This window comes from Pempheris klunzingeri, chromosome 12 (genome assembly GCF_042242105.1).
Source record: "Pempheris klunzingeri isolate RE-2024b chromosome 12, fPemKlu1.hap1, whole genome shotgun sequence".
Taxonomy (NCBI): Eukaryota; Metazoa; Chordata; class Actinopteri; order Acropomatiformes; family Pempheridae; genus Pempheris; species Pempheris klunzingeri.
In genome coordinates this window covers 26647647-26718884 of record NC_092023.1, presented here as the reverse complement: position 1 = coordinate 26718884, position 71238 = coordinate 26647647, and the positions used below count along the sequence as shown (strand labels likewise).

At 43.3% G+C, this 71238-nt stretch overlaps 4 protein-coding genes, 2 long non-coding RNA genes and 1 pseudogene across 6 annotated transcripts; 5 read left to right on the top strand and 2 right to left on the bottom strand.

The window, feature by feature from the left end:
• Positions 1-783: 783 nt before the first annotated feature.
• On the bottom strand, positions 784-1614 carry LOC139211344 (uncharacterized; annotated as a pseudogene).
• A 25552-nt stretch (positions 1615-27166) lies between these two features.
• Positions 27167-28177, top strand: LOC139210835 (uncharacterized). Its single transcript, XR_011585273.1, has 5 exons — positions 27167-27279; positions 27376-27441; positions 27611-27640; positions 27726-28086; positions 28163-28177. It is a non-coding gene; the product is annotated as an uncharacterized lncRNA (long non-coding RNA).
• A 102-nt stretch (positions 28178-28279) lies between these two features.
• LOC139210834 (galactose-specific lectin nattectin-like) lies at positions 28280-29765 on the top strand. Its single transcript, XM_070841010.1, has 4 exons — positions 28280-28379; positions 28585-28707; positions 28857-28956; positions 29493-29765. Exons 1-4 carry the CDS (start codon positions 28359-28361, stop codon positions 29561-29563), a joined length of 315 nt encoding a protein of 104 aa, XP_070697111.1. The 5' UTR covers positions 28280-28358; the 3' UTR covers positions 29564-29765.
• Positions 29766-39366: 9601 nt separating this feature from the next.
• LOC139210836 (uncharacterized) lies at positions 39367-40557 on the top strand. Its single transcript, XR_011585274.1, has 3 exons — positions 39367-39563; positions 40217-40261; positions 40434-40557. It is a non-coding gene; the product is annotated as an uncharacterized lncRNA (long non-coding RNA).
• A 517-nt stretch (positions 40558-41074) lies between these two features.
• LOC139211343 (ladderlectin-like) lies at positions 41075-42387 on the top strand. Its single transcript, XM_070841633.1, has 4 exons — positions 41075-41149; positions 41535-41660; positions 41746-41845; positions 42109-42387. Exons 1-4 carry the CDS (start codon positions 41075-41077, stop codon positions 42183-42185), a joined length of 378 nt encoding a protein of 125 aa, XP_070697734.1. The 3' UTR covers positions 42186-42387.
• Positions 42388-51452: 9065 nt separating this feature from the next.
• Positions 51453-58262, top strand: polr1b (RNA polymerase I subunit B). The gene is made up of 15 exons (XM_070840876.1): positions 51453-51681; positions 52119-52286; positions 52400-52546; positions 52638-52770; positions 52901-53037; positions 53799-54022; positions 54128-54299; positions 54414-54585; positions 54682-54963; positions 55205-55338; positions 55421-55591; positions 55715-55871; positions 56413-56609; positions 56695-56945; positions 57151-58262. Exons 1-15 carry the CDS (start codon positions 51505-51507, stop codon positions 58031-58033), a joined length of 3405 nt encoding a protein of 1134 aa, XP_070696977.1. The 5' UTR covers positions 51453-51504; the 3' UTR covers positions 58034-58262.
• Positions 58263-58349: 87 nt separating this feature from the next.
• On the bottom strand, positions 58350-61190 carry nanp (N-acetylneuraminic acid phosphatase). Its single transcript, XM_070840877.1, has 2 exons — positions 61086-61190; positions 58350-60036 (listed from the first exon to the last, which is right to left on the bottom strand). The coding sequence occupies exons 1-2, from the start codon at positions 61173-61175 to the stop codon at positions 59383-59385; spliced, it is 744 nt and encodes a 247-aa protein (XP_070696978.1). The 5' UTR covers positions 61176-61190; the 3' UTR covers positions 58350-59382.
• Between the last annotated feature and the right edge of the window lie 10048 nt (positions 61191-71238).

The following is a 71238-nucleotide window of genomic DNA, read 5'->3' as shown; positions in this document are numbered from 1 at the left end:
TTGGTCTAGGTTGGACTATTAAACTAGAGTTTAAGATTGCTGCAACTCCACCTCCATGTCCAGAATCTCGGGGAATATGAGTATTAATATGACTGGGAGGAGTTGCCTCATTAAGGCTAACATATTCCTCAGGACGTAGCCAGGTTTCTGTCAGACAGAATAAATCAATATGATGGTCACTGTGGGGGTGTGGGCTGGTTTTGAGCTCAGCTGCAACGGAGAGAGGTGCAGGGCTGGCCCAGGAGATGGCGCAGGAGAGAGGTAAGTAGCACCAGCGCACCTGGAAACAGGTGCAGTAAATTACCTCTCTCCCTATTTAAGGAGTAGCATGCCGGGACCCGGAGAGGGAGGAGCAGACGCGTGGCCAGAGCAGGAGGTAGCGGCCAGAGTGCGTGTGTTTTTTTGCGTGCAAAAATAAAGACATTGGACTGTGAACCGTGTCCGGGCCTTGGTGTACGTGCTGGGAGAACCCACCAGAGACAGTCTCTTGTTACAGTCAGATATCAGATCATTCACTAAAACAGCTTTGGATGGCAGAGATCTGATGTTTAAAAGTCCACATTTAACTCTCCTGTCCTGTTTCATAGTGCCATTGGTGGTATTAACTCTGATTAGATTTTTATGCTGAATTCCTCTCCTGTTGGACTTAATAGATCTAAATGGTCTGAGTGGTCGGGGGACGGACACAGTCTCTATAGGATGTTGGGTGGGTGACTGTTCTAATGGAGGAGCAGAGAAGTGTGTAAGACTGCAGCTGTGCCTCCTGGTCTCGACTCTGGATTGTCAAGTTTTAGGATTTAGAAACTTTGCCATATTTCTAGATAAGAGCGCAGCTCCATCCAAAGTGGGATGGATGCCGTCTCTTCTAATGAGACCAGGTTTCCCCCAGAAAGACTTACAATTGTCTTTGAAGCCCACATTGTTAGCTGGGCACCACCTCGACAGCCAGCGGTTAAATGATGACATGCGGCTGTACATGTCATCACTGGTCAGGTTGGGCAGGGGACCAGAGAAAACTACAGAGTCCGACATTATTTTGGTAAAGTTACACACCGACTCCACATTAATTTTAGTGACCTCCGATTGGCGTAATCGGGTGTCATTAACGCAGACGTGAATTACAATCTTATCAAATTTACGATTAGCCTTCGCCAGCAGTTTTAAATTTGACTCTATGTCGCCCGCTCTGGCCCCCGGGATGCACTTAACTATGTTCGCCGGTGCCACTAGCTTCACGTTCCTGACTATGGAGCTTCCAATGACCAGAGTCTGTTTCTCAGCGGGTGTGTCGCTGAGTGGGGAGAAACGGTTGGAGACCTGAGGGTGGTGGTGCACCGTGGGCTTCTCTTTTGGGCTATGTTTCCTCCAGACAGTCACCCAACCACCCTGGTTTCCCGGCTGCGCGGGAACCACCGGGGGAATAGGGGCTAAGCTAGGTCAGCCCGCACCGGTACGGTACCGTGTCTCCAACTCGCTAAGCCTCGCCTCCAGTACAGCAAATAAACTACATTTATTACAGGTACCAGTTTCACTAAAGGAGGCAGAGGAATAACTAAACATTGAGCATAATGAGCAAGAGACAGCAGGGAACTGAAAGGGAGAGAGATAAGCCATTATAGAGGTTTAGCTTTTTAAGCTAGCTAGTGATCTAGGTATAAATCTACAGAAATAGCGAAATAATCACCACAAGGAAGTGAGACATATGCGTGCAGGTTTTAGATTTAAGTGTACAACTGGTGATTGCGACAGTAAAGCATGAAAATAGATCCAGTACAGATAAAGAAATGTGAAGACGCTGTTGATAGCACAGTAGGCAGAAACTCCGATAGCCGGAAATGACACTTACCGTAGCAGGAAGGATCTTGTTATGAAAACACTGGAAAACAGCCGGGACCTTGAAAGTTTTGCTCTGTTTATACTTAGAATGGTAAATATTGCTAGTTTACACAGCACAGAGGAAGTTATGATGCTGTGTTTTGGTGCTGAGAGCTCAATGTCTGTTTTAGTCGTCTCTCGGCCTGATAAGCTTGTTTATGGAACTTGTTATGAAAACACTGGAAAACAGCTGGGATCTTGAAAGTTTTACTCTGTTTATACTTAGAATGGTAAATATTGCTAGTGTTGAGATTTAACATGTGGTACAGTTCAATTTGGCTATCAGAAATAATTAATAATTATCAAAGATAATTAATAATCATTAAAATAAATGAGCTTTGAATAAAGTCCACCTCGATTGGGTCACCATCTCGAAAAACGAGGAAAAGACAGCCGTTTTAATTGATTTAGTCTCATAAAAATACTAAACTATCAATTTGGAATTATGTTTTATAATTAATTTAATAATTTCTACCAAAATTACCACATTGATAGCTAGCTGAAGGATTTTAGAGTTCTTGACAGTGTAGAGGTTGGCAGTGTTCACCCTTGTACAACATTAAAGGAGACAGCAGGTATTAAAACATTTATTAAAACAGAACAAAACGCAGGGGCATCATTTGTTATGCATTAAGGTGAAGGACTTGTACTTTGGTTGCAAGTACAGTTGAAGCAGAGTAGCTATTAAAGACATCTGCTGTTACAGAAACAAAATCAATCAAACTATCTAACTAAGTCTCTATGACTAAACTAACAAATAATAGGAAGAGTGTGTGTGTGAGTGTGATAAGGCTGAGGAATGTGAGATGGGCCCACAAAGGTGGGGGAGAGAGACCAAATGGTGATGGGGCAAAGGAGACAAAGGAAGCTAAGTGCTGTTAGCTTAGCTTTGTCCCTCAGTGGCCTGTTGGAAACTGTGTGAGATAAAGGTGCCAGGTTAAGAAAGGATGGTTAGTTTGTAGACCCTGTTGTTGGGCACTGGAAGGGCTAGTTTGGTTATTGGATGAAAATTATGAAAACTGATTATTAATAAGACTGGACACTCTTAAGTGCCCTTATTAATATCACAAAAATTATTAATTAAATCAATAAGATCGGGGCACCACCCTGGAATCAGGGACCAATAACAAGAAGCTGGACTGGACTGTTAATACTCAGGCACTCTTCAAGAAAGGCCAAAGCAGACTCCACCTGCTGCGTAGACTGAGGTCTTTCGGAGTGGCGGAGGGCCTCCTGAGGACTTTCTATGACTCCGTGGTGGCATCAGCCATCTTCTACGGTGTGGTCTGCTGGAGCAGCAGCATCACGGCAGCAGAGAGGAAGAGACTGAACAAACTGGTGGACAAAGCCAGCTCTGTCCTGGGCTGCAGCCTCGATCCTGTGGAGGTGGTGGGTGACAGGAGGATGGTAGCGAAGCTGTCATCAATCATGGACAATGTCTCCCACCCCCTACATGAGACTGTAAGAGCCCTGGAAAGCTCCATCAGTGACAGGCTTCGTCACCCACGATGCTCCAAAGAAAGGCATTGCAGGTCCTTCCTCCCTGCTGCCATCAGACTTTACAACCAAATCTGCTCCCAGTAGACCAAAGACCAAGAAAAAGGAACAAGTGCAATATTTCATATATATTTATATTTTCCCCCATGTGCAATAGCCTTTCTATCACCTCATTCTTTCACCATACATTATTTTTTTTTGTATATACTGTACATGCAAACATACATATATTTTATATTTTTTATTCCCTTTCTTTGTATGTGTGAACTGTATCCTGTATGTGTGAATCAGAACTGCTGATGACTTGAAATTTCCCCATTGTGGGATAAATAAAGGAATATCTATCTATTTATCTATCTAACCAATCTATTAAATAGTCTCAAGATAAGTTCACTTGAAATGTGGATATTTAAAGACACTATCTTACACTCAAGTGGACTTGAAGGGTTGAATTCGAGCACAGACTATCGCAACCAGCTGTTATCACAACACATGAACAAAATAATTACAAACCACTCTTTAAATACACAACAGGTTTAATTAAACTCAACACCCTGATCACAATCAATAATGCGTTGTTCAATAAATTCCTCCTATGCACATAAACAGTTAAACAGATTATTAATCAAACAACATAATCAAGACATTCAACATGTGTGTATGTATGTAAGTGTGAGGAAGTGTGTGTATTTGAGGAAGAGGGTGTGTGTGTGTGTGTGTGGGTGTGCGTGTGTGTGTGTGTGTATGAGAGAGAGAGAGAGAGAGAGAGAGAGGGGGAGAGAGAGAGAGAAGTCGGGTGGTGACGTAGTCACGGAGGTGATCACGTCACGTCCGACTCCTAAGATGGCGGGTGAGCCGTGAGAGTTTGAAAAGAGGGGGCTAGTTTACAGGGCTGTAATTGGTAGTCTGGACGCTAGGACAGGATACTACCACATGTGTACAGTGACTGCAATTACAGGGCTGAAACGCGAGGGTACAGGATAGCCTTGAGGGTGTCCTAGTGGCTGTAGTTACCGGCTCAAACGCTGGAGGCAGGTTACTGCGGCACGTGCGCTTGGTAGCTACTATAACTAGCCTGAACAATGGGCTAACTGTAATGGCGCCGACTGCGCCTGTGGGCTAAGTGTATGTACTCGTGTACAGGGGGGCAAAAAAGTATTTAGTCAGCCACCAATTGTGCAAGTTCTCCCACTTAAAAAGATGAGAGAGGCCTGTAATTTTCATCATAGGTACACTTCAACTATGAGAGACAGAATGGGGGTAAAGAATCCAGGAAATCACATTGTAGGATTTTTAATGAATTAATTGGTAAATTCCTCTGTAAAATAAGTATTTGGTCACCTACAAACAAGCAAGATTTCTGGCTCTCACAGACCTGTAACTTCTTCTTTAAGATGCTCCTCTGTCCTCCACTCGTTACCTGTATTAATGGCACTTGTTTGAACTCGCTATCAGTATAAAAGACACCTGTCCACAACCTCAAACAGTCACACTCCAAACTCCACTATGGCCAAGACCAAAGAGCTGTCAAAGGACACCAGAAACAAAATTGTAGACCTGCACCAGGCTGGGAAGACTGAATCTGCAATAGGTAAGCAGCTTGGTGTGAAGAAATCAACTGTGGGAGCAATTATTAGGAAATGGAAGACATATAAGACCACTGATAATATCCCTCGATCTGGGGCTCCACGCAAGATCTCACCCCGTGGGGTCAAAATGATCACAAGAACGGTGAGCAAAAATCCCAGAACCACACGGGGGGACCTAGTGAATGACCCGCAGAGAGCTGGGACCAAAGTAACAAAGGCTACCATCAGTAACACACTACGCCGCCAGGGACTCAAATCCTGCAGTGCCAGACGTGTCCCCCTGCTTAAGCCAGTACATGTCCAGGCCTGTCTGAAGTTTGCTAGAGAGCATTTGGATGATCCAGAAGAGGATTGGGAGAATGTCATATGGTCAGATGAAACCAAAATAGAACTTTTTGGTAAAAACTCAACTTGTCGTGTTTGGAGGAGAAAGAATGCTGAGTTGCATCCAAAGAACACCATACCTACTGTGAAGCATGGGGGTGGAAACATCATGCTTTGGGGCTGATTTTCTGCAAAGGGACCAGGACGACTGATCCGTGTAAAGGAAAGAATGAATGGGGCTATGTATCGTGAGATTTTGAGTGAAAACCTCCTTCCATCAGCAAGGGCATTGAAGATGAAACGTGGCTGGGTCTTTCAGCATGACAATGATCCCAAACACACCGCCCGGGCAACGAAGGAGTGGCTTGGTAAGAAGCATTTCAAGGTCCTGGAGTGGCCTAGCCAGTCTCCAGATCTCAACCCCATAGAAAATCTTTGGAGGGAGTTGAAAGTCCGTGTTGCCCAGCGACAGCCCCAAAACATCACTGCTCTAGAGGAGATCTGCATGGAGGAATGGACCAAAATACCAGCAACAGTGTGTGAAAACCTTGTGAAGACTTACAGAAAACGTTTGACCTCTGTCATTGCCAACAAAGGGTATATAACAAAGTATTGAGATTAACTTTTGTTATTGACCAAATACTTATTTTCCACCATAATTTGCAAATAAATTCTTTAAAAATCAGACAATGTGGTTTTCTGGATTTTTTTTCTCATTTTGTCTCTCATAGTTGAGGTATACCTATGATGAAAATTACAGGCCTCTCTCATCTTTTTAAGTGGGAGAACTTGCACAATTGGTGGCTGACTAAATACTTTTTTGCCCCACTGTATGTAGAGATGTGAATGTAAGTTAGTAAAGGAAACAAAAGGGGAGAGTACAGAGACGGTGGGTTTAACTGTCGTGGCGTACACGATAACCAGCTGTTTTATCACTCAGCGGCACGGTCGGTAACTCTAGTTCACAGACGGCGATGCTGGCCCTCTAACCCTAACCTGGAATTGAGTTTGAGGGCATTTGATCAGAAAACAGGAAACCACCTTGATTTTAGCGTTGGGGAGGATGACCAGAAATTAGGGAGTTACCTTGGCTATTGTCGCTCTTTGTGTCTGTGATTTATAATGCTATGTTTTACTTAGATTCTTACCTTTGTTGGGCTTCACTATACAGTGAATGGCACATGGTGAAGACCGCATGTTTCATTGTCTGTGTAAAACTATTGGGCTCCTTTCCCCAATGCCCAGTTTCACAGATAGGTGTGAAATCACCCCCGCGCCCAGCTCCACTGTCACCATTGGCCGGAGGGGACACATGATTTTACGACCGCAGGCCCACAAAACCAGTTCACCCCCACTGAACTCTCTCTTTCTCATCGTCTCTCCTAAAGTGGAGAGACCAGCTCTCCCTTCTCTTTCTCATCGTCTCTCCTAAAGTGGAGAGACCAGCTCTCCCTTCTCTTTCTCATCGTCTCTCCTAAAGTGGAGAGACCAGCTCTCCCTTCTCTTTCTCATCGTCTCTCCTAAAGTGGAGAGACCAGCTCTCCCTTCTCTTTCTCATCGTCTCGCCTGAAGTGGAGAGACCAGGTCTTTCCTGCTCCCTCTCCTCCTGCAGAGGAGAGACCAGCTCTCCTGATCTTTCCTGAAGAGGAGAGACCAGCTCAACTCAGCTAAGCTCTGCCTCAGTGTGGCCTGTCCAGAGCAGCCACCTCCTTCATGGTAGCGACACAAGGTCCTGCCTGAAGTAAGCAGATCAGCGCCAGCAGGCACGACCCAGAGTCTGCCAGCTGATAACCAACAACAGGAGCACACCAGCAAGTTAGCACAGAGCTGCTAACTAACAGGAACAAAGGAGCGACCAGATTCCTCCAGCCTGCAACCACAGCAACGGACACGAACCACACCTTTCCTCCAGCAACAAGCTGAGAAAGCAGCACCCTCAAGGACACTTCGTCTCCCCTTTTAAGGACTGGTAACAAACTCTAACTGGGCATAATTAGCATAGCATTACTGCATACATGGTTTACCCTTGTTAATGTATTGACTTGCTTTAATGTTCCTTGAGTTTGATTATTGTGATGTGTTGCAGATTACTGTGCATCCATTAAGTTTAGTTGATGTTAGCCTACAAACTAACCATCCTGTCTTAACCTGCACCTTTATCTCTCTCACACACACAGTCTGCAACAGGCCACTGAGGGACAAAGCTAAGCTAACAGCACTTAGCTTTCCTTTGTCTGCCTCTGACCCACACCCCAGGGGGTCTGGCCATCACCATTTGGTCTCTCTCCCCCACCTTTGTGGGACCCATCTCACATTCCTCAGCCTTATCACACACACACACACACACACACACACACACACACACACACACACACTCTTACACTCATATTAATTTAGTTTAGTCATAGAGATTTAGTTAGATTGTTTGATGATGTCTTTAATACCTACTCTGCTTCAGCTGTACTTACAACCAAAGTACAAGTCCTTAATGCATAACAAATGATGTCCCTGAATTTTGCTCTGTTTTAATAAATGTTTTAATACCTGCTGTCTCCTTTAATGTTGTACAAGTGTGGACACTGCCAACCTCTACACTGTCAAGAACTCCAAAATCCTTCAGCTAGCTATCAATGTGGTAATTTTGGTAGTAATTATTAAATTAATTATAAAACATAATTCCAAATTGATAGTTTAGTATTTTTATGAGACTAAATCAATTAAAACGGCTGTCTTTTCCTCGTTTTTCGAGGTGGTGACCCAATCGAGGTGGACTTTAATCAAAGTTCATTTATTTTAATAATTATTAATTATCTTTGATAATTATTAATTAGTTCTGATAGCCAAATTGAACAATACCACTTGTTAAAGCACAACACCTTATGAGGAAGAAAACCATTTGTGCTTATGATACACCCAATTGCCTATAATATTCTGTCTGATATCTCTTTGTGCCAGTCAACTCCTTCACTCTCCTGTGGTGTGGATGACTTGACTCTCTTGCGCATTTTTCCACTACAATTTGGTTTCAGAAGTGGGATCGCTTGGGATCTCGTCATGGAGCTGAAGAACCACGGGGGTTAGCAGCCATGGATCACGACTGATTCCACCTCCAACCTCGAGTAACCATCATTCAGAGATGGGAGGACTGTGGTCTGACGGAGCCTGACCCGATTCCACTGTGATCCAAAAGGAAACAATCGCTGAAAGCCGGTGAGATGTTGACATTCTGATTTCTGTGGATCCTTAAAATACACAAATTGTTTGAAAAAGAAATCTTGAAAATTACAGGAGGCAACGTGTGCTTGTGGCATTATAGAGACACATGGTCTTTAGGTTTGAAGGAAACTAAGACTCCTTGCAAACTGGAAGGTCTTGGCAAATCAGTGAAGTTTCTGCCACTGAGTAACGTACCACTCGTGGGGGTTTTAATCTTGATTCAACCCAAAGGGAATCCAGAAGTTACAGTGACGACTGTATTTTAAGAGTAAAAGGGGCAGTATATCACTGGAGGTGCAAATTCCCAGAATATACTATTGGACATTTTCTGAGAGTAGGTAATACTCAAGATGAATACCAAATTCAGATTTCTGAGAGCGAGGCGCAGCTCAAGATGAAATAAATCATGGGGAAACCATAGTGGGAAGGAGTTGAACACTCCTGAAGGACCAATAGTTGATATAATGTCACAAAAACATGGACCTAAAGCAATCGAATATTTAAATGATTGGACAAACAATTTTGGTTTTCCTAAATGGGGTTATTTGAGTAGGAAAGTGTTAGAGAGGAAAAGTTAGAGAAGAAGGTAAAAAGGATAAGACAGAAGAAACAGGTTAAAATTATAGATTTAGAAAATGTTGAAAAGCACAAGACATTTTTGATTATGTGGGAAGATGAATGTGAAAGAAGGGAAATAAAAGTACTGCAAAAACAAATGACTGATTTATCAGTAAGGAGCAAGAAAAGAAAACAATCAAATACTCCACACTCTCCCTCTTCTCCTCTGTATCCTAGTTTAAAGGCGCTGCGAGATCCTCTCCTCAACACATGCCCTCCCCGGAGACCACCACCACAAGCTACCGCTGGACCTGGGCAGAGACTGGAAGCCTCGGCACCACCACCACCACCACCAGAAGATGATCCACATAAATACACCTCTCTCCCATGGAGGACAAAAAAGAAGACCCAGACAGACGATATCCGCACTGCCTTTCCTCCAAAAATAGACATGTCAAAAATCAAAGCCACAAAACGACCTGAAGAAGACGCATACCTCAAGCGTTTGATAGAAGTCTATCGTGAACACTGTGGTTTTACTGAGCCTGAAGGTGGTCACGCCGCCACCCAGACCATGGAAATTTGGGAAGCACACCTGAAGAACACCTTTATGAGTGGTGTGCTACCTGAAATCAGACAACGAATGGTGACATCCTGTGCGGACATGGACGAGGCCAGACTAGCAGAAGTGAGAAGACATGCCATTCATGCACAAAAGGGGCTGCGTGACAGTAAAGACCGTGAAGAAAAGAAACGCTCAAAACGACAGGAGGAAGCTCAGCTCACCATGGTACAAGCTGTGACAACAATGATGCAAGCTGTGACAACAGTGATGCAACAGCAAGATAAGGACTATTTCAACCAACGGAGACAAGGTGAGCGACATGAACATTCTATGAACAAATTCAGAGGAGACCAGGGCAACCCCCAGGGCCCCTTGAATCAACAAGACCGCCCCTGCTACAATTGTGGCATGACTGATCACTGGATCAGAGACTGTCCTTATCCACGACGCTCGCGGGGACGAGGACATGGGCATGGAGGGCCGAGCAGACAGCATCCCAGGCCAACATCTGACTGAAACGAGAATGGTGGTCAACGGTGTGGCGCATGTGCAGGGGAGACGAGGCGGGTGCTGACAGAGCAAGGAAAAGGAAGTGAGACACACACACACACACACATCCACAAGCACATACAACCACCAGTCACTGATCACACACACACACACACACACATTCTGCTCCACAAGATCACACAAGTTTTGAACTGCCTGGCAATGAAGACACGCTTACAGCTATTGCTCACACACGCAAGGAAGACATGCTTACAGCTACAGCCAACACACACACACCACACAAACATATGCCTGAACAACAGTGTTTGTTGCAAGAAGTGATAGCACATTTAGAAAAAAAAATAAATAAATCAAATAAATCAAATAAAAATTTGAGTCTGAACGAACACACGCATATGACAAATATACACAAGAGGTGTTCAAATAGCTTCCCACAACACAACTAATGGTAGGGGGAAACACATTGACATTTTTGGTTGATTCTGGGACTACTTATTTGGTGATTCAAAAACAACTCATGCCTAATGTAAAACTCAGCGGCCGAACTGTTAACTCAAAGGGCGCCTCAGGGGTGGTAACTAAAGAAACTTTTACAACTCCGTTGGCATGTGTACATACTGACTTGACTGACTCTGACCCTTGCATGATTGTTAAGCATTCTTTTCTGCTGTCACCGGTGTGCCCTATAAATTTAATGGGCAGAGATCTCATGTGTGCAATTGGCTTAAACCTGTTGTCCACACCAGAAGGTGTACAAGTATAAAGACAAAGAGAAATAATGACCATGGTCCATTTCAGTCCAGCCACACCTTTGTATATGTATATCAGTGGAGAGTAAATTTAGTTTCAGCTGTCGACATGCTCCAATTGGCCACACCTCATTTGGATCCACTCTCAGATCACATGGACCCCGAGCACATGCATTGCACTGCGCATGTGTCCTGAGGCCCTGACACATTGAATGAAAAATAGTTTTTTTTTTGTTTTTTTTTTCAGGGAACTTAATGACACCCTGATCACAGGCAATTTTTATTGGATTGATTGCAATCTGGTTTGTTTTTCTGTTTGTCTGTCCTCCACACAGCTAGCTTTATACAAAGTGGATGATGCACGCCCAGACGTATCAATGTCTAAATCACCAAATGAGCAATGGAGACATCTTGGCCCATTCATGCATCACTGTGAGGCTGTCTCCGATTGGGAAGCGACCGAAAACCCACAAATCATGTTCTCTCCGTCGACTAACAATCCGTCGCACTCCATACCAGAAATCAACCCCTTTTAAGTGTTGGTCCAAGGTAGTTAATGTGAAATATGTAAACCACACCGACCTGTACACCCGTATGGGTATTTATAATGATTCTCAATGGAGCCTCAGTTATGTACATTGTTTATTAGCAGCAGGCACCAGCCTGGCAGGGAGAGTGGAGCCATGGAAGTCCCAGTGTAAGGTTCCACGGCGACGCCTTAGCCTGCCGCCTGGAGAGGGATTAACGCAGTTGGAGAACAGTGTAGTGAACAGTTACTGGTGAATTGGACGGGGCTATGTGCTCATGTGGTGTTGGTACAGGAAGTTCACCTGGCCGTAGGACCATTTGGACAGAATTCCAGACACCGCAGAAAGCGGGATATTAACCTACCTCCCGTGGACACTAGAGTATACATTGATGCTATTGGGCAACCAAGGGGAGTTCCGAATAAGTACAAAGCGCGAAACGAAATAGCAGGGTGTTTCACTCACTTCATTCCATTTATTGGTACTGCTATTGAAGCTCAGAAAAACACAGAGTGGATAAATTACATCTATTATAACAACTATTATAATAGCAACGTTTCTTGAACCACACCACCGCTGCAATTCAGGGTGTAGCTGAACAACTGAGTGCAACTTCTCAGATGGCATGGCAGAACAGATTAGCTCTAGATATGATACTGGCTGATAGGTGACCAGTGTTGTACCGTTATTCCAAATAACACAGGCTCAGATGGAACAATAACCAAGTCTTTGAACCAGCTGAAAGCTTTGCAAATTGAGCTGGCAGAAAACTCAGGTGTACCTGATCATCTTGGTTGGCTTAGAGACGCTTTCAGACAATGGAAACCATGTATGGTTGTAAATCTGTCTGTGAGTTGTCTGTAAATTTACAGACTATTTGGTTAGAGAAGGACTGTTGTCGAGGTTGAACACAAAGCTTGGTCTCTAGTGTTAAAGACAAGCTCCAGCTGTCCTCCAGAGCAAACCACCAACCACAAGAGGTATTTTTTGCAGGACAACGTAAGCACAGGGGGTTCCACTGCTGTCACTCACTGCTGACAGCGGCAAAACATCCACAGTTATTTAGTTATTTATCATGTTCATTATTACCTTTCTGTCTGAAATAAGACAAATTTTTTAAAATTGTAATTAAACATAGCAAAGCCATTTATGATCCCGGATCACTGTTGATGCTTTGATACTCATTTGACATGTGTTTTATCTCATGTTTTTCCTCTCAGCTGTGCCGGTTGCAGATGTCCAACAAGCTGAACTCGTAGCCCCAGGTAAGTGTCTGTTTAGCTGCTTTCTACCCTTTGACTCCTGTTAAAGCTGTTAAGTTCTGATGTTTGATATTAGTAGTGAACTAAAAGGACAGTTTGGGATATGAGGTCACTAAGGCCATATGTTATATTTATATAATTTTCTTTAAGGAGCTGATCATGTTCTTCCTCTCAGATGTGGCAGTAGCAGATGTCCAACAGGAGAAAGCTGCTCTTCCAGCCTCAGGTCAGTGTCTGGCACTCTACTCTTATTGATCTTTACAGACTCCTGAACACTGAACATATTTACAGCATCATGTTCTGACCTCGCTTTAGATGACACAGCAAACATTGCGCTGGAGAATCTAACGAAGGCCAACGTACCACGTAAGCTCATTCAAGAAGCAATACACAGTAACAGTAATAACATTAAACACAGTGTTGTAGTGACTCTAAATTGTCCGTAGGTGTGAGTGTGAGCCTGAATGGTCGTCTGTCTCTATGTGTCGGCCAGGCTGTAACCAACCTGCAGATTTGACATATTGGAAATAAGCAACTATCTTTTTTGACATTTGAGAATAAAGACTGGATGCAGAGGAAACGGCTTTGTCCAGAAAACAAAAAGAAAAATTAGAAATGAATCGATAAAGCTCACTTAATAACACTCTTTATCTTGTTTCAATCTGTACACAAGCAACATTTTCTAGACTTTGGACAAAAGCCAGGCTGATGCTTTCTCCTGCTCCTTGTCTCTATTCTAAGCTAAGCTAAACTAATACTTCTGGCTCTATCCTCAAATGTGTTGAACAGACATGACAGTGGTGTCAAACTCCAGCAAACAAACAGATAATAAACATTAGCATGCCTCCGTTGACTGATGCCTAACTGTACATTCTGTGTCAAAATAAAGGTTAAATGTTACATTTAACTGTTTAGAGGGAGCATCTTCAAATTGTCCTCAAGGATGGCAACCATACCAGGACAACTTGTCATGATCCTGCTGTCTTTTTCCCTCTTGTGTGTTTTGTCTCCCCCTGTCTGTCACCGGAGTGGAATCAGGAGGGTCATCTTTCCACACACCTGCAGTAATCACTCACCTGGTCCTCATCAGCAATCTAGCCTCTACTCCTCCCCAGTCTTTTTAAGCCCAGTTCACTCTCTCCCTCACTGCCAGAATCTCAGTTTCCCTCGTGGTTACATACGGCTCCTTGTATCACTATTCCCTAGCGTTTGCCTTTTTGCTTCCTTCCCTCATCCCGGCCATGGCTCACCAAGGAGCCCTCCTGGGTCACCATGACTCCATGATTCGGACTTTGTTCGAGTCCAACCAGGCCATTTCCCAGCAACTATCCACATTAGCTTCTCAGTTCTCTACCCTTCTCTCCCTACAGTCCCCCGCCGCTCCGTCATCACCCTCGGAGACCCCCAGCCCTGTGACTGCCCCGCCGCAGCAGGATATTGGTGCTTCCCCTCCTGAGCCCTTCTCCGGACAGAGTCACCAGTATCGGGGCTTCCTTTTTCAGTGTGAGATGGTGTTTAAACTCAAGCCGGCATCTTTCTCCTCCGATGCAGCCAAGATCCACTACATCCTTGGTCTGTTAAGAGGTAAAGCACTAGTCTGGGCAGAGGCTAGGTTTGCTCGCTGTGTACTTGAGGGTGTGTCTTTTAAGGCCTTCCTGGAGGAATTTAAACTTGTGTTTGATCACCCTGACTATCAAGCGAACTCATCTATGCAGCTTGTTAACCTCTCTCAGGGACGTCGCCCCTTCTCTGACTACGCTTTGGAGTTCAGGACCCTGGCCGCCGAGGTGGACTGGACGGAGGACGCACTCCGAGCTGTCTTCCTCAACGGCTTAAGCAGGTCACTGAGGGATGAGCTGTCTGCTAGGGACGAACCCGAGGATTTAGATGAACTAATTGGGCTGGCTTTCCGCCTGGACGGTCGGTTTAGGGCTCGCTCCCAGTGGAGTTCCCTTCCTGCTCCGGACCGCACCAATTCCCTTCTACTTCCTGGCGCCTGCTATTCCTATACGTGCACTCCACAAGCTCCCGAGGAACCCATGCTGTTGGGAAGGACCAGGCTGACTGAAGAGGAACACCGCAGACGCTTGAGCTCGGGTGAGTGCCTCTACTGCGGTCAGTTTAGACATTTTGGCTCATTGTGCCCGGTGCGGCCAAAAGACCGGGCCTGCCAGTAAATCTGGGAGTACTGGTGGGCCATGCAGCATCCGACGGGACTAGGCCTCCCAGGTTTCTTATTCCAGCTACTCTCTGTGCCCAATCACGGAATCTCTCCCTGGCAGCGTTGGTGGACTCTGGAGCTGAGGAGAATTTTTTTTGGACATCCAAGTGGCCCCGGAACACTCAGGCCATTGACGGTAGGAGTTTAGGAAGGGTCACACAGCGCACGTTGCCCGTTACACTGGTGATATCTGGGAATCATCGGGAAACTATTTAATTCATGCTCATATCCACCCCTAATACACCTGTCATAACCCTAACCTAACCTACTAGTTCCTGAGGACTACCTGGACCTCGCGGAAGCCTTCAGTAAAAGTAAGGCACTTTCCCTACCACCTCACCGCCCATATGACTGCGCTATTGACCTGGTTCCAGGAGCAGCATTCCCTTCCAGCCGCCTATACAATCTGTCCAAACCCGAGCAGGAGGCCATGGAAAAATACATGAATGAGTCTCTGGCTGCTGGAATTATTCGGCCCTCTACGTCTCCACTCGGGGCAGGGTTTTTCTTTGTCGACAAGAAGGATTTGTCCCTGCATCCCTGCATCGATTTCAGGGGGTTAAATGTCATAACCATTAAGAACAAATACCCTCTGCCCCTCATTGATTCGGCTTTCACTCCTCTACAGGGCGCTACCGTCTTCACCAAACTGGATCTTCGTAATGCCTACCACTTGGTGCGAGTACGTGAGGGTGACGAGTGGAAAACTGCATTCAATACACCCCTGGGCAATTTTGAATACCTCGTCATGCCCTTTGGATTGACCAACGCCCCTGCCGTCTTTCAAGCTCTGATCAACGACGTTCTGAGGGATTTCCTAAACCGGTTTGTCTTTGTCTACCTGGATGACATTCTGATTTTTTTCCCAGACGCTCCAGGAGCATCGGGAACATGTCCGGTTGGTTCTCCAGAGACTACTGGAGAACAAGCTCTATGTAAAGGCTGAGAAATGTTCATTTCATGCCTCCCAGGTGTCCTTCCTTCCAGCTGCTGCATGTTGCCAATTGTGGCAACCAGTTCCTTCCATGGATTGTTTACAATGGCATACATATCACCTTACCTCTCTGGTAAGGCAAGTGTCTTGATGATTGAATAGTTTTGTTTTTCAGATGCTCTGTGCAGATAGAAAATAAATATGAGTTTCGTAAATGTTCCTACTGTCATTATTTTGTGTGTTATGCTTTGTACTGAGACTGTATTCTCCACTGTGTGAGAATCATAAAGCCACAATATGAAAACAGCTGAAGTGGGTTTGCATTATTTCATATTTTTTCAGGAATACAAGTGCAGATGTTTCTGAACACTGGCCCTAATCGACATCTTACACTGGTGACCCACCAAACCAAAACCCCTCACACATTTGAATATTTTGGAATGAAAATGAATGACTAGTCATACTTTACTCTCAATATTTTTGATTAAATACACAACAAAGGGTTAGGGTTAGGGTTTGATTAAAGCACAAGTATTTATAACTGTGCACAAGAAAATGTTTGAGCAAGTGTTCCTTAATTTTATTTTATTTTTTCTTTGTACTGTTTTCTTGATTTTATGAATTCTTTCTATTTCTTTTTTTTTTTTATTGTAAATCATCTCTAATGACTTATGTTGGTGTTCACATTATTTTTTAGTTGATTTTGTTATTTGATGTTTGTCTGTCTTGTTGTTAAATGTCATGCCAGTAAAGCCTGTTGAAGTGAATTGAACTTAACTGGAAACAGTTTACCAGTTGTCATGGTAATGTTTTTTTTTAAATAGATTTGTGTTTCTTTGTTTGAAACTCAGAATTCTATTTTGGCTTTGATATCCCGGAACTCCGTGATGTCATTGATGATGACATCTTGAAAAAGTCTATAAGTAAAGCTGGTCAGACACCTTCTGTTACCTTCAGAGTGAGAGCCAGAGCGTACAACTATACTGTGTTTGGAAAGGATTTGGAAGCATTTCACGCCATAAATGTCTTCCCCAACTTCTACTTCGACCTTAGTTACAAAGAAATCTACGATGGTGGAGAACAACGACACACCTTGTCTGCTGGACAGGAGCCTTTGGGACCTGTTTAACGAAACTAGAGCGCCATTGAGTCTTAATGAAATTCGCCCTGTGATGCAGCAGCTATTCGTAGCACTTGACGCCCTGAAAGATATCGGCATCTTACATGGGGACCTGAAACCTGACAACATAATGCTTGTCAACCACAAGGATCAGCCGTTCAGGGTGAAGCTCATCGACTTCGGTCTGGCAATTCCAGTCCTCGGATTTTACACTGGGATGATCGTACAGGCTGAACCATACAGGGCTCCAGAGTTGACCCTGGGCCTTCCCCTGTCCGAGGCTATTGACATGTGGTCAGTGGGATGCGTCATGTCCTTCCTGTACTTTGGTTGTAACATCTTCGGTGGAGACTGTGACTATCATAGGATGAAAGCTATGATACACATGCTGGGTCAACCAGAAGACCTCCTGCTGAGTGCTGGCAAGAACACCTCATCGTTTTTCAGCAGAGAGGAGGGCTCCAGCAGTCCAGGGTGGAGACTGAAGTCACCAGAGGAGTACAAGCAGGCCACTGGTAACGAGCCTGACGTTGAGTGGGAGTTTTTCCAGCAGACAGGAAATCTGGAGTATGAAGTGAAGAATTTCCCAGAGAAAAGCAGCGCTCTTGAATATGAGGATAGGATGGCATTTTTAAGCCTCCTAAAATCGATTCTGCAAATGGACGCTGGAAAGAGAATCACACCCAGGGAAGCCCTAGCACACCCTTTCATCACAATGGCTCACCTGGCTGAGACCATCTCGTATGCAAATGCTGGCCTTCAGCTCATGACCGTTACCCTCTCCCACAGTTTGGATGAGTCAGATAATCCTCTCTCCGACACTGAGGGTTACAGTGGTACCAATGCTGATGTTGACACTTCCCGTAACCAAGATGCAGTACCAGCCACCAGTTGCATCTTTAATGGCCATTCATTAATTCCAAGTTCCAGTGACAAAGACACTATAATATCAGCCAGCAGTGTCTCCTCAGGTGACAGCTCTTCCACTTGGTCCAGTGACGAAGGCTGGGACAGCGAGCCAGTAGGAGACATTGCTACTGCCACTGAGGAAGACTCAGGTGCTGCTATTCCTCGCAATGACAGCCCTACAAACATGGAGGAGAACAACGACACACCTTATGAACCATTTCAGGTCCAGAGGTCTGATATCCTCCCCGGCGAGTCCACCCGCTACGTGGTGATGGACTTTATAGGTGAGGGAAGTTTTGGCATAGTTGCCAAGTGTGTTGATATGACAACAAACAACTTGGTGGCAGTTAAGATCCTCAGCGACATTGATGACTGCAGCTGGGAATTGGAGATGCTGAAAGCAATCAGCACTCTTGACCCAGAAAAGACAAACATCGTAAGATTCATTGACAGTTTCACGTACCACAGCTTCTCCTGCCTGGCCTTTGAGATGCTGGACAGGAGCCTTTGGGACCTACTGGACGAAACTAGAAAGCCATTGGATCTTAATGAAATTCGCACTGTGATGCAGCAGCTATTTGTAACATTTGACGCCCTGAAAGATATCGCCATCGTACATGCGGACCTAAAACCTGACAACATAATGCTTGTCAACCACAGGGCTCAGCCGTTCAGGGTGAAGCTCATCGACTTCGGTGCGGCCCTTCCAGTCAGAAAATTAGACACTGGCATGACCATACAGGTTCCACCATACAGGGCTCCAGAGGTGACCCTGGGCCTTCCCCTGTCTGAGGCTGTTGACATGTGGTCAGTGGGATGCATCATGTCCTTCCTGTACTTTGGTTGTGACATCTTCGGTGGAGACTGTGACTATCATAGAATGAAAGCTATGGTACACATGCTGGGTCAACCAGAGGACCTCCTGCTGAGTGCTGGCAAGTACACCTCGTCGTTTTTCAGCAGAGAGGAGGGCTCCAGCAGTCCAGGGTGGAGACTGAAGTCACCAAGGGAGTACGAGCAGGCCACTGGTAACGAGCCTGACGTTGAGTGGGAGTTTTTCCAGCAGACAGGAAATCTGGAGTATGAAGTGAAGAATTTCCCAGAGAAAGGCAGCGCTCGTGAATATGAGGATAGGATGGCATTTTTAAGCCTCCTAAAATCGATTCTGCAAATGGACGCTGGAAAGAGAATCACACCCAGGGAAGCCCTAGCACACCCTTTCATCACAATGGCTCACCTGGCTGAGACCAGCTCGTATGCAAATGCTGACCTCATGACCGTTACCCTCTCCCACAGTTTGAATGAGACAGATAATCCTCTCTCCGACACTGAGGGTTACAGTGGTACCAATGCTGATGTTGACACTTCCCGTAACCAAGATGCAGTACCAGCCACCAGTTGCATCTTTAATGGACACTCATTAATTCCAAGTTCCAGTGACAAAGTCACTATAATATCAGCCAGCAGTGTCTCTTCAGGTGACAACTCTTCCACTTGGTCCAGTGACGAAGACTGGGACAGCAAGCCAGTAGGAGACATTGCTACTGCCACTGAGGAAGACTCAGGTGCTGCTATTCCTCGCAATGACAGCCCTACAAACATGGAGGAGAACAACGACACACCTTACGAACCATTTCAGGTCCAGAAGTCTGATATCCTTCCCGGTGAGTCCACCTGCTACGTGGTGATGGACTTTATAGGTGAGGGAGGTTTTGGCAAAGTTGCCAAGTGTGTCGATATGACAACAAACAACTCGGTGGCAGTTAAGATCCTCAAGGACAGGGATGACTACAGCTGGGAATTGGAGATGCTGAAAGCAATCAGCGCTCTTGACCCAGAAAAGACAAATATCGTAAGATTCATGGACAGTTTCACGCACAACAGCTTCTCCTGCCTGGCCTTTGAGATGCTGGACAGGAGCCTTTACGACCTGCTGGACGAAACTAGAAAGCCATTGAATCTTAATGAAATTCGCACTGTGATGCAGCAGCTATTTGTAACATTTGACGCCCTGAAAGATATCGGCATCGTACATGCGGACCTAAAACTTGACAACATAATGCTTGTCAACCACAGGGATCAGCCGTTCAGGGTGAAGCTCATCGACTTCGGTGTGGCCCTTCCAGTCAGAAAATTATACACTGGCATGACCATACAGGCTCCAGCATACAGGGCTCCAGAGTTGACCCTGGGCCTTCCCCTGTCTGAGGCTGTTGACATGTGGTCAGTGGGATGCGTCATGTCCTTCCTGTACTTTGGCGGTGACATCTTCGATGGAGACTGTGACTATCATAGGATGAAAGCTATGATACACGTGCTGGGTCAACCAGAGGACCTCCTGCTGAGTGCTGGCAAGTACACCTCGTCGTTTTTCAGCAGAGAGGAGGGCTCCAGCAGTCCAGGGTGGAGACTGAAGTCACCAAGGGAGTACGAGCAGGCCACTGGTAACGAGCCTGACGTTGAGTGGGAGTTTTTCCAGCAGACAGGAAATCTGGAGTATGAAGTGAAGAATTTACCAGAGAAAAGCAGCGCTCGTGAATATGAGGATAGGATGGCATTTTTAAGCCTCCTAAAATCGATTCTGCAAATGGACGCTGGAAAGAGAATCACACCCAGGGAAGCCCTAGCACACCCTTTCATCACAATGGCTCACCTGGCTGAGACCAGCTCGTATGCAAATGCTGACCTCATGACCGTTACCCTCTCCCACAGTTTGAATGAGACAGATAATCCTCTCTCCGACACTGAGGGTTACAGTGGTACCAATGCTGATGTTGACACTTCCCGTAACCAAGATGCAGTACCAGCCACCAGTTGCATCTTTAATGGACACTCATTAATTCCAAGTTCCAGTGACAAAGACACTATAATATCAGCCAGCAGTGTCTCCTCAGGTGACAGCTCTTCCACTTGGTCCAGTGACGAAGACTGGGACAGCGAGCCAGTAGGAGACATTGCTACTGCCACTGAGGAAGACTCAGGTGCTGCTATTCCTCGCAATGACAGCCCTACAAACATGGAGGAGAACAACGACACACCTTACGAACCATTTCAGGTCCAGAGGTCTGATATCCTTCCCAGTGAGTCCACCCGCTACGTGGTGATGGACTTTATAGGTGAGGGAGGTTTTGGCATAGTTGCCAAGTGTGTCGATATGACAACAAACAACTCGGTGGCAGTTAAGATCCTCAAGGACAGAGATGACTACAGCTGGGAATTGGAGATGCTGAAAGCAATCAGCGCTCTTGACCCAGAAAAGACAAACATAGTAAGATTCATGGACAGTTTCACGTACAACAGCTTCTCCTGCCTGGCCTTTGAGATACTGGACAGGAGCCTTTACGACCTGCTGGACGAAACTAGAAAGCCATTGAATCTTAATGAAATTCGCACTGTGATGCAGCAGCTATTTGTAACATTTGACGCCCTGAAAGATATCGGCATCGTACATGGGGACCTGAAACCTGACAACATAATGCTTGTCAACCACAGGGATCAGCCGTTCAGGGTGAAGCTCATCGACTTCGGTGTGGCCCTTCCAGTCAGAAAATTATACACTGGCATGACCATACAGGCTCCAGCATACAGGGCTCCAGAGTTGACCCTGGGCCTTCCCCTGTCTGAGGCCATTGACATGTGGTCAGTGGGATGCGTCATGTCCTTCCTGTACTTTTGTGGTGACAACTTCGATGGAGACTGTGACTATCATAGGATGAAAGCTATGATACACATGCTGGGTCAACCAGAGGACCTCCTGCTGAGTGCTGGCAAGTACACCTCGTCGTTTTTCAGCAGAGAGGAGGGCTCCAGCAGTCCAGGGTGGAGACTGAAGTCACCAAGGGAGTACGAGCAGGCCACTGGTAACGAGCCTGACATTGAGTGGGAGTTTTTCCAGCAGACAGGAAATCTGGAGTATGAAGTGAAGAATTTCCAAAAGAAAAGCAGCGCTCGTGAATATGAGGATAGGATGGCATTTTTAAGCCTCCTAAAATCGATTCTGCATATGGACGCTGGACAGAGAATCACACCCAGGGAAGCCCTAGCACACCCTTTCATCACAATGGCTCACCTGGCTGAGACCAGCTCGTATGCAGATGCTGCCCTTCAGCTCATGACCGTTACCCTCTCCCACAGTTTGAATGAGACAGATAATCCTCTCTCCGACACTGAGGACCACAGAGATGACCAGGCTGAAGGCTGGAACAGCGAGCCAGTAGCAGACACTGCTATTGCCACTGAGGAAGGTGCTGCTATTCCTCGCAATGACAGCTCTACAGACACAGATGACGACAACACAGAGGGAGCTGCAGCTGCCCCTGGACCTGCTGATGACGCTAACATCAAGAAGAAAAAGAAGAAAAACCTTTTTCAGAGGACCTGCAAACTCTTTCGTAGAGCGAGGATGAGAGTGGTTTCCGTCTTCAGACGTCAAAATAACTGAGCGTTTCCCCTTTTCCCCTTTCATTGTGAGGTTTACTCCGGGCGCTCCGGTTTCCCCCCACACTTCTAAAATATTCAAATAACTGACCTTTTCCCCTTTCGACTTTTCATCGTGAGGTTTACTCCGGGCGCTCCGGTTTCCCCCCACACTTCTAAAATATTCAAATAACTGACCTTTTCCCCTTTCGACTTTTCATCGTGAGGTTTACTCCGGGCGCTCCGGTTTCCCCCCACACTTCTAAAATATTCAAATAACTGACCTTTTCCCCTTTCGACTTTTCATCGTGAGGTTTACTCCGGGTGTTCCGGTTTTCCTCCCACACAAATTTTGGCTTATCTTGATTTCAATAAAATTGGGAAAATAAATATGTTAATGTATGATTGATGATTTTTATTAGGGAATATTAAGAATGTTTACTAAGTCACTTGAGTATGACATTTTAAAAAGAAAAGTGGTTTAAATTATAATGTGACCAGATTTCTCAGTTCTAAAGTTTTTAGGTGAACGAATCATGTTGAAATTATTTGTAACTTGAGTGCAGGAGCACCGTTGTCAGGTCACGGACACGGGGACCCACACTGCTAAATTATGAAGAACACAGCGATGGAGCATGACATGACACACACACACACACACTGCAATGAATATCACACCTAGTACTCTGATACAGCATCCAGGCTAAACATAAAAACCTGTTTCTCAGTCAGAAACATTACTGGACATGTTTTGACTTTACAAGTCTTATTGTTTGTTTCATTTATTATTTATCTATTCAATTAATTTCAGAATAGATGACTTTTTGCAGCGCACACCCTTCATGCACTCAAATGGACACAATATCCTCTCTCCCTAAGGAACCCCAAAGTGTGCAAGACCAAATTAAAAAAGACAGCATAGACAAACATATGTTTACTTTAGTTTCTGCGCCAGTGTGTTGCTTCTATTTACAGCATCAGCTATATGCAGATACTACTTTGGTTTTGCTCCAGCTAATTGGCTAAATCTGGAAGCCGTTGTTGCGCTTGTCTTCCTTAGAGGCAAGAAAGCAACATTAGGAAATAATCATTAAGGTTGTTATTGGAAAAAACACTATTATGAAATACAAAGAGATTTCAGAAACAGTTTCTGAAAAATAGATCAAATTAAATTCTGAAAATAAGGATGAGTTTTAACAATTTATTTTATTATTTCATTAATTATTGTATTTATTTTAACTACATTTTTAGTATTGAACACTTTGGGGCTACACACCTCCCTGCCTCTCTCTCTTTCTCAGTCTGTTTGAACATGCACACTCTCTCATGTCCAGCTCACAATACAACATAAGCAGCCCCTCCTGGGTAGTTATTGATTTCTACCCATGCCCTCCTGTCTCCCACACACACACACACACACACACACACACACACACACACACACACACACAGGCGTAGGAATTCATGTCTTTCCTCCCTGACTTGTGCTGGAAATCTCCTAAAGACACGGTTTGAAATGTCCAGTTGACCCTCGAAGGCCTTTTGGGAGAAAGCAACTTTTAACCTGGAGAAAGCAATTTGACATTTCTGCCAGGTTTATTGACATGTTGGTGTGTGTTCACACTTAATACACACTGAATGTAATACATATATCATCCGTATCCTCCTCAGCACATCATTCTTGTTCTCCTGAGAAGCCCATAGTTCCTCTTTGCTCTCGTTGTGCATTTTACATTTTGGATATTTTAGTGAAACAACATGCAGCCATTGGTATTAGCCTCAACAAATAGCTGACTATACATGCGATATTACATACATTGATATTTTTCCTTTCTTTGTCACCTAAAATGTTTTTTAATGTGTGACAGTTTGAACAGAGAAACTGTAATATCTCAAGGATCCGGAGTGTGTAAAGATGGACTGAGGTTACGGAGAGACGTGGTGCTGTAAAGTGTGTTTGGCTGAGAGAGGTTCACAGGGCTGAGTCCTCTGCTTAAACGGGATAATTAGTTTCTTATTGAATAGATTCATCATCAGAATATGTTAAACAACAGGGGAGCGAAGGCTGTAAATGCTGTAATTCCTACAGCCTGGCCATTCAGTCCCACAGCAGAGTAACTGGGGCTCAAGCAGTAAATAAACAGGAGTTTTTCTGATGTGCAAATGTTTGGGGTTTCAGAGACATTTTCACGTATCCCTGAATCAAAACATGCATAGAGGAGACGAGTCAGCGTCCACTAGTCTGTGGGCACCCCATCAGTCACATTTCTGCTGCCATGCAGAAACCACCTATGGGCTGCATTTACAGTATATGTCATGAAGCTGACAGCTAGAGTTTACACATTTTTAAAGTGGTTGTATTGTTATTGTACTCCATTTTTTTTAACTGTTGTACCCTCCCGCTATTTTTCCCACAATTCTTTCACCGAACTTCACCAAACGTAGAGTTTATTTTTGCTTTCTGTGGTACCGTTCTTCAAGACATCCTAAAATGTGTCTACAGTATCACTAATTGCATGCAATTGCATATTATTAATAGCAATTTGAATAAATCCAAAACCCAAGTAGGCAGTAAAAGTACCTGTAAATGTGAACATTGCAACATTTGCACTACTCACTGCTGCTACTCTTTTATGCCTTTTTTACCGTTATTTGTTATTGACGCACAAGTGAATGAGCGAGTATATGTTTGTGTGTGTACGCTAAATAGTGTATTTGTAGGTTTTTTAGCACAACAAATTTCGTTGCACTACTGGTGCAATGACAATACAACTTTCTGATTCTGATTCTTCCTTTTCAAGGAAGGTTCTGGGAAATCTTTGGTAGCTCATAAAAGGAAAGCAGGGCTTGGCCCAGGCTGTGTTCAGCTTGGACAGGAGAACTAATAACCCGGACTGGGAATATTGTCGGGACAAAGAGCACTTCCCCTGCACTCGTGAGTGTGTGTGAGACAGGGAAGAGAGCGCAAGCTCTGCTGTTTTGTACTGTTCTGTCGTGGTGCACATCAGCATATTGTTAGACTAGTTTCTCTGTTGTTTAAATTATGTTCATCATGTCAGAGAACTGGATTTGATGTCTTTTCATTCATCAGCTATGAATATGGAATTTAACTGTTATAATCAGGTGTTATCAGTCGCAGAAACAGCTGTTGACACACAGTGGCGGTATGGGTTAATAGGTTGTAAACTTAAAGGGACACTCCACAAATTTTACATATAAAAATTAGTTTACTAGTTAAGAGCATATTACTGAGTCTGTGGAAACAGTTGGATGTCTTCAGTGGCCTAAAGGAACTTTGTTTAGTCAAGTAAAATTAAAACAACTTAACTGTCATAACAAGTGTTACCTCAGTTTTGGCTTGAAGAGCACAGACAGCCTTGTGTCATAAACTGGCTGCACAAAATGTTTGGGGCTTGATCCATAGTATGAAATATACTGTACTATACTATCTCAGACTTTGCTGCACCTCTCAAGTCAACTTTTGGAAAGTTCAGTACTAAATCTTTTAGTATCCTTTTAAAAAACTGTCCATTATTTAGACAACATTAATTTGGGATGTAAAATAAATAAATGAATATACAACAGACAGACAATGGGATATTGCATTTCAGTGTGAGTGATAGCGCCGCACTCGGCCATTAATGGCTGATTCTGCTGGTTTACCATAGCTGAACTACAGCTGTAAATGTCTAAAGAAGCCTAAGAGGTGTTTTCATTACACCCCCAGTGCTAACATGTTTGCCATTCATAGTAATGAGGTTGAAAATGTTTGTCATGAGGGCGGTGCTAGATGAAAGATCATGGGATTATCAATGAAAACGGTAACAATATCTTCTTTTCAGTATAATCGGATTCTGTGAAATTTGTGGCCCCCTGCCCAATACGTTATGAAAATGTTTGCAGCTAAATCTGTTCATTTCTAATGATGTAATCATTGGATTCACTTGTGAGAATTAAAGGAGGAGAGAGACAAAAGAGAGAAATGATTATCATCATTCAACATATTTTGCAGCCATGGAAAAGAGATAACTGGATCAATAGAAAGATGACTACAAGTGTTTCCCAAAAGTGCAGGGAAATTGTTCCAGTGATTCAGTTTTATTTCTTTGTGTCATCAGCTTATCAGTTATTATAGCTATAAAATGAAATGATAAAACATTTACTGGAAGCCAGTGCCCCCTCTTTACGGCAATCTATCTTTCACTCTTTCTTTTCTACCACACTAATGTGGTATCAGTTCTCTCCTCTTCCTTCAGTCAGTGAGGTCAACACTCCACAGCCTTTAACTCACTATCATAAATGTGAAGCGGAACCAGGAAACAACATCATGTCAAATGTTTTATCCCACTATATCTCCCTGATAATTGTAGTTCATGGTTTTGCAATTGAAATCACACAAATCAGACCAAATGTTAATGACAGATTCACTGCTGATTAAACTGACCGTCAGTTAACACAGTGATCCAACTCAGCTAAAGAGATTAAGGTAGCATTAATTAAGATCAGTTAATTAATTTAGATTAAGATTAAGATAGCATTAATGTAGCAGGGACCGTTCTCCATACACAACCACCAGGAGTAATTTGGGTTTCCATGTGTTTTCTCGAGAAAAGAGAGCTGCAGTTAATCGTTGCTCACTTTGTTGTAGAATATAAGATGGTTGAACTACACAAAGTAGTGGAACAGTGGCAGCAGCTTTAGAATAAACTACATGGTAGCAGTAGTAGTAGTAGCAATTTTTTAATTGTGGCATTACTGACTGATGATCATTCTGTGTGCCAGTTGTTTGAAATCATTAACCTGAAATCACAACAGCAAAGTGTTTACTGTCAGAAAACAGATAAGAGTCCAGCTTCAGATCTTTATGAGCACACTGTAGGCATTTCCATGGGTCAAGAGTGCACTTTCTGCCTCTCAGGTGTGTATATAAGGAGCAGGCCAACCTCCTGTTGTCATCTCACCCCTCAGCTGATACCTGAACAGCATCACCTTCCATTTACCTGACAGGTAAGACACCTGCTGTATGTCTTCTCATTCAGAGGAGCTCATGCTTCTGCTTCTGCTCTATACGTTCATTGATACAGTTCCTTTTTCTTCTCACAGATCAGTGGATCATCACCATGAAGACTGCCCTGGTCCTCTCCGTTCTCCTCTGTGCTGCATTTGCAGGTCAGATTCAACACAGATCATTTAGACAGAACACTGTCATCCATGTGCTCATGAGTCAGTCAGCAAACCTCTAACGTAGCGTGGTAACTGAGCGCTCTGCTCTCTGCTGTGTGTATCATGTGATGATATGTGTGCACAATTGTTAACAGTATTGTGTTTTTCTCTGCAGCTCCTGCTGAACACAAAGAACAGGCTCCAGGTCAGTATTAAAGGTTTTTGCTTTAATAGACAGTCAATTTGACCTACATCTATCTGACACCTACATCAATGTGATCTATCCACAGAAGCAGCAGTGGAGGTCCCAGAGGAGAAGATAGCTGCTGTACCTGGTTAGTGTCCTTTGTGTTAGACGACAGTCTGGTTGGACTTTTGGCTCATTGAATAGAATATGGGCAGTCTCCATATGTGCAGTTTTTTTTTTACAGTGCATGTCTATACATGTACGTGTGTGTTAACATTCATTGTGTTGACTGTATTTCTCTGTTTGTGCAGCACGTGTGTCTGAGGAGGAAGCAGCAGCACCTGAACGTAAGAGCCACTGTTTTCATCTTTCCTTTATGTTCCGTCATGAGTGAGGTTGTCGTGGCAAAAAAAATCAACATCTTTCTCTAAATATTAAAAAACTCATGTAGAACATCCAAATGTGTAAATATTGGGTCCTTTTCTACAAACTGTCTATTGCTAACTCTTCTCTAAACTACATCAGATACATTACAGACAGAAGTCAGTTTCAGTCAAACAGCTGTTTCTGCTGTCAAATATGAGCCCAGAAAGGACCTGCTATCAGTCTATGAATTTCAGTCTATGAAGTAAAGCCAAAGTTCTCTCTCCTCTGTCTCTCTGCAGTCCGTTTTAACCTCTGTCCAGATGGCTGGTACAGCCACAACTCTCGCTGCTTCCTGTTTGTCAACTCTCCCATGTCCTGGTACAAAGCTGAGGTATACCGCTACTGTCACACCTCTTTCTTTCTATTGTGAGCAGGTTGAATGTGGCTCAAGTCGTGGCTTTTTCTCTCATCTGATATGATGATTTGATCATTCAGTTACTTTACTAATGATGAATTAAGCATGTTCTGCAACACACCAGTAATGACACAACAATGATTTAGTCTCAAAGATCCGTCTGTGCTCCTCTGTCCAACAGGAACACTGCAATGCCCTGGGTGGCCACCTGACCTCAGTCAGAAATCCCAGAGAGTACAGCTTCCTCCAGCAGATCACACCGTCAGGACAGACCATTGCATGGCTGGGAGGCTTCAACCTGCAGGTCTGAATTTATGCAGCACTACCAACTCAGTCAGTCCGGGTTAAGCCTTGGACCTGGCCTAAGGAGGTCTAGAGTAACACAAGATAGACTTGTTAGCAAATGAGGAGACTAAGACTTCTCTCCTCACACTCATGCTCTTTCTCACTCAGGGCCAGTGGATGTGGATTGACCGTGAAGGTTTCTATTACACCAACTGGTACTCCCCCTCCTCCTCCAGCAGTTACCCCTGCACGTACTTACGCACCTCCAGTAAGTCCACCTGTTGAGATACATCAGCTAAACTTTGATGTACTTTTACCTGTTCTCTAATGTTAGTTTCTCAAGGGGAATATAACGTAAAGAAAACATAGCTATACCTATAGCTAATGTCTTAGTTCACAGCAGATTTACTGTGTGGCTACGTGTGAAGGTGCAAGAGGGCAAGATCATACATATTCAAACATTTGAATAGTTTTCCGTGTATATTTTTACATAACCGTGACCTTACTAGTGCAGGTCGCCCTCTGCCTCTTTTCAAATGTCCAAATAACAGTTTTATAATTTAACTACAATTGTATGAAGTGTGAATGTAATACCTGAATTCCTGTCTTGGTCTTGTAGAGTGGAAATCTGTTTTTATATGTCCTGATAGGGGACAATGTCCAGATCAGAGTGAATGTGACATTGACTCGTACTTCAGGGGACCCATCACACAGTTTTCACACCTTTTTTGGTCTATGTGCTGATTTACTCAATTGTCTATGCTCAGTGTTAACGTTGTTTCTCTCTTTTAAATCAAATTTCAGATGGTTGGGGAAACACCCAGTGTGGCTCTCAGTATCGCTTCATCTGCTCTAAGAAGCCGTTCAGCTGCTAAACCACATATCAAACATCTGGGGCCTCGGGATGGATCAGCTAGGATGGTTTTTATGTTTAAAGCCAACTCATGACCTGTTTGGTGGCCTTTTTTGCATTGTGTATAAATCATTACATGTTGGGTGAAATTGTGCAAATGCATTTCTGTTCTGTGATTGTGGCAGAAGGCTCATTTTCTTTAATAATAATAAAAACGTTTAAGAATGGGACAACGTGTGGTCTTCCTTTAACCCTCCTGTTGTCCTCGGGTCAAAATGACCCGCCACTGTGTTAAAAACCAAAAAAAATTCCCCTAAACGATATTTTTTCAACTTGAAATTTGATGACTTTTCCTAGATTGACCCCAACATTAGAAAAAGTGAATTGTTGCCTTTATTCACATTTCCATGTAAGCTGTACAAAAAAAGGTACAAAGATCGTCTTCGGGTCAAAATGACCCGACAGTCAAATTGAGTTGAAATCACAGTCACAGAGTTATAGTTACACACCACAGAATGTGAGAAGGTTTTAGTTCTGTCTCAGATCAATCAGTAGCAGACATAAACAAGACAAGACAGGTGGTCTTCTTGCAGACTGCACTGCCTTTGATCTGACCCAAATGTAACAATATTGCCCCTTTGTCTGTGGATTCCCAGAGGCTATAAAGGTGCTGCAGATGACAGTACCCCCAATTATCTCTGTGCTGAAGCCATGAGTGCGCGTCATAACGTCGAACAGGCTCTAGAGCTGATTTTTTCAGATGTCCAGCAAGACAACTCTGATTCAGAAGAGGAAGTGGAGGATGTATCAGAAGAAGAAGATGGGGAGGAATACCCTATAATACCCATAATCTTAGCAGCTGTATACAGTCATGTGACTGCAGCTAGTCTATGGGATGCAGAGAGTGGAAGGCCAATTTTCTGAGCCGCAATGCCACTCAAACTCTTTCACACCTACTCAAGACTGCTACGATTTGATGACCGGGAGTCAAGACAACAAGAAACAATAATACAATTGACAGTGTCATAGCAACGAGTGGTGTCTTGAATAAATGCAGTCTTTCTGCCAGGTGAAGAGGGAAAACTCAGGTATTCACACAATTTGTGGTGAATGACAAGTTGTTTCTTCAAGCAAAATAAGATTTGGTGTTTCAAATTCAATTAAGTTGCTTATATTGGGGGTTTAACGAAGATGGGTCATTTTGACCCGGAGGACACGGGGTGTATACAGGATATGAGGACAACAGGAGGGTTAAGAGCGTGGTTGTAACATGCTCATTGAAGCTGTAGTCTGAACATGGAGATAACCGTCATGCAACTCAGAGTAACTTGAGTCTTAACCTAAGAAAGTAACAGACAGCTGGTTCAGGAAGTACAACCTTTGTTTAGCAGACTTGTATTAAAGCAGGCTCCTAAAGAAAAGTAGCCGGCTCTGTCCCTTTCTGTAGAGGGCATCCGTATTCATGGGCCAGTCCAGCTTGTTGTCCCGGTGCACACCAAGGTATTTGCAGGATTGCACCACCTGGATGTCCTCTCCTCGAATGTTGACTGGGTGGAGTGGGGGCTCAGACCTGCGAAAGACCACACACCACAATAGCTGTGTTGTCAGAATACTTCTGGATGTTGTGTTTAACGTCCGATGTGTACAGGGTGAACAGGAATGGAGACAGAACAGTCCCCTGTGGAGCCCCTGTGCTGCTCACCACTGTCCCAGGGATGCATTTCTCCAGCCTGACAAACTGTGGTTGTCCTGTCAGGCAATCAGCTTGTCTCTAAGCATGGCCGATTGGATGGTTTTGAAAGCGCTCGAAATATCAAAGAACGTACACATATCGTCACATAACCACCTGGCCCATCCAAGTGATAATAAGCCCGGTGGAGCATGTAGAGGAGAGCATCTTCCACCCCCATATTTTCCTGGTAACTGTAGGGGGTCGGTGCGTGTTCTCACTGTGGTCTCAGGAGGCAGAGAAGCAGCTGCTCCAGTGTGTTCATGATACACGATGTGAGGGCCACCTGTCTGTAGTCGTTTATCTCGGCACCCTACTTGTTTTTCGCAGATGTTTTCCACCATGTCACTGGTGATCCAGAGTTTATCACTGGGAAAACAGCGCACAGTCCTTGCTGGTATGACTGTGTCCCTACTGAAGTTAATGCAGTCCGTAGTGCAGTCAACTATTCTGTCAACGTCAGTGTCAGTGTGTTTGTTGTGTGTGTGTTTGTGCTGCAGAGCCTTGACAGGACTCTTCTGCCAACCAGGTAACACCTGCGAGTCGGCTTCATCTATCAACCCGGACCTAAATCACCTTCCCAGTGTTAATTCCTATTTACAACATTCCACTTATGAAGTAGCTACAGAGAAAGGTGTCTGGGCTACTTTACTTTATCACTGATTAAGCTTTACTACTTTGAATCAAAGTATGTAATACCAGAAAGGGATTGTAAATGTGTAAATGTCTTCAGCGGAGTCAAACAACAAACAACAACAAAGCCAACACTTGTGGGTCAGAGCCATGTACAATGGTTTAGAAGATAAACAAGAGGAAGGCATGCATTATTGATCCCGCTAGACTTCATTTGAAAACCTTTCTTTCTTTCTCTCCTCTGATTAAAAACATGGGTATGCTCATGTAACCCTGGTTATTTTTCTGCCCAAGTTTCAGAGTTTTCTGAACGTTACACGAGTAGTACTAGGATTTCCTCTATTTAGAAGTGTTCCTCGAATGCACCATAGAGAAAAAAACACAGTTGTGCGAGCACGTAGTACGGCCTTTTCTCATGGAGCTGTCAGAGAGTGCGCCACGCAGTTAGCAGTAAGGAGAAATAGTTAAGGTAAATCAATGGATAAACGGTCGATAAGTGACTAAAATTGTCTGAAACTAAGTGGGCTGTTGTTCTGTGTAGCGGGACTTGGTAGACACTGAGTTACACCGAATGGAGAAGTCAGTCCAGAGAGAAATCCTGCGGCTGCGAACAGATTCTGAATATCTAAGTGAGTGATAGTAGCACTGTGTAGCAATGCGAGCGGGATTGTGCACTGATGGAAAAATGGAAAATACCTTTCGGTAGTGGATAAGGATATAATGTGTATTGCAAAGTGTGTTTTAAGAAGTGAATGTTGTGAGAAGCTGATTAGCAACCTAGCTTAGCCCGCCAGTTGCCTAGCAGCCAGGTAACACGTGTTTCTTCTGGTTTGAGACGGTAGCATGCACGCGCATTTGCCAAATGTTTTTGTAAACTGTATTAAGCCACTTTTATGCATTTATTTGTTCAGTACGATGTTGTACTGGTACTGGTTTGTTAGTGTTACAGGGAAATTAGATGATTGTAGTTCTTAATAGATATGGTAGTCAATGTTATTTTGGACTCTCAGTGATTGTTCTGTACAATTGTGTGCAGGCTGTTTTTTTTTGCCTCTGAAAGACACTTCGATTGTGATGAACCATCCCATTCGCTGAGGATCACCGTTGCCTGTGGATTCCTTTCCTTTCTGGATGCACCGTTCTGGATACATTGCCATTCAAAAGGAGTGTGGTATGATTTAGAGAACTAAGATAACGTCCTAAGGAGGATCAAATCCTATTTTTGCACCTTTTTTTTTTTTTTTTAGATTTTTGAGATTTTTTTTGGCCTGAACTTCAAAAAACTGACAATACTGGAACAAACTGAACTGAAAAGACAGTACAAAACTGAGAAGACAATGCTAACCAATAACATGAAGGTTTAAATAAATGTTCATAATTTTCCTTTTAAAGTCAGTGTGTCTCCCTTGTGGGTTGGAGGGTTGATTGTTCTATTGTATAAACACCACTGCCAATATCCTCACTGAACTTATGACCTTGGAGCCCTAACTGTGTGATTTTGGGTACCAGATATTTAGATAAAGGAAACCCAGATTGATACGTCGATCCCTGACCCAGGGTCCACAGCGCAGTCCCTCACCAGTCTGCATTAAGGGGGTTACACTCAGGTTGGTCCTTTTGTCCGGTCATGGATCCACTGTCCTGTTTCACAAAGGTTGCAGACACACTGAAATAGTTTATGGGGCAACATTTTGCGGTGGTGCAATAAAATGCATTGGCACTGAGTTGAACGTTGCTAATTTGACTAATTTATTGATAACATTGATGTGGTTTATGAACTAATGTGTTTTAACGTAACTGTTGGTATTTAATCTTCTTAAGAAAATCAAGCCTGGACAGCTTTTAATGAACAGATTCATTTGAGAATGAGCCATGAGACTTATTCTAAACACAGTGTGGCATTTGAAATGATTCACGTAAAACTGAAGTTTATTTGGTGGTGCGGCAGTCAGCACTGTTGCTTCACAGCAAGAAGGTTCCAGCTTCAAATCCGCTGACTGGCAGGTTTGTGCTTTCAGCCTTGAATCAGATTTCAGAATCAGAATTCGGGTTAATTGGTGACTCCAAATTGCCCCTAAGTGTGAGTGTGAGCACGAATGGTCGCCTGTCTCTATGTGTCGGCCCTGTGATTGACTGGCGACCAGTCCAGGGCGTAACGCGCTTCTCGCCCAGTGTCAGCGTCCTGGAGTCTGTGGTCCTCAGACAGGGGCCTGTTCACCCCCCTCCCCACACAAGGCTCCCTCTGCAACACATTTGACAAGCATATGGTCTCTAGTTAACTCTGTCATCCATCATTGCTATTATCATTTTCTGTTCTTGTGTTTTTTGTTTTATCTGCCTAATTATGTGTGAAGCATAGTTGGCTTAAGGTTATGTTGTGCTTTAACAAGTGGTAATGTTCAATTGGGCTATCAGAAATAATTAATAATTATCAAAGATAATTAATAATTATTAAAATAAATGAACTTTGAATAAAGTCCACCTCGATTGGGGCACCACCTCGAAAAACGAGGAAAAGACAGCCGTTTTAATTGATTTAGTCTCATAAAAATACTAAACTATCAATTTGGAATTATGTTTTATAATTAATTTAATAATTTCTACCAAAATTACCACATTGATAGCTAGTAGTGATGGGTAGATGAGGCCTCATGAAGCGTTTCGGCACATTACCCAAACTGTATTGATACTGTGTCAGTTACTCAATACTGACACCTGCTGGATCGTAAACATTACTGCAGGCAACCTAGTTGAGAGACTCCACTGACATACTGATTAAATGACCTAGTATATACACAATAATATTGTTATTGTATTTTATATTTTAATCTAAGTCTAAAATATCTGTGATATCTTTAAAATGTGCAGTCAATAAATAATGTGAACATGTGTCATAACGTGAAAGTGTTGTGAATGTAATGTTGCTTATGTACTTGTCTTTGAGACAGGGAGGGTTTTATAAAAAGTTTTATTCAAAAACACAAGTTTTTCCAATGTTTTCGCATTGAGACGATTCCGTCTTTTGGAGGCAAGTTCTCCAGCTTTGGAAAACACTCGCTCACAAGGCACAGATGAAGCCGGCGTGCATAAAAAAATTAGGGCCAGCTGGAAGAGGTTCAGGTAAGTCCGTTTTTGGCTGGCCCAATATTTCAGGGGATCCTGGGACCTTGGCACGTTGCTCTCTGCAAGGTATCTTTGGACCTCAATAATGGCATCCGCTGTTCCATTGGTGGTCTGCCTGCCAACTTCTTCATCAAGCTGCTGCCACAGGTTATCTAAAAAACAACAAATTGGCATTTTAGTTTTAGTCATCAATTACAAATCAGTACATCAAATCAGTGCATGTATTTGTGCAAGCAAATAAACTGATAAAACTGAACATAACGTGCCTGAAGTGGGTGCCGATAACTGCTGTGAAGAAGGTCCAGGCTGTGGATCGGTTGATGTGCACAGACACACATTCCATTTTTCTATCTATTTACTGCTTCATTGCACTTTGAGGAACTCCGAAACCAGAGTGATTTAAATCTGGGGTCTAGAAGTGTTGATAGGGTCAGCACACTTAAAGACTCCAGATTGGAAGCAGTGTCTGTGACTCGTCGCCTAAGGTGTTCATGAAGATTTATTGCTACCTGTGTGTGCAATGTTGAAGCGTTATGCTCAAGTGCATAATATAGCATTTTCATCATGGGGATGACCTTTGATCCCAAAACTCTCTTCTCCTCAGACATCTCCACTGTAGCTTGATGGAAAGGAGCAAGCACAAGAAGTGTTTCTCCTATGATGTTAAACTCATCAGCCGTAAGTGGAGTTATGTCTGTTGTTAGTGAGGAGAGAGATACCCACACTGGTTCCTTCTCATCATTTAGCCTTGCCAGCATCTGATATGTGCTGTTCCAACGTGTTGGTACCTCATTGATAAGTTTCAGGGTTGGCCGTCCCATCTGTTGCTGCACTTGAGCAAGCTTCTCTTTGGCTTTGGTGCTTGATCTGAAGTATGTTACTATGTGCCTAGATTTGTGTCTGATTCATGAAATTGTAGGGATTTGATCACATGACTTCTTTACTATTAAATTTAAAGTGTGTGCAATGCAAACAGAATGGCGAATATGGAGGTGTTTTGTAGATGCAATCATGTTTGGTGCTGCGTCGGTCACAAGACACTTTACTTTATTAGTTATGGCCCAGTCATCCATCATGCCCCTTTTGACTTGGGCCAAATTGTCTGCAGTGTGACTTTGTGGAAAGTGTTGCACTCCCAACACAGATGTACACAACTGCATATTCTCATTAATGTAGTGACAGGTAAGAGCCAAATAAGCCTCCATATTTAGAGATGTCCACATGTCAGCTGTTATACTTACTGCCACAGCTTGCTGTACTTCCATTTTCACTCGTTCTCGTTCCTTCTCATATTTTTTGTCCACCATTTGTTGAACCGTCTGAAAATTAAACCAAGTTAAGCCAAAAGCAAATCAGTATATTCAAATCAAATATAAAATTAATTAAATATAACTACTTCTATAGACATTTTCTATACAAACCTTTCTGGTTGGCAAAACATATGATGGCTCAAGGACCTGAAGCAGTTCCCTGAAGCCATCACTCAACAATGCTGAGGGGTTGGCAGTCCTTGATAATAAAATCTACCACTGCCTGGTCCAACACATGCTTCCTGGAAGCTTGATGGTCAAAAATGAAATAATAAAAACAATATATGTATTCATTATTAATAAAGTGACCATGAGGAAGTTGTTAAATGTCTGTATAGGCCTACCTGTGTTCATCGTAGGTGTATTTGTGGCCTCCTCATTTTCATGCCTGGCTCTATAATGCCTCAGCATTGAGGAGGTGCTTTTATTTAAGTAAGAGAGTTCCGTCGAACAAATGAGACATTTAACCTGCAGAAAATAAAATGAGTAATTTAAACTAAGAGTCACTTTGAAATGGATTTGAATTCTGATAGATCAAGCGGAAACTGAGAGGAAGAGGACGAAATAATAACAAATACCTTATTTGCCGATATAAGATCAAAATAGTCCCACACGACGGACAACTTTCTCTTTCTTTGGGGCTCCATATGAAGGAAGAGTTTTGATTCCAAGATGCAATGATATTTTTTTTGGGAGAGATGCATCCCCTCGACAGATGCGCTTCCTTATAAACACAGTTGGCACTTCAGTGACAGACGAAACAGCATCTGTATCGGTCACGTGACTTTTTCTTAAAGCAATACGCGCACCGACACAGGGTTTCGCTCTATGCGATCGACACATGCGCCGACGCATCGGTGTTGCTGGACCCATCACTAATAGCTAGCTGAAGGATTTTGGAGTTCTTGACAGTGTAGAGGTTGGCAGTGTTCACCCTGGTACAACATTAAAGGAGACAGCAGGTATTAAAACATTTATTAAAACAGAACAAAACGCAGGGGCACCATTTGTTACTCATTAAGGTGAAGACTTGTACTGTGGTTGCAAGTACAGCTGAAGCAGAGTAGGTATTAAAGACATCTGCTGTTACAGAAACAAAATCAATCAAACAATCTAACTAAGTCTCTATGACTAAACTAACACATAATAGGAAGAGTGTGTGTGTGAGTGTGATAAGGCTGAGGAATGTGAGATGGGCCCACAAAGGTGGGGGAGAGAGACCAAATGGTGATGGGGCAAAGGAGACAAAGGAAGCTAAGTGCTGTTAGCTTAGCTTTGTCCCTCAGTGGCCTGTTGGAAACTGTGTGAGATAAAGGTGCCAGGTTAAGAAAGGATGGTTAGTTTGTAGACCCTGTGTCTGTGTGAACAAACTAACATCAACTAAACTTAATGGCTGCACAGTAATCTACAACACATCACAATAATCAAACTCAATGAACATTAAAGCAAATCAATACATTAACAGGGGTAAACCATGTATGTAGTAATGCTATGCTAATTATGCCCAGTTAGAGTTTGTTACCAGTCCTTAAAGGGGAGAAGAAGAGTCCTTGAGGGTGCTGCTTTCTCAGCCTGTTGCTGGAGGAAAGGTGTGGTTCTTGTCCGTTGCTGTGTGGTTGCAGGCTGGAGGAATCCGGTCACTCCTTTGTTCCTGTTAGTTAGCAGCTCTGTGCTAACTTGCTGGTGTGCTCCTGTTGTTGGTTCTGGTTATCAGCTGGCAGACTCTGGGTCGTGCCAGCTGGCGCTGATCTGCTTACTTCAGGCAGGACACCTTGTGTCGCTACCATGAAGGAGGTGGCTGCTCTGGTACAGGCCACACTGAGGCAGAGCTTAGCTGAGTTGAGCTTCTCTCCTCTTCAGGAGAGAGTTGTCTCTCCTCCAGGAGAAGACAAGGGGAAAGAGAGCTGGTCTCTCCTCTGCAGGAGAGACGTCAGGAAAAGAGAGAGTTCAGTGGGGGTGAACTGGTTTTGTTGGCCTGAGGTCGTAAGAATCATGTGTCCCCTCCGGCCAATGGTGACTGTGGAGCTGGGTGCGGGGGTCATTTCACACCTATCTGTGAAACTGGGGGTGTGATGGAAAAATACTGAAATGACAATTAGTTGTTGATGACCTTTGAAAGCACAAGTGTAACAACACTGAGACATGCCAAATGTATATATCTGCCCTGCAACTGATCCTAAGAAAAGGACATGGCAAAAACAGGAAAACACCTGGAGTTGAGTTTGAGGGCATTTGATCAGAAAACAGGAAACCACCTTGATTTTAGCGTTGGGAAGGATGACCAGAAATTAGGGAGTTACCTTGGCTATTGTCGCTCTTTGTGTCTGTGATTTATAATGCTATGTTTTACTTAGATTCTTACCTTATAAGGAAGAAAACCATTTGTGCTTATGATACGCCCAATTGCCTAAAATATTCTGTCTGATATCTCTTTGTGCCAGTCAACTCCTTCACTCTCCTGTGGTGTGGATGACTTGACTCTCTTGCGCAAGATAATAAAGAGTTCAGTTTGCTTGACATTGTACCGAGCTTGGTTTTATTTCAAATAGCGATTTTCCACTACGGGGGACATTGGGGAAAGGAGTCCAATAGTTCCACAGACAAAGAAACATGCGGTCTTCACCATGTGCTATTCACCGTATAGTGAAGCACAACAGTTATTATTAGTATTATTACCATTATTATTATTATTATTATTATCATGATGTCATGTTACTCCTGCAGGATGTTCTGTGAAGTGATATATTGCAAAGATTTCAGTGTGAAGAAACCTCCTTTAATAGCAGGGTGTATTGTGAAACGACAGGATTGTTTCCCAGCAGTCTGGATTGTGTAAAATAATGAATGGCCTCAATGCCCACACACATATCACTTCTGTCAGTGCTGGTAAACTGTCATGAAACCCTTTTATCAGCTCTTATCTTGTTCCAATGATGATGTTAATGATTTGATGCATAAGGTGGGTCTGTGCTGAAAGACTGTTTATAAAGAGCACGGCAGCTTTCACGTTCACAACAGTTGATACTGATTTTCTACAAGGTAAGAAGGATGTTACAGCTTCAAGAGTTCAGCTGTCACCATTTGAAATTTAGACATTAGAGAATTATAATCCTTTGGAAAAAAATGTAGATCACATCCTGATTCTGTTTTCCTCCAGACCTTCATCATGTTGGCCATGAAGACTGAGCTGCTCATCTCTCTCCTCTGTGTCACACTCTCTGCAGCAGGTAAGACTCCAAACAGCAGTACTGACAATTCACCTTAACTTCAAGACCAAACAGGATGTTAATGTCTTACAAAATCAGCTCATATGATCTTCAGGTTAATGTATGGTCTGTAAACTTACAGACAACTCACAGTCTATTTGGTTAGAGAAGGACTGTTGTCGAGGTTGAACACAAAGCTTGGTCTCTAGTGTTAAAGACAAGCTCCAGCTGTCCTCCAGAGCAAACCACCAACCACAAGAGGTATTGTTTGCAGGACAACGTAAGCACAGGGGGTTCCACTGTACTGTAGTCTTGCAGCATACTGAGTTACAAAAAAGGTCGGCGATGCTAAGATCATGATCGAACAAACGATGAACAAACTCTTGACATTAACTACATAGCTAACCGAATGTGTTTCCTCTCAGTTGATTCATTGGAAGAGGCCGTTGGCGTTTCAGCCACAGCTCAGTGTCTTTTACTCACTCACTGTTGACAGCGGCAAACGTCCACAGTTATTTAGTTATTTATCATGTTCATTATTACCTTTCTGTCTGAAATAAGACAAATATTTTAAAATTGTAATTAAACATAGCAAAGCCATTTATGATCCCGGATCACTGTTGATGCTTTGATACTCATTTGACATGTGTTTTATCTCATGTTTTTCCTCTCAGCTGTGCCGGTTGCAGATGTCCAACAAGCTGAACTCGTAGCCCCAGGTAAGTGTCTGTTTAGCTGCTTTCTACCCTTTGACTCCTGTTAAAGCTGTTAAGTTTTGATGTTTGATATTAGTAGTGAACTAAAAGGACAGTTTGGGATATGAGGTCACTAAGGCCATATGTTATATTTATATAATTTTCTTTAAGGAGCTGATCATGTTCTTCCTCTCAGATGTGGCAGTAGCAGATGTCCAACAGGAGGAAGCTGCTCTTCCAGCCTCAGGTCAGTGTCTGGCGCTCTACTCTTATTGATCTTTACAGACTCCTGAACACTGAACATATTTACAGCATCATGTTCTGACCTCGCTTTAGATGACACAGCAAACATTGCGCTGGAGAATCTAACGAAGGCCAACGTACCACGTAAGCTCATTTCAAGAAGCAATACACAGTAACAGTAATAACATTAAACACAGTGTTGTAGTGACTCTAAATTGTCCGTAGGTGTGAGTGTGAGCCTGAATGGTCGTCTGTCTCTATGTGTCGGCCCTGTGACTGACTGGCGACCGGTCCAGGCTGTAACCAACCTGCAGATTTGACATATTGGAAATAAGCAACTATCTTTTTTGACATTTGAGAATAAAGACTGGATGCAGAGGAAACGGTTTTGTCCAGAAAACAAAAAGAAAAATTAGAAATGAATCGATAAAGCTCACTTAATAACACTCTTTATCTTGTTTCAATCTGTACACAAGCAACATTTTCTAGACTTTGGACAAAAGCCAGGCTGATGCTTTCTCCTGCTCCTTGTCTCTATTCTAAGCTAAGCTAAACTAATACTTCTGGCTCTATCCTCAAATGTGTTGAACAGACATGACAGTGGTGTCAAACTCCAGCAAACAAACAGATAATAAACATTACCTCACTTACTCCTGGAGTAATGCAGAGGTAAGACGTAGATGTGCATGTCTTATTCTGTCTGACTTACATTTAAGAAACTTGACTAGACATAACATCCTCTTTATTTGTAGTCTGTTCTGTATTTGGCTTTTTTTTTTTTAAAGCTGATGCTATAAAGTTTACCCACACTGCAATAAATGAATAAATAAATACATCAGCTCACTGACCTTAAATGGTATCTATGTATGCAGATAGTTTTGGTTTTAATTGTGTCTGAGGTTGCTGCCTCCAGTTTTAATTGAGGCGCTCACAGTGCTGACATAACGTCTGTCTTCCTCCGACTTTTCAGTAGACAGCAGATCATTGAATCTGCTCTCTGTTCCACCTTTGTGTTCATGCCTTTACTTGTGTGTCCTCCCCTCTCTCTGTCCAGTTTCTGTGTGAGAGCTTGGGTGCAAGTCTGGCGTCAGCCCACAATCTGTGGGAAGACAGGCTCCTGAAGCAGCTGGCCTGGAAGGCTGGTTTCTTAACAGCCTGGATAGGTGGATACAGATTCCAGGTCAGATAAGCTTTACAAAAAGAGACTTTTCCACAATGCTGTAACAAACAAACGCTCACTGTACGTGAAACCATCTCCTCCACAGGGCTACTGGAGGTGGGATGATGGTACACCGTTCAACTACAACAACTGGTACTCCCATAACAGCCCAAGCAGCTATGACTGTATCTATCTGAACAGCCAAGGTAAGACCACACACTGAAGTGAAGGGATGAATCGGCTTCCACACTAACAATTGAATTGTTTGGAAATGAGACATTTAGCATTTGTTTTTAAGGGCCTACACCCCAGCAGTGTACAGTGTAAATGATATATGTATGAGGGGTGAATGGGATGAATCCATGAGGACTCAGCTGTTCTTTGTCGTGTATTGGTTAGATTTTCCTTGTTTTGAATGAGATTGACAACACAGCTTTAATCAGTAACTCTGTCTGTTGTTGATCTGCAGACAGTCGAGGCTGGTCCAATGAGCGCTGCCACTTAGGACATCCATTCATCTGCTCACTTAAAGTCATCTACTGCTAGTGACTATCACAGACCATCCTGATACAGGGATCAACAGCTGCTGCATGTTGCCAATTGTGGCAACCATTTCCTTCCATGGATTGTTTACAATGGCATACATATCTTACCTTACCTCTCTGGTAAGGCAAGTGTATTGACGATTAAATAGTTTTGTTTTTCAGATGCTCTGTGCAGATAGAAAATAAATATATGAGTTTCGTAAACATTCCTACTGTCATTATTGTGTGTGTTATGCTTTGTACTGAGACTGTATTCTCCACTGTGTGAGAATCTTAAAGCCACAATATGAAAACAGCTGAAGTGGGTTTGCATTATTTCATATTTTTTCAGGAATACAAGTGCAGATGTTTCTGAACACTTTGGGGCCCTAATCGACATCTTACACTGGTGACCCACCAAACCAAAACCCCTCACACTAAGGCTTCAAATTCCCGGTCATTTGAATATTTCTGAATGAAAATGAATGACTAGTGTGGGGAATTTTAATACTACTTTTAATACTACTTTTAATCACTACTTATAAAAAGGCCAAATATTCAATACTGTGTGCCTTAAATTTGTACTAACAACACTATATGTAAAACTAATTACAGAACACTGGATTTGAATTAGCAATAATAACTGTATGACTAACATTATATTAATAATAAACTGTATCACCTTTATTTGAACTAACTAAGTGACCTGTGAGTGAACTAATAACACTATATAATCAACCATTAGAACCATTTGTGTTGCTAACACTGGAAGCTCAGTTCTTACTGACAATGTATGCACTGTTTTTAATCTGCAGGGAGAGACATATTAATGCAATGCACCGCCACAGGGAAGAGCCATACCCCAAAGTTGATAAAGAGGGAAACAAGCACTGGCCCCAGGTTCTGAAGGGCCAGACACATGATGATTAAGTGGGATGTTTATGGCAAGAAAGCACAAGCACGTTTACATGCACAACTACACACCTCATAAACTACATTTCACACCCAGTACTGGGAGCTCCAAGGACGAGGTTGGTGGGAGGCCATCATTGTAACAGCAGGATGAGATAGCAGGCAGGGGAGGGATGCTCTCAGAAAGACTCCATGGTAAGATGCACACACATGATAGGGAAAGGTCACCAGAGAGGATACTTTGTTTACAGGTACGGCTGCTGGACGAAGGTCGTGATGCCAAGAGGCTGGGACCAGCCTGTGCACCAACGAAGGGAGGGCCAAGCATAAATCCACGGCTACTCCCCACCTAGACAACCAATCAAAAATAATTGTATTCTTGGTGGAATGTATATACTGTTATTGCATATGTGCTTCGGGGCTCACTCTGTGACCTGTTGGCTACAGACTAACAGCTTGCTGACTGTGGTTCTCAGAGCTCAGACTGAGTCCTTGGCCAAGCTCAATACTTATTCACACAGAAAATAAAACACCTTAAATGAGAGAAGTTGCCTGTCCTTCATCGAAAAAAACGAACACGCGACAAATTGGTGACCCCGACGTGATTTCGAGGAAAAGGACGAGTCCCCGGACCCGCCATCCAGGGCCTGGACATCTCCTTGCGACCCTCTGGACACTCACACGGTGCCACATCTCAAAGGTAAGCAGAAACCTGTTGTGATAAACCAAATTCTGCATAGTTTAATGTTGCATATACTTTAGAGTGTGAGTGTTTGGAGGTAAGCAAAGAGAACTAAATTGCTGAAATTAAAGCGGGACTGTGATGTTTTTCTGTGGGAATAATGTTGTGGTATAACTGGCATTAAGCCAAAGTAGTGAAAACTCAAGTGAGTAAAGAGAAAAGAAATAAAGAAGAGGCCTGAAAAGAGAATAAAGAGAAAAATCCCCCGGTGTACTTTACTCTCAATAAACGTTTTGATTAAAGCACAAGTATTTATAACTGTGTACAAGAAAATGTGTTCATTAATTTTATTTTATTTTTTCTTTGTACTGTTTTCTTGATTTTATGAATTCTTTCTATTTCTTTTTGTTTTTTTAATTGTAAATCATCTCTAATGACTCATGTTAGTGTTCACATTATTTTTAGTTGATTTTGTTATTTGATGGTTGTCTGTCTTGTTGTTAAATGTCATGCCAGTAAAGCCTGTTGAAGTGAATTGAACTTAACTGAAAACAGTTTACCAGTTGTCATGGTAATAAAGTTTTTTTTTAAATAAATTTGTGTTTCTTTGTTTGAAACTCAGAATTCTATTTTGGCTTTCATATCCCGGAACTCCCTGATGTCATTGATGATGACATCTTGAAAAAGTCTATAAGTAAAGCTGGTCAGACACCTTCTGTAACCTTCAGAGTGAGAGCCAGAGCGTACAACTATACTGTGTTTGGAAAGGATTTGGAAGCATTTCACGCCATAAATGTCTTCCCCAACTTCTACTTCGACCTTAGTTACAAAGAAATCTACGATGGTGGAGAACAACGACACACCTTATGAACCATTTCAGGTCCAGAGGTCTGATATCCTCCCCGGCGAGTCCACCCGCTACCTGGTGATGGACTTTATGGGTGAGGGAAGATTTGGCAAAGTTGCCAAGTGTGTCGATATGACAACAAATGAATTGGTGGCAGTTAAGATCCTTGAGGACAGGGATGACTGCAGCTGGGAATTGGAGATGCTGGAAGAAATCAGCGTTCTTGACCCAGAAAAGACAAACATAGTAAGATTCATTGACAGTTTCACGTACCACAGCTGCTCCTGCCTGGCCTTCGAGATGCTGGACAGGAGCCTTTGGGACCTGTTTAACGAAACTAGAGCGCCATTGAGTCTTAATGAAATTCGCCCTGTGATGCAGCAGCTATTCGTAGCACTTGACGCCCTGAAAGATATCGGCATCTTACATGGGGACCTGAAACCTGACAACATAATGCTTGTCAACCACAAGGATCAGCCATTCAGGCTGAAGCTCATCGACTTCGGTCTGGCAATTCCTGTCCTCGGATTTTACACTGGGATGATCGTACAGGCTGAACCATACAGGGCTCCAGAGTTGACCCTGGGCCTTCCCCTGTCCGAGGCTATTGACATGTGGTCAGTGGGATGTGTCATGTCCTTCCTGTACTTTGGCTGTAACATCTTCGGTGGAGACTGTGACTATCATAGGATGAAAGCTATGATACACATGCTGGGTCAACCAGAAGACCTCCTGCTGAGTGCTGGCAAGAACACCTCATCGTTTTTCAGCAGAGAGGAGGGCTCCAGCAGTCCAGGGTGGAGACTGAAGTCACCAGAGGAGTACAAGCAGGCCACTGGTAACGAGCCTGACGTTGAGTGGGAGTTTTTCCAGCAGACAGGAAATCTGGAGTATGAAGTGAAGAATTTCCCAGAGAAAAGCAGCGCTCTTGAATATGAGGATAGGATGGCATTTTTAAGCCTCCTAAAATCGATTCTGCAAATGGACGCTGGAAAGAGAATCACACCCAGGGAAGCCCTAGCACACCCTTTCATCACAATGGCTCACCTGGCTGAGACCATCTCGTATGCAAATGCTGGCCTTCAGCTCATGACCGTTACCCTCTCCCACAGTTTGGATGAGACAGATAATCCTCTCTCCGACACTGAGGGTTACAGTGGTACCAATGCTGATGTTGACACTTCCCGTAACCAAGATGCAGTACCAGCCACCAGTTGCATCTTTAATGGACACTCATCAATTCCAAGTTCCAGTGACAAAGACACTATAATATCAGCCAGCAGTGTCTCCTCAGGTGACAGCTCTACCACTTGGTCCAGTGACGAAGACTGGGACAGCGAGCCAGTAGGAGACATTGCTACTGCCACTGAGGAAGACTCAGGTGCTGCTATTCCTCGCAATGACAGCCCTACAAACATGGAGGAGAACAACGACACACCTTACGAACCATTTCAGGTCCAGAGGTCTGATATCCTCCCCAGCGAGTCCACCCGCTACGTGGTGATGGACTTTATAGGTGAGGGAAGTTTTGGCAAAGTTGCCAAGTGTGTCGATATGACAACAAACAACTCGGTGGCAGTTAAGATCCTCAAGGACAGGGATGACTACAGCTGGGAACTGAAGATGCTGAAAGCAATCAGCACTCTTGACCCAGAAAAGACAAACATAGTAAGATTCATGGACAGTTTCACGTACAACAGCTTCTCCTGCCTGGCCTTTGAGATACTGGACAGGAGCCTTTACGACCTGCTGGACGAAACTAGAAAGCCATTGAATCTTAATGAAATTCGCACTGTGATGCAGCAGCTATTTGTAACATTTGACGCCCTGAAAGATATCGGCATCGTACATGGGGACCTGAAACCTGACAACATAATGCTTGTCAACCACAGGGATCAGCCGTTCAGGGTGAAGCTCATCGACTTCGGTGTGGCCCTTCCAGTCAGAAAATTATACACTGGCATGACCATACAGGCTCCAGCATACAGGGCTCCAGAGTTGACCCTGGGCCTTCCCCTGTCTGAGGCCATTGACATGTGGTCAGTGGGATGCGTCATGTCCTTCCTGTACTTTTGTGGTGACAACTTCGATGGAGACTGTGACTATCATAGGATGAACTCAGGTTGTCCCACCCTCCTCACAATTTATATTGCGCTGCCGTGATGTCATGACGCCGGGACTAGTGATGTGTCGGTTGTGAACGATCCGGTTCGTAGAGCCGGCTGTTTGAAGGGGGGGGGGGGCACTCATTGAACTGCTGCTGGGGGGAGGCGCCCGTTTTACCTGCGTGGAGACTTCACCTCTGCCATTGTTGTTACTGATGCTGGGGTTGCTATGGAGACCATCCACTCCACTGTGGCAAGACTTCTGAACCAGCACCCAAATGCCTTTGTTACCCACATTTGTATCTTTTTGTCTGCTTGTTTTGTTTTGTTGTTGTTTGTGTTCATGGTGGTGATCACTTTTACTCACTTTTGCTCTTTTGCAGCTGTAACAACAGCAATTTCCCTCCGGGGGTCAATAAAGTATTTCTATTGTATATATATTCTATTATTCTATACCTCTCTCTCCTTTACACTCTTTTGCAACTTGCCTTGCAGGGTTGAGCCCTCAGCATAATAAAATGTTTTAAATAATGTTATTAAAAGTAATAATAGTAGTTATAGCATTGTTCCGTATTATGAATACGATATCCTACAATATCCTATATCAATATCCTACCTGTATACAGGTTTACATGTTCAACTAGAAATACCAAATATGGTATCAGGTGAAAAGTGGCAGTGATCCACCTTTATATGACCACAGAACACCTGATCTAACTTCCACTACAGTCCATCAAAGTAGCTGTACAAGAAATTGAAGCTAAAAATATATCAGATCCACTTCAAATTTGGTCAGGAAAGACTGGAGATGTTGATGTTGGTCTGTAGTGAAAACTGTGTGTCTCTGTCAAAAGCTGTTGCCATGACGAAGCAGCAAATTTCGATAATACGTTTTCCTTTGCCATGAGCATTAAAAGTGCTGTAACTCCACTGTACAAGGTCTTCACCAAATTTATACAGTTTGATGACTGTCTGGCTCTGAAGACATGTACATGCCAATTTTGAACCACAGTCATAGCGCCACCTAGTGGCGGGAGGAAGTGCATGTCTTTTTTCTCGGACGTCTCTCTCTCAGCTGGTTAAAAACAGGGCCAAAAACATAGTTGAAATGCAAGGAATTATTCTTCTTTTCCTTGTTTTTCTCCACAATGAATTGCATTTTTGGGGGCCTGAACATGCACGAAAACACACCAAAATTTGCACACGCATCAGTCGTGGTGAAAAATTACGTGTTTTAAAGGTTTCGCAAATGGGTGTGGCAAAATGGCTCTGTAGCGCCCCCTAATTTCAAGCCCCGGAACAGCGTTTTATGTACGTGTATGAAATTTGGTGGGTTTGTGTATCTCTCCAAGACAAACAAAAAAGTCTCTTGGAGCGATGACCTAAACCCAACAGGAAGTCGGCCATATTGGATTTTTCACGCATTTTTGGCGATTTACAGGGGACGTAAATGAACGAACTAGTCCGAGGGGGTTGAAGCGATCGACTTCAGACTTGGTCAGCTGGTAGAGAAGGCATCAACGATGAAAAGCTATTAAAGGTCTCTACAGAATTTGAACGGTTTGGGCGTGGCGAGCTGTCAAAGTTCAGTGTCTCGCCATGACTCGCAGTCAAACAGGAAGTTGTTAATAACTTGACTGTACGTGATCCAATCAGCACCAAACTTGACATGTCTGATGGGAGTCCCGCCCTGAAGACGTCGACATGTCAATATTCATTCACAATCATAGCGCCACCTGGTGGCAAGAGGAAGTGCATGTTTTATTCTCGGACGTCTCTCTCTCAGCAGGTTGATCACAGACGCCTCAAATTTGATCCAAACATTCCCAAGACATGGATGATGCAAATTTATGAAGTGTTATGTGTAACAAAAAGCAATTTTCTCCTGGGGATTATTAAAGTAATTCTGATTCTGATTCTGATTCTGATGAATCTTCAGGTCACTATGATCATGTTTATTCAAAAGGAGACAAGAGATCTGGCAACGTCTGGAGCACAGCACAGCACAGTGTCACTCCCCACGCGGAGGCGCTGACCGACCCAAAACAATCAGACAGCTAAACTGTGCTCCAAAGACAGAGTCTGGGCTTTTCCAAATCCAGGTTACATTTCAGCCAGAGGGTGACCTCCCTCACCCAATGACAAAGGGAACAGCATGTGACCAAATCCCAAAACTTCCTCCACAGATTAGGCTCATTGGTAATGAGCTATGAAAAACTGATCCAAAAACTTGATTTATGTTTTTTTAAGGAAGAAATCATTAAAACTGATTGTCTTAACAATATCGTATTCTTAAGCCATCAAGGACACTTTTGTGTTTTTATGTTGAAAAATGTTAACAATAAAGCAGACAGTGAGGAAAAGCAGACTGTCTTCGTATCCACAGAATGAAGACGGAACAACCCAGTCTCACAGGAGTTTGTGAAATAGTCACGGAATTCAGTCTCTGAAAGGTACTGCAGGATTTCATATGTTTTATACAACATGAGGGCAGAATTTCAGAGGAGAAAGTGGCCGTCTTCTGCAAAGCTCCTCAAGACACTCTTCAACAATTCAACAATGCGTCATATGCTGTAACATAAGGGAGCCTGTCGCTGTCTTTGGCTCTGCTGCAGCTCACTGTACAGTAGTAGGCGGTAGTGAGTCTGAGCGACCACACAGCAGGTGGTGGTCATTGATCCATAAGACACAGTTCTACAAAAACATGCATTGTTCAAAGCAAGTCTCTCACCCTTCTCTCTCTCTGTCTCGCTCTCTCCCCCCTCCTGCTGTAAAGGTAGAGTGCTGTATAAAACATAACGTAGGTGTGGGGTTATATCACACATTACGAGACACGACACAAGCTGACAGTAGTGCCTTACTTCACGGCAAAGTTTCCCTACTCCTGGCCAGTATTAGACAACCAATGCTAATTTTGTTATAGCCTGACACATGATAGTACACTTAACAATGTAGTGATGTGAACACAGTGTTTGCTATAGCCCATAGATATATACAGTACTGTCCAAAAGTCTTAGGCAGGTGTGAAGAAATGCTGTAAAGTAAGAATGCTTTCAAAAATATAACATTTAATTGTTTATTTTTATTGATTTACAAAATGCAAAGTGAGCGAACAGAAGAAACATCTAAATCAAATAAAGATTTGGTGTGACCACCCTTTGCCTTCAAAACAGCATCACTTCTTCTAGATACACTTGCACAAAGTCAGGGATTTTGTAGGATCATAGTCGGGTGTATGATTAACCAATTATACCAAACAGGTGCTAATGATCATCAGTTTCATATGTGGGTTGAAACATAGTCATTAACTGAAACACAAACAGCTGTAGGAGGCTTACAGCTGGGTGAGGAACAGCCACACTGAGGTTGTGGAAGACAGTTTCATGTCACAGGTCAAACACCACTGCAAGACTGAGCACAGCAACAAGACTCAAGGTAGTTAAACTGCATCGGCAAGGTCTCTGCCAGGCAAAGATTTCAGAGCAGATGGGGGTTTCTAGATGTGCTGTTCAAGCTGCTTTGAAGAAGCACAAAGAAATGGGCAACGTTGAGGACCGTAGACGCAGCGTTTGGCTAAGGACACTTAGTGCAGCACATGACAGACACATTATTCTTATTTCCCTTCGAAATCACAAGATGTCCAGCAGAGCCATCAGTTCAGAACTAGCAGAAACCAGTGGGACCAGGTGCACCCATCTACTGTCTAGAGAAGATGGAGAGGTCTTCATGGAAGAATTGCAGCCAAAGAGCCAAACCTCCGATGTGGAAACATGGGCAAGAGACTCAACTATGCTTGAAAACATACGAACTGTGGTGCTGAAAAATGGCAGCAGGTGCTCTGGACTGATGAGTCAAAATGTGATATATTTGTCTGTAGCAGAAGGCAGTTTGTTGTTTGTGTATTGAAGGGCTGAGATCGGCACAATAGTGAGTGTTTGCAGGCAACAGTGAAACATGGTGAAGGTTCCCTGCAAGTTTGGGGCAGCATTTCTACAAATGGAGTAGGGGATTTGGTCAGAGTTAATGGTGTCCTCAATACTGAGAAATACAGGCAGATCCATCATGAATACCATCAGGGAAGCATCTGATTGGCCACAAATTTATTCTGCAGCAGGACAGCGACCCCAAACACACAGCCAATGTCATTAGAAGAATCATTAGACTGATAGAAGGAGAGGGAGAGGACAGAAACAAGATGTTCTTGTCATTATTTGTTTCAAAGAAAAGCTTTGGCACTGGACTCCAAATCCACCCAGAGCCTGACTGCAGTTGAAGGTTTGGAGGGTAAGGCGTATTTACATCTATTAGAGCCCAATAAAACACACCGTAAGGACAATTTGCCTTGTGATAAATAGCATACAGCTTAATTAGCACCGCTAAAATAAGTTATAATGGATAAGTCAAATAAAAAGACATCATCTTTGAGCACAGAGGATCCACAGATTTTTCCATCTATTTTTCATCCATTATCCACTTTGGGATGAGCCAACAGATTTTATTATGGCTCAGCCTCCACTGTATACTGTATTGTATTTGGGCTCAAATGCCTGTAGAATATGCAGTATATATATACAGTATGTGTAGAGAAGAGACATGGCGGAATGAACTACCATCTCCATGATGAAGACGGTTAACGCCACAAGATGGCGGTAGTTCAACAACAAAGACGCCACCTGCCGTAAAACATCATTGAAGAAGAAGAAGAAGAAGAAGACTTCCGGTGTCGGAGGAATGTACTTCCTGTATCGGCATGCCCATGTGGTAAACAAGCATGTGTATCCCTTGAAGTGCCAGCATGGACTTTTCAGCAAAGTGGAGTAATTTGCCCAAAGGTCCGAGTCTAAAGAACCTGACAGAGGGAGGCTTTGGCGCCCTGAAGGAGTCTCAGCATGCGGCCGTTCAGGATCTGACCAAAGCTCACATCGAGTCGTTTGACCAGGCTGTCACTCATGGACTCAACCGCGTTGTGCAGGTCTGTTTAACCTCCGATAAACCCGTGAAACCGTGTATTACTGTTTTAACACAAACAAAGACTTGTATGTTAACGTCAAATGAAATTACAGCTAGGTTAAGTAAATGTTAAGTAGCTTTGTTAAGCGTGCAATAAGGAGCTATTTGTTTGTAGTCATTTCTGTCAAGTCAATTATGACGTTAAACACATAGTGATAATAATATAACCACCTAGGACACATTGTGGTCTACATATCTATAATTCACCAAACCCCAAACTCTGTAACTGCAGTTTGTAATATCAAATAAAAGCACCAGGCAGCTTGTTTTTACCCCATTTGTTGTCTGTTTCAGTGACCTCTTAACTTTTTTTGTCCTGCTTTCTGTCAGTATTTCTCCTGCAAAGTGTTCCTGTTTTTAAAGTTTCATAATGTGTGTGATGTGGTATGTCTTTGTCAGTCCATCCCTCCATTGGAGTTTGCATACAAAAATGACAGGATCAGCCTTGCGTTCGTTGAGGCCACCCTCTACAGCCCGATCGTCGCCAAAGGGAGCATCTGCAAGGATATGAAGGTGTATCCAGCAGAGTGCAGGGGGAGAAGATGTACTTACAAAGGGAAGCTGGTGGTACGTCTGACGTGTGTTCAAATGATCGGCCAATGGAGGCTCTAAACTGCATGCGAGGGGTATAATAATACTGTGGTCATATCTTAAATTGGTTGTGTTTTGCGTCATCTCAGGCAGACATCAGCTGGTCAATCAATGGAGTTTCCAAAGGCATCATCAAACAGTCCCTGGGTCAGCTGCCGGTCATGGTGAAGTCCAAGATGTGTAACCTGCACGGCATGTCCCCCAAAGAGCTCGTCGAACATCACGAAGAAGCAGAGGTAAGACGCACATCCGTGATCATGAACAGAAATTCATTACATGCATCCTCATTTATTAATTAAGTACAAACTCCCTCTTAAACATTAACAGGAAATGGGAGGTTATTTCATTGTGAATGGGAATGAGAAGGTTATCCGTATGCTGATAATGCCAAGGAGGAACTATCCTATTGCCATGACACGACCTAAGTGGAAGAGCAGGGGCCAGGGATACACTCAGTACGGTAAATATGATCATTTAGATCATGTGCAAAAGACCAGTGAAAGCGCACGAGGCAGTGTAATAACAGCCTAGGCTCAACGATTAAAGCTGCATGCCTTTTGAAATGGATGCCATGCTTTTTCTTCTCACAGGTATTTCTATGCGCTGCGTGAGGGAGGAACACACTGCCATCACCATGAACCTGCATTATCTGGAGAATGGGACTGTGATGCTGAACTTCATCTACCGCAAAGAGCTCTTCTTCCTCCCACTAGGCTTTGCACTCAAGGTAGCAATCAGGCCTAATGTGTTGGTTATAACCATGTTTTTTTTTTCTTTGATCCATGTCCTCCTATGTGACATTTGCTGCCATTTTATCCACACAAGGTAAAAGAGCCAAATTAGACACCCAATTAAAATGCTCCCACTAATTGCTCTTTTACCTGCTTTGGATGCATTTTACAACTGATTTGAAAAAAGACAGCAGGAGACAGAGGTCAGATCAGGCACTGATGCTGAAGTGTGTGTGGGTTTGGGCCCTAGAGCTGGTCATAGTACTGAAGGAAGTGGAGACTGACAGACAGACAGAGACGGATATACAGAGCACATCACTTAGGGTTCATGTCCACCAAACAGTTTTTTTCTCTTTGGAAACGTGAGGCGCTCTTCTGAAAATACAGCAGCTTTGGCTGCAATGATACAGAATGTCTGTGAAAGTAAAAAGATTGGCACGGGGAGAGTACTTGTTCTGCATTATTTTTCATACAAATATTGTGGTGGTCCGGAGACGTCATCTTATACAGACGTGGATACTAGCACAAGTAATTTCTCAAGCAATTCTATGCAAAATTATACAATTCAGCACCCCTGTACAGCCTGAATGGAACAATCCTCAGTTTCATAACCAACATTTTCACATTACTACAACAATTTGACTGTGACATTAGTAGCCGAATAAGGCTTGGATCAAATTGTCAAACGGTCAACAACATAGTCAACTCATGGGGTCATCCCTAGTTAATACAGCTCATTTTCTCTGCCATCCTCCAGGCACTGGTGGACTTCACAGACTTCCAGATCTTTCAGGAGCTGATCAAGAGTCGTGAGGACAACTCCTTCTACAAAAGCTGTGCATCAGAGATGCTGCGCACTGTCATGGAGGAGGGCTGCACCACTCGTACCAAGGTGCTGAATTACCTCGGAGAGCGCTTCAGGGTTAAGTTGAGCCTTCCAGAGTGGTACACAAATGAACAGTGTGCCAACTTCCTGCTAGAGTAAGTTTTTATGGCAGTTTTTAAAAACAGAAGCAGCAAACTGTGTACTATGTTTTTGGTGTATTTAGTAAAATGTTGAATGAAGCTGTGTTCTGTTTTAACCAGTGAGTGCATCTGTATCCACCTGAAGTCGGACATGGAGAAGTTCTACCTGCTGTGTTTGATGACCAGGAAGCTGTTCACGTTTGCCAAGCAGGAGTGCATGGAGGAAAACCCAGACAGCATCATGTGCCAGGAAGTGCTCACCCCTGGTCAGCTCTACCTCATGTTTCTGAAAGTAAGATGGTCAACTATTTGAACATCTGAAATGTACTGGTAGTACACCAAAGGAAATCATTATTCTTTTTTTGGAAATCTTGGATGGATTTAACCCGTACAATATTCCCAACAGGAGAGAATGGAGGCCTGGTTGGTGTCTGTGAAGCTGTCCTTCGAGAAGAGAGGCAGCAGACTGAGTGGAAAATGGAGCGCTGAAAATGTCATGAAGATGTTCAACATGGGCACAGACCTGACCAAATCCTTTGAATACCTGCTGGCCACTGGAAACCTCGTCTCTAAGACAGGTATGGCCGTACAAGCTCATTGTGAATACATGTCATGTAATTAAAATGTAGCTCATCTATTAAGGAAATATTGCCCCCCCCCCCCTTTGTCCACAGGTTTTGGCATGCTGCAGAACACAGGCTTGTGTGTGGTAGCCGACAAGCTCAACTTCATACGCTACCTGTCCCACTTTCGCTGTGTGCACAGAGGAGCAGCATTCGCCAAGATGAGGACCACTTCTGTTCGTAAGCTGCTGCCTGAGTCCTGGGGCTTCCTGTGTCCCGTCCACACTCCAGACGGAGAGCCTTGTGGACTCATGAACCACATGACGGCCAGCTGTGAGATTGTGGCAGAAACCTTGCCCACCGTGACCCTGCCTGCTCTGCTCTGCTCCCTTGGTGAGTTGCCACCAAATGTGGGGTCTGGTCTAAAACGTTTCTGACTCCACTTAGTTTGTTAGTTGGCTGACTTGCATAGAATGGTAAATGGTCTGTATTTGTATAGCGCCTTTCTAGTTATTTCAACTACTCAAAGCGCTTTACATGACATCCATCAATCATACAGGAGGAATGTAATTTGGAGGAGACTATTCTTTCATACTCATTCACAGAACAACGCCTTTCTTGTCTGTGGTCTAAGGTGTTACTCCAGTGGATGGATCTCCTGGCCAAGCCCTCTCAGACTGCTACCCCGTGGTCCTTGACGGGGCTGTCGTAGGCTGGGTGGAGGCTCAATTAGCCCCAGTTGTGGCTGACTCAATTCGCAGGTTCAAGGTATGTCTACAATATCTAAAACGTTAACTGGCTGTATCCTGTGCATTATTTGTGCAGAAAAACTGTTATTTAAAACCTTCAGGTGCTGAAAGAGAGGAAGATCCCTCCTTGGACTGAGATTGTTTTGGTTCCAAAAACCGGCAAGGCCAGCTTGTACCCAGGCCTGTTCCTCTTCACAACACCCTGTCGTATGACGCGGCCTGTGCACAACTTAGCTTTTGGCAAGCAAGAGCTGATTGGCACCTTCGAACAAGTGAGTGTGTTGATTTTAAAAAGATTCCGTGGTAGCTGTATGAGTCCAATACCTGAAGCACACATTTGTAAATGTGTGATTTGGTTTGCTGAAATGTAGTTATCCTTCGCTGTGTTATTATAGCTTTACATCAATGTGGGCATCTTGGAGGATGAGATCGAGTCAGGAGTGACCACACACCAGGAGCTCTTCCCTCACAGCATGCTAAGCGTGGTGGCTAACTTCATACCCTACTCGGACCACAACCAGAGTCCTAGGAACATGTACCAGTGTCAGATGGGTAAGTCTAAAACCACCACCGGAGGCCTCAAACACTTACATCCAGGACACACTGCCTGCCTGAGCATCGTGTGTGCTTCGCGAAACTTTTTTTTTTTTTAATTTATTTCGGCGCCCTTGTTAACAGGTTCGAGCAGCCGCACACACCCCCGTGAGCAGTGAGGCTCGGCTGTGGCCCATTAAGATTCCCTGTTTCGCCTGTTTTTTCTATGACGTGTGGTTCACAGTGAAAACGAACCGTGATGGTCATATTGACATCATATCAGCAACACCATACACTTTTTTCAACGTCTGTACAGTATGATATGTCAGACATGGAAAAAAATATTTTAACTGCATCGGTTTTAAATTAAAAGCCCTGTAACGTTTCTGTGGCAGTAGCAGCACTGCAGTTGCCATGCTGTCTGTGTGGACACCATGTGCGTGCACTGCACTGTGGCCTTATGCTGGTGTACAAGGCTGATAAATGAATATAAGAACATTTCATGCTGTGAGGCATTTGCTTTGCAAACTCATGAATTCTAAGCCTGTACTACTTTCAGGTAAGCAGACTATGGGTGTCCCCCTGCACTCATTCATGGATCGCTCAGATAACAAGCTGTACCGGCTCCAGACCCCTCAGAGCCCGCTGGTCAGGCCCTACATGTACGACCACTACAACCTAGATAACTACCCCAGCGGCACCAACGCCATCGTGGCCGTCATATCCTACACTGGTTACGACATGGAAGATGCCATGGTGAGTAAAACAAACACAGTAGCCACAGTAATTCCTCCCCCCGGTAGAATTAAAGTGAAATCCTGATGCACTCTGATTTTGTCAGATTGTGAACAAGTCATCGTGGGAGAGAGGCTTCGCCCATGGAAGCATCTACAAGACTGAGCTGGTGGACCTGGCAGACAAGGTGAGGGGACAAGACGGCGTGGTGTTTGGGACCAAACCTGGTGACCCTAAAATAAATAACAAACTGGACGCTGATGGACTACCACACATCGGATCAACACTTCAGCATGGAGACCCCTTCTACAGCTACATCAACCTCAACACCGGCCAGACCTTCATCAGCTACTACAAGTAAGTAGTAGTTGTTTCATCACCATAGACTCACTGAAGGTAATGTCACTTTCAAAACATGAAATAACAGTTTTTCTTTCAGAATTATCAACACATCTAGAAAAACAAATGACACTGCTTGAATCCTTCAGTGTATTCACTTCACCGTTTAAACTTTTCAAATTACATACAGTGATATATTCTTCTTTTCCATATTTGTTTTTAGGAACCAAGAGTCCTGCGTTGTCGACAATATAAAGGTCTGTAGCAACGACTCCGGCTTAGGCCAGTTTAAACGTGTTTGCATCACTACACGAGTGCCACGCAACCCCACCATCGGCGACAAGTTTGCCAGTCGCCACGGACAGAAGGGCATCCTGAGCCGCCTGTGGCCGGCCGAGGACATGCCCTTCACAGAGAGCGGCATGAGCCCCGACATCCTGTTCAACCCCCACGGCTTCCCTTCCCGCATGACCATCGGGATGCTGATTGAGAGCATGGCCGGCAAGTCTGGCGCCCTGCACGGCCTGAGCCACGACGCCACGCCCTTCACCTTCTCGGAGGAGAGCTCTGCGCTGGAATACTTTGGCGAAATGCTCCGGGCAGGTGGATACAATTACTACGGCACGGAGCGGCTCTACAGCGGAGTGAGCGGACAGGAGCTACAGGCCGACATCTTCATCGGAGTGGTCTACTACCAAAGGCTACGTCACATGGTCTCCGACAAGTTTCAGGTGAGGACCACGGGGGCACGAGACAAGGTGACCAACCAGCCAGTGGGAGGGAGGAACATCCAGGGAGGCATCCGTTTCGGAGAGATGGAGCGAGACGCCCTGCTGGCCCACGGCTCGTCATTCCTGCTTCACGATCGCCTCTTCAACTGCTCGGACCGATCCGTGGCTCAGGTGTGTGTTGACTGTGGCAGCCTGATCTCGCCTCTGTTAGAGAAGCCGCCACCCTACTGGTCGGCCATGCGCCACCGCAAGACTGTCTGCACTCTGTGCGGTAAAAGTGACTCAATTGACTCGGTGTCTGTTCCTTACGTCTTCCGCTACTTTGTAGCCGAGCTCGCAGCAATGAACATCAAAGTCAAATTAGATGTTAAATAAATCTTGCAGGACAGCCAGTAAAGATACACGCCTTAAATGTAATGGAGTACAACAGCAAGTGTCTGCTCTTTGTGTTTTATCAAAATGGGTCTTTATTGCCTGTGAAGCAGCTAGAATTATCCATGCCACAGAAAAGATGAAATTATACAGCCATGACGTGTCAGAATAGCCAGGTGTCTGAGACACAATATTTTATTAGCCAAGACTTTGAGAAAGTGACAGAGAAGCAGCATGTAATGGAATGAATGCGTTGACATCTGGTGTGTAAAAATAACCCAAAGGTCTTCTTGTACAGTCATCTGAGTGTTGAATAAAAATTGTTGCACCCAAGATTTAAAATCCTTAACTGAAGTAAAAGCACCAACTCCCTACTACATAAACAGTAGTCCTACTTTAAAATCACAGTATTATCAGCAATATTGTGCATCCCATTGTGCAGGAAAATGGCCCCTGTGACTGATAAATTATATTATCAGGTTGTTGCAGGATTTGACTTTTGTAAAAGGCTGGGAACCACTGGTTTAATTAATTGTATTTTAGACGTGTTTCAAGTGTTTTTTTTTTTTAATGAAACGTCTTCACCCAAAGACTGTAGAGTGAGGGTAACGGAGCAGGAGATGGATGGACAGACAGACTGATGCGGTGTCAGCAGTAACGTGGACAACAGGGAGTCGTTAGGGCAAAGCTTTCTCTTTACTGGTTGATCTACATTCCAACCCTCACCTGTGGTCTTGAGCTTTGGGCATTGATTGTGGAAATGAGTTTCTGTCTGGGTTCTACCTTTAGAGGTAGGGTGAGGAGCTTGGAGTTGAGCCTCTGCTCCTTTGCATCAAAAGGGGCCAGTTTAGGTGGTTTGGGCATCTGGTTAGGATCTCTTCTGGTCCTGTCCAACTGGAAGGAAAACCCACTGGGGGGATTATATCTCATCTGGCCTGGGAACACCATGGGAAGAACTGGAAGGCATTGCTGGAGGGGTATGCATGGAGTGCTCTGTTCAGCCTGCTGCCACTGTGACCACACCATAGAGAAGTGGAAGAAAATGGATGGATTAATCTGAAGACTAACTAATAAAACAGCAGTCAGATTGGATTTTCCTCTGAAATGTTGTACAAGTATAAAAAGGCACAACATGGAAATAATCACACTTAATCATTCACACACTGATTGAATAAACAGTTAATGCCTGAGTGTCCATACCTCATGTAGTCCTAAAGTCACAGTGTGTGTAAAATCCAAGCAGAATTCATAAAACAAGTAAAATCATACCTTCTGTTTAAAGTTGTAAAATTATCCTGACATTCATCTTTAACCTATTTATAATTAAAAATTCCCAGCGACAGGCTTTGTCATTAACTTGTTTCAGTCTTCAGTTGTGCCAGAACATCTGGCAGCTCCAACACAGTGTGGAGTGTGTAGTCTGGTTTCACTGAACCGTCTGGCACAGCACCTCCTCCACTGCTGATCCAGACCGTAGCCCGGACTCCGGCATTAAAGCCCCCCTCAATATCTGTGTCCAGAGAGTCTCCCACCATAACACAGTCCTGGGCCTCCACCTCCAGCATGTTGAAACACAGTGTGAAGATGGAGACGGATGGTTTCTGCTCCGGGTGTTCTCCCCCAATCACGATGGCGTCGAAGAACTCCTCACACCCGACTGCCTCCACCTTCTCTCTCTGGGTCTGCGTTTCCCCGTTGGTGAGCAGCAGCAGCTTGTATCTGCTGCGCAGTTGTTTCAGGAGGCTGCGTATTTCAGGGGACAGGCTGAGAACCTCCAGGCGACTACTTTTCCACAGGTAGTAGCACTGAGCTGCCAGAGAGGGCGTGGAACGACTGCCCACGGCCTCCTGGATGCTCTCCTCCCAGTGACCCGCGCGGACCTCATCGATGGATCTGCCAGCCGAGGGCTCAAAACTCTCATGGAAAAGCTTCTGCTTGAACTTGTCACAAATGCTGCTGACGGTCAGGTCATCGAGGGCCAGTGTGCTCTTCAAAAGTTCACTGGTCTGTAGGATTCAAACACAACAGACACTCATAAAATTGTGTGTGTAATTCAACAATAAACCACAAGGAGTCAGCTTGAGATTGTTTTAGAGGCTACAGAGTCATCGGTGGGGGAAGCACTTATTTAGGAGGATGTAGGGGTTTCTGCATTCTGTTGCTATGTGGAAATATACATACATTTTTGGTCAAAATCAGTCATGGAAATTATAGTATCCCAATGGTCACATATTTCATTAAAGAGGACTGGCCTATGGGTCTATTTCCTTTAAATCTTTGCCTGCCTGTTTTACAATAAAAGACATTTACTCACTTTTCAAAGCATCTTAAAAAGATGGGACTGTGAGTTAGTCACTGCTTGAAACCAAACCAGGCAACAGAGAAAAAAAAAAATCATAAGCAGTATATAAACATCATCCAGGACTTGTGACCCGACTACAAGCCAGTATTGTCCAAGTACAAATAAAGCCTATGCTGTCAAAATGTATTTTTTATACAGACCCTGATAAGTATTATTATATATTATTGGATTATTATAACTGATGCGTAAACACATAACAAGCACTTTAATGTAGCTGGTCAAGGTGGAGCTCATTTTAATGTTCTTATCTACTACATGGCAGTTTAATCTGTAACAATGCCCAGTTTTTGAAGTGATTATTAGTAAATGTGGTTGGTATCAGAGTTATTAAAGTTGAAAGTTAACTGTTAACGTAACGATGGGGGATTTTTTCATTTCCCAGCTCCTGTGAACGCAGCACAGCCAATCAGGCCGGAAAACGGGCGGAAGTAACCAAAATGTTCATAACACCTCTTTTAGCCTAACTACCACTTAGCATAGCAAGTAAAGCAACCTGATTAAAAACAACACAGTAAATTATTTTTATCGTCCGGTTAGTCACCACCTGTCTGCTTCCTTTTCATTGAGCTCCATGAACTCTTTCACTGCGCTGACGTTACAAATGTGGGAGTTACCCTGTAAATGAGAAACATTCAGACTTTAGGGTAAGGGTTAGGGTTAGGGTTAGGGTTAGGGTAAGGGTTAGGGTTAGACCTTCCGTATCGCCACTCCACCTGCCCGCCTGGTCTCAATGAGCGTGTTGTCCAAGTCAAACAGTACCGCCTTCACAGCTTTGCCGTCCATTGCCGGGGAGCACGCTGTTCGTTCAACTTCAACTAAAACACAAAATGCAGGTCGTTGAATTGCGGATGTACTACCGGGTAAACTGCATGGTGGTAGTTGTAGTTCCGATGCTGGTACAGTACTTGCGAGTCGTATCCTGGAGGGGGCGCCACTAGATCAAAATACATTGCCACGAGTTCATCAGTTCAGTGACTGCACTGATTCAGCTGCTCCAGTTACAACGACTTCATACATTAAATTAGATTTCAGCTTTTAAAATGCGCCATTTAAAGGAGCTATGGGCATTTATTTAGCACAGATTATCACCACTACTGCTACATTTCCAAATTCTTTATAAAACCTCCCAAAAATGTAAAGCTCACCAGAGTCACTACAGCACACTTTATTTTGATTAATTGTAAAGTCTATATCTAAATAAATGAAAAATGCAAAAATACTATAAAGTGATTTAAAATGATATAAAAAATGAAAAGATAAATAAAAGTACAGAGGATGACAAGCATATGACACTCTAAAGCTCACCATGGGGATATGAAGATGATTATTTTGTTTACAGTTGCCTTATTGGACTGCATTATTACACTATGTTTCAGACACAAGGAATAATTTCTCTACTGCAGACATGTTTTTCATTTGGTGGTGACTGAACTGTGACCGCAGCCTGCTTATGTTACGCTGCAAAATATTTTTTAGAAAGGGGACAGCATTCCAGGAAACCAGAAAACAGTTGTATCACTTGTCTAATTAAATGCCCTACGTGACTGGTGACCATGTATATTGCCAATTGAAACACATATTCAGTGACATGCACACTCTTTCAAAATCAAAACATACCGCAATTCTTATGCAACCTGTCCTTTAACTCACTCTCTCATCTGGCACTGGGCCAGAGGTTCACACGCAACAGTGTGCAGGCCTGTTGCAGCACCAAACCCAATCAGAAATCACAACAGTCCTTTCTAGCATTACCTGAGAGCATTCTGATTGCAGCTCAAGTGCTTGTGTCTTTAAGCGAAACCTGACCTAATTATTTCAATTACCTGGGACAAAAAAATGCCAAAGATAAACTATAAATCAAGAAATGGTGTGAGAGGACTAACCAGCTATTATCTATCAGAACAAACAACACCTGCCGCTCGCATGCGAAGGACGAATATGCTGATCGTGCAGCAAATGAACTCAAAACCTCTTTAATAAAAAAAAAACCCTTAACCTTAAAAAGGGAAGAGAAACATAAACAGTGGATGTGTGAAGCGTGAACGTAAAAGTGTAAAAATGGAATTTCCCCTCTAATGTGGAGGGAAAAAAAGAAGGAAAAAAAAAGAAAATGACTTCCCTAACAGTCTGTGTGACTCTTCCAAGAAAGTGGAGGCATCTGAGGGACCGGTGAGGCTTGGTGTCTTTGTCTGCACGACACCATTCCTCTTTTATCTGTGTGGGTGGCCGTGGCTGCACATAGTCACACGCTATCTCTCAGCTGGGCACGAATCCCCCTGCAAAGGCCAATTATTGAGGGTGCCATTCCACCAAACACCTTATAGCCTCTTGAATATATTTGATCTGCCTTATGTTCCATTAGTTAAAAGACTTTTCGGTCATATATTAAGTTCTTGCCACCCTCTCTCTTGGTTCTTTATAGCTGGGGCATTCATCTGGATTTCTGATTTATGGGTACCTCTGCAGGTGTGTTTATGTCTGTTTATGAGCTTACGGGGTGCATGTTTGCCAGAGGGACAGCTGAGTCTTCAGGCCATCAGAGGGATGAATGTATTAGCTGGGATACAGAGGATTTTACTGACTTTTAATTGGTGTCAGGTAATCAGAAGAGAACGGAGCCCCACGTTTTATGAGCATGTCCTGAGTATGTGACGCCAGACACGTATAATCAAGATATGAGGATTCCCTCATACAGATATAGCACATCTGCGCTCTTGACTGGGTGACACAAAAGTCTTTAAGCTGCTCTAAAATATTGAACATTTTTCAGATCTGACAGATTTGGATCAAACATGCCAAGGATACGACGGAGAGCGATACCTGGAACTCAGCTGTCCTTTCTTTGCCACGATGCTTCCATCAAGCTTGGACTCTGATATAGAGACAAATGCACACGTAGATGTGAGATTTTATCGAGGCCAGGGGAATGTATGAACGACAGCCTAAATAGAGAAACACTAGTGTGCCTAATGGCACTTGTCATGGTAACAAAGGGAGTCTGGCAACCTGCACGTACACACAAACAAAAACAACATGATCTAGGGCAGGATGGTGCCTCTTTAGGAGGTTATGCAACGTTCTCCATGATCAAGCAGCGATATACTTTTCTGCAGAGCTTATGTAAATTGTGTGTTAGGGGCCTCCAGCACCCTCTCGCCCACAGACGTCAGCACAGTCAGATCTAAAGTATTTTACATGTGCTTCAATCGAGTGTGTCACAGGTGGAAAATAAACCGACCATTGTCTAAATGGGCTTTTACGGATTCTGATTTTTACACACAAACATGAGAAGAGTTTATAAAATCTGATGTTTTGTTCTGAATTAAAGTTTATATGAGTACAGCTGAAACCATCATCAGGAACTGTTTAGATGAACATGTGTCTTTTTTTCTTTTTGGAAAAGCACATTTCATGGTTCCACCCTCTCAGATGTGAAGATTTGCTGCTTTTCCTTTGAATCATTTTCACTAATGTTGATAGAGTTATATATTTTTTTTTTTACTAATGTTGAGATTTGGATTGTTGGTTGTGGATAAATATTTGGCACTATTTGAAATACGCTGAGGTTCCCTTACGAAGAGACAGGACCTCCCCCAGTAGTCTGGCAGGTTGCCAGGGCCTCCAGTAGCCCCCGCCTGAGTGCCGATACACCTGAGTTCTCCTGACCGACCACTGAACCAGCGCCGCAGCCGGGAGGAGGACAAACTATGTGTGGCCACTGCTCCGAGAGCCCGGGCTCTGGATCATCCCGTCCCCATCCAGCCAAGGCCGGGACACAGTGAAGTCAGTCACCACAGGGGGACTACTGCAGTATTTACTGTGAACCTGTAGTACTTATACTGCAGTATTTACTATGAACCTGTAGTACTTATACTGCAGTATTTACTAACCACCTGTAGTACTCAAAACAACAAAGATCTTTTCACACAGTCACCGTTTGGGAACTCCTCTCTGATTTGGGGGCTCTGAGCTGGTCCTCATAGAATGTAAGGGTGAAGACTTGGCTTTTGTGTAAGGTTGAGGTTGGAGATAGAGTTTGTGTGGCATGTGTCTCCTACACAGGCTAATTTGCACATGGTGAGTGTGAACACCACGGCTAATAAACCTGTATAGGAGGCAGACGTCTCTGTGACCTGGAAAACATCAGCACCACCATCAGCCACACAACATTAGGTCAGTGTTTGGGAATGTGTCCAAAAACACTGGATATGCAAAATGCATTTTATTTGCATTGAGAATATTTTAAGATGTGAGTAACTGACTGCATTTCAAAGTAATCTATGTCAAACCTGTCTTGTTTTAGATGATGTGGTTTGTATATGAAATGCATTAAATGTACCTCAAATTAGTACTTCAATACAACACTTGAGTCAACATACTCCATGGACCATGGACCATGTGTTCTTTAAGTTAGTACTGAAATACAATACTTGAATGAATGTACTTACATCAGTTTCCACCACAGACAACAGTAACACGCCTTTTATTTAACAAATAAACACAGTGTATAAATGAACACAGGTCAAATTATTACCTTTACCTTGGTTAGACTATTATTATTATTATTATCAGTATTATTATTATCATTATTGTTATTATTATGCACTTTACTCCCACAATTCACCTCAACAGCATCTTTCAATGGAAACTTCCTGACTCATAAATGTACTTTTAGTCAAAGGCCATCCTGATCAGGGTTGATTTTCTAAACTTTAGAAAGCTCTGTCCAGAGCTGAGAAAGATATTATACAACTGTTTCCACAGGCTGAGCAGTAAAATCATCACTGAGCATAAAGTGTGAGAGAGAAACAGATACAAAAGAATCTCACATGTGAGATACAAGTAGGCAGAGAACAACATGTCAACAAATGTGGTAGAATGACCAAAAGTAAACACAAAGAAAACATTTTTGTGTGATACAAAATAAACTTAATTACTTATCAACATCAAAAAATGTGTAAAAACGTAAATAAAAGCATAAAAAGACCATGAAATTATTTGTTCTAATTTTCCATGTCATATGTTCACCTAAATATGTCAAGTGAAGTGAAACTGATGGCGTTTGTATAAAACCTTTCTAAAAAAAAAAAAAGTAACTTATTGCTTTTAATTGTTAATGGAAGCCATTCAGAAATGTTTTTGTTACAATATCCAATACAATATGTTTCTGTTTCAGCAGCAGATAAATCACATTAAGGTGCCAGGACGTCGCTGAGAAAATGCTGTGTAACTGTGACTTTAAGTGATCTATGAGTCTAATTTCTGTTGCAACAACCTGGACATTTCTTTGGCACTGCTCAGCTGGCATGTCACCAACTCTAATTATAACGTCACAGTTTAACAGGAGAAGTAAAGTGTGATTTTACAGAAAAGTCTATTAAAGATACATCACGTTACCATATAAGATTCATGACAATGACTTTGCTTTTATAGCTTAAAAAACACTAATGTCCGTTGGAGTGAGTTTTAAAGCTGGGAAACACAATTTTTGTGGCCATTTCGGGGGAGATAAACAACTTTTTGTGTTTTTCATATTCATTTCTTACGGTATTTTTTTTTTTGAGCATCAGCAGTTCACACATATACTGTACAGCAGACTGTTTGAGGTAAGCTGACTCATCATGACATATGAGTAAATCCATATGAATGTTTGTGATGGAGCTTCGCTAACCCAGAGGGGTTAGATTCTACATCACGTCACTGTATCCCAAAGGCACAATTTTCAGGCTGACTGGCTGATGAGGAGATGGGACAGGCTGGGGCAGGTGACTGGACAAGATGTATCACACACTTTAATGCTTCTCTGTGACACACACGAGGCAAACAAGACACACAATGTCCTGTTACCAAGTTGATAATACTGTCAAAAGGCAACACAATCTAATATTTTATCATATAATGAGTCAGGTTTTTGACATCTAACATAGTTACATTGATACCAATAGTTAGAGGCTCACCTAAACCAAGACTCTTGTGTCTTGTTTTTTTATAGGTTTGATCAATACAAATGATGAAAGAAAAGGTATGTAGTTTTAATTCACTCCCAGAAATCGACCTCGTGGCCCAAAAGCCTTCCTCTTAATTTTTGTAAACGAGTGTGCAACTACTTCCCTGTGTGATTTTGAAACTCTGACATCATGGGTTTGTACACAACATTTGACTGGAAAAACCCTGGAGGGACATTTAGGCAGCTGAGACGTTTCAGTCAATTGACAACAGCTTTGCTCCACATCGAGTATCAGATGATTACTCATACAAAGTTGCAGACTCAGAGTGACCCGACATAAAATCCAATAAAATGTCTCAGACTACAGAACCATAGTTTAAATCAGTGGTTCCCAACCTGTAGTTCAGGGCCCCCGAAGCTTATCTTTTCTCGATTATTTAACCCCCCCAAGCTTGTCAAATGTGGTAATGGTTTCTTTCATGGGACGGTTATTTCTTACTTTCTTACAACTTAAAGCTTAGCTTAGCATGGAGACATAAACAGTAGAAAGAAGAAAGAGGGAGAAACTTGCTCTGTCCGACAGAAACAAATTCTGCCCATAGCTCACATTATAGACAACTATAGACTATAGACAACATTAACATTATGTCTTGTGTCTACGTTTCATCCGTACAAAAGAGTAAAAGTGTCACTATGTCGTTTTACAGGTCTTGTGTGGTGGACGATTTCTTGGCTGGATTTAAGAACTTCCTGGACTTACTAGGACCATTAGGTTGCCAGGCAGTCAGAAAAGACTCCAGGAAGTTACTAAATCCACTCAAGAAATAGTCCTGAACAAATCCCCCCCAACGTGTAGTCTTGATACTTTATTTTTGTACAAATGAAACAAACAAGAGAATACGTTAATAGAGAGCTTCAGAGGTGCTGGGAGGCAGATTTTAAACCTCTGGACACAGCCAAGCTAGCTGTTTCCCCCTGTTTCCAGTCTTTATGCTAAGCTAAGCTAATCCGTTGCTGACCGTAGCTTCATATTTACCATAAAGATATGGTGTGGTATTAATCTACTCATCTAAATGTATAACTACTCCTTCAATTGTAGTGAACTGATTGGAAGTGTACCAACTGAAAAATCATTTTTGAACCTATAAAATAAAGTTTCTTCAAAACACTTTCTGATTTAACAATCTTAAAAGTGAAAAGAATAATTTGCTTAATACAAACACTAATACTAAACCTGTGACAATGGGTCACAAGAAGGGATTGCTTTGTAGTAAGGGGACAGAGGGCAAAAATGTTGGCTTAGATGGCCCCATGAATACACTGAATCATCTGATTCTATCCTTTTTGCACCTTACTCTCCTTGTTTATATGCTGCCAGCTGTCCATGGTTTACACTGGATGGTTTTGCAGGGTTCTGCTCAAGGATGAGAAAACAAACCCAATCAAGTCCCCCTTTCCTTGCACTCCCTGATTGGATCATGATGTGCGATGCAGAAATGCAGGGAGAGGAGAGAACAGATGGGGTGTAGCCGCTTGACTCCGCCGGCACCGGGCACTGACACTTTCCATTTGAAAGTTATTTTCTTCATCAGGGAGGAGTGTTGATGACATGACATGTCCAGTGTCAATTGGAAAGGTTTAGAAGAGGCTTCCAGATGGAGGGTCTGGTGTTGACGTGGAGGAGACGTGACTCCATATGGATTCTGTGTGTCATTCCTGCCTGTCCTTGGGGATGGGTTCAGTGTGAGATCATTCACCCGTCACCTTCAACACTGAAGTCAAGAAGAAGAAAACTTGTCTCTTTCCATATTGACTGAAGGGTACCGCACAACAGACATTTAAAGGAACAGTCTGTGATTTTTTTTTTTCCTGCTAATGTCCATTTTGCTTCGCTCCTTTCTTTATACACTTGACAAACTGATGTACAGATCCACTGATCAAGCAAATTCAAATGATTTTTTATCAGCGTATGAGAATTAAAAACTAGCCTATGCCTACCTACTGTCATGACCTGCATTTAGTTACATACATCTGTGCAGTATTTTCCATTCGAAAACACTTCTTGCATTTGGTGATCAGCCTAGTTTCTGTTCATGGTGCCAAATGTTTGTGACATACTATGGCACATGCTACTCACCCAACTGTCACAGACAGACTGCTCGTTTCATCAATCCGTCCTCTCTTCTTAGAAATAGATGAAACACACATTCATAGTCACAGACATAAATCAGATTGATGTAAACTACAAGATTTGATCTTGAAAATTCAGTCTCTGTTATTGAAATATTAATTTGTCTTCATTTTGTTTCATGAAGTTTATACTATAGGTTCATACATTTGTGGTAATTCTCATGGAGTTGAGTTTCTCGAGCATCCTTCCTGCCTCAGGGAGTTAGAAAAGTCTACAAAGACTTTAGCAGTGACTATATGGCTTATGTCATTACATAATTGGTTAATATAGTTTGGACCATGCTTGCTTCCATTACCCTGGAAAAAAATCCACTTGATCCAATTCCCATTAACACACCACTGCAAACACTGCATACTATACACTGAGATTATATGATTGATATCAAATTTTGATCTACAGCACATAAAAGGAGGACAAATAAACATTTCACTGCATTTTGAAGGGCACTCTTACGTCTAATGAACCCGTGGAAATACTCCAAGAGATCTGGGGGTGCTGATGAATTACACTCGTAACATCCTGGGGGTCTTTTTGCAGGGCGCTCCCATGAAGCAGGATACCAGATGCTGATAAGGGCTGGTGACAGAAGGCCCCCAGGGAGACTGATAGCTGGAGCTTTCTTTTATCTCACCTGACTGAGAGGAACGGGACCTCTGACCCGGCCCGCAGAGGCTCAAGGGGAACCTTTGTTGTCAACATGGCATGGCGGCACCAATGGACAACAAAGAGGCTTTCTCTGTCGGGCAACAGCCTCTCCTTCTCATCAGTAAGCTGTGCTCCGAGGACAGGTACACCTGTGTCTCTGTACAGTCTGTCCAGGATGTGGGTAGAGCAGCAGTGTTTATGCTGTTACATGGCTGAGGTAGATCAAATGATCAGCCTGGCTATGGCCCACTGAGCTTGCACATCACAATATGGTAGTAATAATAAGTTATTACAGCGTGTAGTCATTGAAGCAGAGTGTGCTACAAGTCCTATAGGAAGGCATAAAGTAGTGGGGGAAGATAAAGAATAAAAGATTAGACATTGCAGAGTTTAGTGAGTTTTAAAGTAATTAAAGTTGCAGTAATCAGTATTTCTATATGAACAATAAATCAAATAACTATGTAAAATGTTTTTCTCATAGTCATTGACCCCACAGAGAATTATCACCCAACTCTGCACTTCTCCTCTCAGCTTTTTTTTAAATGTCTTTCTGCTTATTGTTTGTTTTCGTTTAACGACCATAACTGTACTGTTTTGGTTTGGAGTCTCAATGCTCTCGACAACCTGTTTGCAGCAGACAGCTGTTTTCAGCAAAACCATCTGAACCCGCTGCTTTAGAGGTGATGAACCCACCGACAAAAGGCTGACTAAAAAATGGCAGGTGGATATAATGCCTGTTAAAAGTTGGTGGAGACTAGACCACAGCTGAAAAGAGAGTGATATTGGACTTATATTTGTTGGCTGGCCACAAACATGATTCCAAATAAATGCTAACATTGTGCTGTGCCTGCTATGCACCTTGCTGTCCGTCACTGCTGTTATGTCACAAATTCTAGCTCAGGTTAAACTGACATGTCGTAGGTACAAGGAAAGCACCCAAACTGTTCTGCTGTTGGCTGTAAAAACCATTAGACCATCTGTGGAAATGAAAAACCCACTGGATTCAATTCATTATGGATGGAGATGTTCTCACAATGGGCGCAAACCTGGAAGGTGTGTGTGTAATATTATTTTACTCAGGGCCTCTTTCTTAATGAGGGCTGGTAAAGTTATGAGCTCCAGGATGGATGAATGTACGTTTTACTGTGTTTTATGTTGTTTTGCTGTTTAATTGGCAGCTACAACATTTCACCCCTCTTTTATAGCACCAGACTATCAAAATAAGTGTGATAGGAGCTAGCTAAAATGACGGAAAACATCTTTAGGAAAAATGTACTTATGTACTACTTAGATCGTGGTGTTTTGGCTTCGTTTTTGGGGAGCTGTCATATCGGCCATCTTTATGTACAGTTTACTGTGTAACTCCAGCATGTTGCTTTGCTAATGTGGCTCCCCTTTGGACAGATGTGGGAAAAAATAAAATATTACCTGAAAATAAACATATTTGAGCACTTCTCTCCTTTAATATCAGTTTCCACTTGTTTTAGCTGCCCATCGCATACATCATTTCCTTTTATTTTGGTGAAATGTGTCGCGCTTTACAAAATGAAGAGAGTCCAAAGGCTGTACGGCCTTTAGGTTACAGCTTACAGTTAACAGCTTTAGGTTATTTGTACGCCAACAAACATGGAGGTTTTTGCAACTAATAATAAGCACTGTAGCAGATGCTTATTTTTCTTTGACTATGAACAGTTTACTCCTGGAATCACAGGCATTATGAGACTATGGGCCATTGGCCCCTAATGTGTAAAGATCCCCCCCGACCCCCCTCCCACGCCCAACACCACAGTAATCACAGAACTAAACAAACTGCACTCAACCAAAAATGAGAAAAGTTGAAACCATCTTTGATATCAACACATAAAAAGGAAACACCCACTTAAAATGTATTGTAATGTTTTCAGTTTTTCAGTAGGACTTTTAGGGTTCTGTTATTGACATGAAAGAGTTAATAACAGCGACTTTTCATTGAGGCTCTGGCTTAAGGGCCCTTCAAGCCCTGGTGCCCTGGGCCTGATAGGCCCGACTGATAATCCAACCATGTATTTAACATTTAAGTTTTT

Excerpts from the sequence above, each read along its gene's own strand:
- LOC139210834 (XM_070841010.1), top strand. The coding sequence starts at position 28,359 with ATGTCCTGGTACAAAGCTGAG. Across the intron at positions 28,380-28,584 it reads TGTCCTGGTACAAAGCTGAG|GAACACTGCAATGCCCTGGG; the intron begins GTATACCGCTAC and ends TCTGTCCAACAG. Across the intron at positions 28,708-28,856 it reads TGGGAGGCTTCAACCTGCAG|GGCCAGTGGATGTGGATTGA; the intron begins GTCTGAATTTAT and ends TTTCTCACTCAG.
- nanp (XM_070840877.1), bottom strand. The coding sequence starts at position 61,175 with ATGGACGGCAAAGCTGTGAAGGCGGTACTGTTTGACTTGGACAACACG. Across the intron at positions 60,037-61,085 it reads GTGGAGTGGCGATACGGAAG|ACCAGTGAACTTTTGAAGAG; the intron begins GTCTAACCCTAA and ends TGAATCCTACAG.
- polr1b (XM_070840876.1), top strand. The coding sequence starts at position 51,505 with ATGGACTTTTCAGCAAAGTGGAGTAATTTGCCCAAAGGTCCGAGTCTA. Across the intron at positions 52,771-52,900 it reads CCAGGGATACACTCAGTACG|GTATTTCTATGCGCTGCGTG; the intron begins GTAAATATGATC and ends TTCTTCTCACAG. Across the intron at positions 56,946-57,150 it reads ACCTTCATCAGCTACTACAA|GAACCAAGAGTCCTGCGTTG; the intron begins GTAAGTAGTAGT and ends ATTTGTTTTTAG.
- LOC139211343 (XM_070841633.1), top strand. The coding sequence starts at position 41,075 with ATGACAGTGGTGTCAAACTCCAGCAAACAAACAGATAATAAACATTAC. Across the intron at positions 41,150-41,534 it reads ACTCCTGGAGTAATGCAGAG|TTTCTGTGTGAGAGCTTGGG; the intron begins GTAAGACGTAGA and ends CTCTCTGTCCAG. Across the intron at positions 41,661-41,745 it reads TAGGTGGATACAGATTCCAG|GGCTACTGGAGGTGGGATGA; the intron begins GTCAGATAAGCT and ends TCTCCTCCACAG.